Below are 72,089 nucleotides of genomic sequence, written 5' to 3'. Positions count from 1 at the left end.
TGGGTCTACTCTATCATGGCCAGCAAACAAGTAGAACTGCTTTTTTAAAAAGTTCATCAGACATAAGATTGGAGCAAGTCAAATCTCACCAGCGTGTAACCAACCCAAAGCTTTGTTAGTTTAATTTGTAACAAACAAATATCAGTTATCAACAGTTAAATACTATTAGTTGAAATTATTATTAAAACTAGCAAAATTAGTTTAAATTATTAGTTAATTATTAGTTGAAAAGCTAATAACAGTTCTATATACTTCTTTAATTGACTTGAAGTTCAAAGATCTCTTACGTGTACTATGAATTTTGTTATCACAACTTCTAGATATGACAAGTTGATGACCTTGTAGTTTTTCTGTCAGCTATTTTGTTTTCAAGATATTGACTCTGTTTTTGTGACCATTGGTTGACATAATAATCTACTTAGGCCAAATATGCTCCAACATACTCAGCCAAATAGGCAGTCGTATGTCGTATCTTTACTCATCATAGCCGACAAGTTTGTTACTATATGTTATATTATGGGTATTTAACTGTTGTTAGCTCCTATGAACATGTTCACACTTTTATATAAAGATGGCTTCTTTGCTTTCTATTAACCTATTTGTTACTTGAACCTTGTATATATTTATAAATTGTAAATATAATGCCTTTTTGGTTGTTGAATATATAATTTTGTTTTAATATATTGTTGTTAATATAAAATAAATATGTTGACCTCAAAACTTTCTCTACTTTCAGAGTCATTTCTTGGTAAACATTGCAATAAGTTATGTTTACAGCCTTGTTATTATTATTGTCAAGATTTAACTTCAAATAATGAAAATCTTATAAGGCGATGACAATGCAGGTTATACAAGAATAAATGTTTACCAATGGTTAAAATATTATAAAAAATTTTAATTTGCCAGAAATGTAAGAATTGCTAAAGAATACTTTATACCAAAAAACCATATACTGAGAAGTTGTCTTTGTGCTGTAGGAAAACTTTAGTCATAACATGGCGGTCAATGTATTACCAAAAGATCAGCATTTTATGACTTGTCACTAATCAGAAGTCTGTTTTGCTATAATAATAATGACATAATAAGAACCATAATAATGTAGACATATGATTGTTTTTACCTTGAAGCAAACAATCTTAAATGTTACTAACAGAAGATTTTGTTATGATATGTCAATGCGTCATTTGTTCCAATTGATTTGTTGAAACCACTGTGATATTTTGAAGCACCACTCACCTCTTCTGACAAATAAAATGGTTACACTAATAACCGCCATAATAACAACCATATTTTCAATTCTATATAATATCCAGACAATATTGCTATTGTTTAAATTATGAGTGTCTTATCTTAGTTATAGTTAATTAGTTAGTTATAGTTCAGTGAACTATAACTACAACTAACAGTGAACTCACTGTTAGTTATAGTTCAGCAGGTTTGTGTAAGTTTATAACTAATGTACTCTGTTCTTCTGTTATGTATTCAAGCCAAGCAAACCCATTCCGATTTCACCAGACAATAACCTATGTAAGTATTTCCCAAAACTAGTCTTTCAATTGCTTGTAGAAGGTTATCTATGGACCACAGGCTATATTCAGCATCTTCTATTCCAGCCAAAAGCATATAATTTAAGTTTGCATTCAGCCATTTATTATGTGCTTTTGTTTCTTGTTTGCTTATAACACATGCTATACATAGTGGTATTGCCATATTTATGTGAAATGCTAAAGGTTTGTAAGAGAAGAAACATCTCTTGTGATCATGATGCACGTTTCATTTATCCTACAATAAAGTACTTTTGTGCACTTCAGAATGCATGTGAGTATAAGTAAATATTATATGATATTGGTTAATTCATTATTATCTATTGATTTATCTAAAACCTTTTAGAAATATGCAAAAATCTTCAGCATTTCATTGGAAGCTTCTAGTTTTTCGTTAGTTTTTTCTTATAAAATACCTACTAGGAACTAATCATGTTGAAAGATGACAAAATTTTAGAATTGATCCAAATTCTAAGCATTATTTTCAATTTTATCATTATATTTTGTGAAATATCTTCTATAGAAGCTGTTTCTGTTCAAACGCTGTGACACAGCAAATGACCAACATCCATAGAACAACACTATCACAAAAATCCATAGTCATATCTAGATTTTGCAAAGATTCAGTTTTGACGAAATAATATTGATAGGTTCATAAAAGAGACTGGCTGTTAATTAATTTATAAAAAACGATTGCACTTTTTATCAGTTCATTTTTTGTTTTTATAGAAATTTAAGTTTTCAAAATGAACTAACATTCAGCAGAAATTGACTAAAGATGCTTTTAATAGTTTTTATGCTGCCATGTATTGTTCGTAAAATGAAAATTGATCATTATGCTTGCAATCCCACTTTATTGGTGTTAAAACGACTTTAAAAGTGTTTACAGCTTTTTTAGAAAGAACTCATGTTTTTGTAATATTGCTTTTAATAATATATAAGCGTATTTTGAAATCTATGATGAAAGACTGAAGCTTTATAAAGCTTGAAATAATATATTTTGGTGTTACACATTTTTGTCCTCATCATTAAACTAGATTGTTAAAAATCAAAAGGTTTTTTAACTTTTTCCAGTACTTAATTAAAAAAATATTGTGTTATATTAACACTGTTTTAAAAAGTGGTTAGAATTACATAACGATGTAGATGTTGCTTTTGAAATAGATGTACTGGCCTTACAAACTTATTTTAATTTTTTGGAAAATGAAAATTCTAAATTCTAAAATTCGGTGGGCCTTAAAATCATATCTTTTGAAAGAAGTAAATATACACATGTCCCTAATAATGGCTGTTTAATAACATGAAGCTATTTAAAACTATAAATTCTTAATAAATTAAATTTAAACTGTTTGGTTGTGTCATTAACACAATACTTATGCATGCTAAAAATTCAATTAGCTCTTAAGCAGCTAATAATAACCAATAACAATATTAATAATAATAATAGCCAATAACATATTTAAACTTACTCATGTACTTTACAAACCCTTACATTAACCACCTCATAGCTAATGCCATGTAGCTAAAGATCAGATCTGGTTAAAAATAATAGTCTTTGAGTTATTTAGGAGTTACAAATGTGGAGAGATTCTTCAACAATGCAATACTTTTACATCAGTGCAAGCCAGTTGCTTGAAGCTGGCATATCTTTGAAAGTTAACAAAGTACTTTACTCTATAAAACAACATATTAAAGTAATTACTACCTAAAAAGGATCTACACTCTTAAACAGATGTTGCATTTGAACTGCTGACAGTTTGTTAAAACCTGCCAATAAAAAGCTAAAGATAAAATTTTAATACCAACAAAAGTCTCACAAAAAGTTGACTATTATTTTAGTTTCATCAAATTGCTTAAAATTATGAGTTGTGCAAAAAGCCGTTGCAGATGGATATGTACACTTTGAAAAAGCTGCGAGCATTTGACTAGAATAAACTCATCTATGTTAAATAACTTCTTTTTGGAATATACGAAAGTTTTTTAAAGTTTGCTAACCTTCAACCTATCACTTTTCACAAAACACTTCATCTCTCACTCAAATATATCAAATTGTTTCCGCTACTTACTTTTAATTTAATTGGTTGAACAGCTCACATTTCAATTTTTATTTAAAAAAACAACTTTAAAATAGATTCTGAGGTTGTATTAAACACTAAAAATAACAGAGGCTTTTATGATAATCTTAACTTGTGCTGAAGATTTAATCTATTGTTTTTTATCATTATCTTATATAAGTTACTTATTTAAAAAAACATATAGTTATGGTCTGTTTATTTAAACAGTGTCTGATATCTGTGACAGCGTACATGACAAACTTTGGTTAAAAGTATCTGACCATATCGTCAAGTTTAGACAGTTTGTTATGTTATATCTGCTTTAGTAACAGCTCAACAGTATTAAACTAATATTGCAAGTTTGGAGGGTTGCAAAAGATTTATTAAAAATACTTGAAAATCTAATGTCTTTTAATGACTGAACTGTTGGTAAAGCTGTTTTCAATCCAGCAAAGTCTTTTGTTCGGTCGATAATTATTACCAAAAGTCGGATACAATACTCAAGTTACGCTTTGACTATTCACATTATTTAAATTATAGAGACAGATTACTGTGGTATGTCTAGTACATCTTTAATTAAAAATTTTAGAATTTTTTTTTATTTACCATCATATTTGCAATAATTATTTATTTTATTAAAAGTTATTTGATAAAATTATTATTATTTATTTTGTTTTATTACTTTATTATTAGATATATTGCCAACTAGACAAATAGCAACAAAAGCTAGTTTGAAATGACCATGATTTCGAGTTAGGAAAAATATCTAACCATAATAAGTTGAAATGAAAAAATGATACTGCAAAACATTTCAAGAACAGTTTGTTTTTATTTAATAACTGAGCAATTATTGATACAACTGGTTATAATCCAAAAACATTAATAAATTTTTTTTAAACTTTCAATTGGAGAAACACACATTTTCATCTCTTAGAGGTTCCTCTTTTCAAGATTTCTCAGAATTCAGCCCAAAGGCTGGTACAATATTCAAGTTATTCTTTGGCTCTCCAATATTAAATAGTAGTGGTAAGTTACTGTAGCGTGTCTAATACAGTAATTAACTAAACCAATTAGAGTTTCACTCTCTGATACGTAGAGGAAAACTAAATATGTTCGCCTTTGCAATGCGAATAGCTTTTATAGTTGGTGGCTGTGCATTCATCTATACATGTATTTCTCAAAGTTGGTGTGCGTATTCGTGTATTTGTGTATCTGTGTATTCGTCTTGTCATTGTTCAGCTGCAGCTATTATTTTAGCATTGCAAGCACACTTTACAATCCCGCTGCTAAAAAATATTTTGAAACCTAAGTATATGCAACAGGATGCTTCTTCGTCTTTTTCTGTTTGGGCAAAATTGTTCCGCTCCACGATATTAACAATATTAATCTCAAACTTTAAATTTGACATTTTGGTGTACTGGTTATATATCTTATTAAAAGATATACTTTCAAACTCGCCATGGCAAGTTATCGGAATCCGTTTTCCAGTATATCCAGTATCCGTTATAATAAAAATGATTTGCAAACAGATAAATTATAACATTTTTGTTGAAAGTTTGAATTTTACTAAAATACATACTAAAACCTCCGTCAAGTATGTGTTTAGTAAACTAAACACATAGACTACATTTTGACATATTTACATTTTAATTTTTCCTTTTAATTTATTTTAACAAAACACTTCTTTCAAGTTATGAAACCTTAAACTTACAGTCGTTTGAAAACCTTTACCGTTTTTTCATCTATTTTTGTTTTAGTTTTCCTGTACTAAACCTTTCTGAATCAAAGACCCTGAATAAAAATAACAAGATAATTATAATTCAGAGTAAATAACAACAACGGCTACTTCGGTCTTTTAAATTAGCCTATATACAAAGACTAGCTGTACTACCCGGCACTGCCCGGTAGTACAAAATCTTTGGACAGAAAATTTATTTGTATTTAACATATAACAACATTTGCCTTTCTAACTTTCAAACTATATACTAGAAATTCCCTTGTCATACAGCCCACGACTAAAGTGATATTAAAAAAAATAAAGGGTACTGATGGTTGAGAAATGCAATATTAGCAGTCAAATGGCACTGCAGTGCAATAAGATAACTGCAATGGTAGCTGTAATGTACTGGATGTGGGTGTTATTATATACAACAAACAGCAATAATGAAATGAAAAGATTATATGTTTATATCTCTCCTCCTGCAAAAAGAGAAATGCAATATTGGCCAATATTAGAAGTAAAATGCACAGATATTATTAGAATAACCAATATTAATAATACAGTAATAATGGAAAGCCAATGCGCAATTTGGTTAAAAATTCCAAACATCATAGCTAACAATATCAATAAGTTGTGATATTTATATAGATTTTTAGAAAATCTATTTAAAAAAGTGTTTGGTCATGAAAAACAGCAATAATGAAAGGAAAATATTATATGTTTATATCTCTCCCCCTGCAATAGGAGAAATGCAATATTAGAAGTCAATTGCACTGATATTATTAGAATAACTAATATTCTTAATATAGTAATACAGCAAGTATAGAAAACTAATGCACACTTTTGTTTACACTTTAAATCGTTATAGCTAACAATATCAAGAAGTTGTGATATTTATATAGATTTTTAGAAAATTTATTTGACAAAATTATTTAGAAAAAATAATAACAGTAACATACTGCTCATCATCGATGTTGTTAGTGTAAGTATAAGACTTCAATAGTCATCCAAACTTATAATTAAATATTGTAATAATCTCATAGGAATCGTTAGAAAAAAATATCATCATCATTTCCTTTACTTTCACTGCTTTGGACATCAGTTAGAATACCAAATTGCTCAAAAGTTTTCAAAATGTCAGTTACTTTGAAATCGGCCAAAAAAAAGTTATTTCTGTACTTTTACGTTAATTACAGAAACCTTCGGCAATTCGAAAATGCTAAAGACTGGTGAAATGTGCACGTTATTTTTTTGTAAAATGCGCATGACTTAATGGTTCTATTCTTGGTCGCTCGGCGTTGCATTTGCCGGTCTTAATTTTGATAAAAGTAAGGCTTAGCCAGTTTTAATAAAGATTTTTGGCTGAATTAATCTGTCTATTTATGTATAATCCAATCAGATGGGTTAGTTTTAAGATATTGTGGTAATCTTTCAAAGGCTTGGTAACATATTTAAATAGGTGTATATGTGTTTTGTATCATTATTATACTTTAACGGCTCTACACAAAATAGTTAAATTTGTTGATGAGATTTTGATACAAGGGTTTCTGACGTTGTTGATGAATAATTTTCATAAATTGTGTGCACATGCATTTATCATAAAAACTCTCAAACTTCGCTCCGTTCATTTGGTCGTGGGATTATAAGATAAGTTTTTTGTGTAGTTGAAGTAATTTAAAAAAAAAATTAACAACTGTAAAGGTTTTCAAATTTTTTCGAACAAGTGTGACTTTCCAAGTTTATACCATGAGGAAAATGTTTGGTGCGTGTCAAATAAACTAAAAAAAATCAAACAACTAGAAATAATTAGATGTAAATGTGAAATAATTAAGAGGAAATAGCTAAATTAAGTTGATTTTGCTAGAATTATTATAAAAGATGATTCAGTAATGGTACAATGAAAACAAACTGAGAAAACAAAACAAGAATGTTGAATACGTTGAATTAATAATAATTTTTGCACAGAAGTGTGTGTGTGTGTATGCGTGCGTGTGCGTGTGTGCGTGTGTGCGTGTGTGTGCGTGTGTGTGCGTGTGTATGCGTGTGTATGCGTGTGTATGCGTGTGTATGTGTGTGTGTGTGCGTGCGTGCGTGCGTGTGTGTATGAAAGAAGGATACTGTTCCACCAGAAGCTATCCATTAAAATTTGGAATACGACAATGCCGATACCTCACGATAGTGGTACAAACTTAAAAATGAGATATCGTACTGTCTTTATCTGACAGAATAGATAGAGAATGCCCAACCTCTTCTTACAGAGATAATATACTTGTCCGTGTGCGAAAAATTGGCTCTGACACAAGATATAGTAATTGAACCTCATGAAAAATATTCCTTAACAGGGGCATCATTTGCTGATCAAAGTCAAAAACTTTCTTTCAGTCTTAGTTTTTACATTTGAGTTAAACCATAGATTATGCCAAGCTGTGGATCGTTTCTAGTTTTTTTTTTGCTTGTCAGTTGGGGTTGTATTTCAAAAGTGAGTATATGGTTGTATCCGCTGTTTGTCAGTGCTGTCTGATGTAGTTGTTTTGCCTTGTCAAAAAACTGTTTGCAAGAAGAAAATAAGTTCAGTCCTTAATTTATGTTAGGTGGTAAGTTTTTAGTTTTGCAAGTGAGTGGTTGCTCAGTCTATGTAATTATAAAATAGTGTTGTTAGGTTTGGTGTATGAGTTGTATGAGCCTTTGGCTAAGTCAAGATTTACATCTAAATAGTTGACAATTTTCGTATTTGCTTCAATTGTTGTTTTCAAACTGTTTGCTTTAAATATTTTTCTAACTGCCTTTTTCCTGTTTTGGCACTTTAAGGTGTGTCTTTGCATATTGCCAATTCGTCATAACATTAGAGTCAAGTGATAATTCCTAGTTTGTCTAGGAATAGAGATTACATGCAAGTTCCTACAAGTTCACAAATCTCAGCCCTGTCAAAATCATCTATCATCCCGTCGTTATGTAATATACATACATATATATATATATATATATATATATATATATATATATATATATATATATATATATATATATATATATATATGTATATATATTTATGTTACAGAAAAGTGGTCAAATTAACTAATGAACACCATAGTAGAATTGTTTGTTTACATGAACATACTTGACCTACTATATGTGACATGACAGGATAGGATATACCAGGGAAAGATACTTACACTTGCAATATAGAAATCAAGCATGTCATTTCATTGCCTGCAAATTCGCGTGATGGCAGAATTCGTTGTCAGCCTGTTAAACTAATAAAACAGTAAATAGGCAGATTCAAAGAGTAATAAGACATTAGCTTACTTTACTTAAAATACGCAATGGCATATATACTCTGTATTTTTTGTGTTGGTGTTAACATGAGGGCTAGAAACGGGTGTGTAGCTCAGAGGATTAATGCATGTCACATTAGGGCTATTGTTTTTAATGTTAGTTATTACTTTACATTTCATGTGATAGTTACTGGTCTGAAAACGAGTGAAAAATTAGTTCAAAATATTATTTTCATTTGCGTATAACTAAAAACTGGAATATTTGCATAAGTTCAACTGTTTTGTAAACAGACAATATGTGTTGTGCACAAGATGTTGGTTTGTGTTCCAGAAGATACCATGCTATGCCTAAAAGTTTTCTTGAAAATGGTTCAGTCTTGCCTTACTATTGCTGTTGATAAAACGAACAGAGCAACATTAGACAACATCATACAATCATAGGTTGTGGCCTCTGTGAGGAATATTATGCTAATGATTAAATTTCAATTTAAAGCTACTTGAAAGATACCTGACACAACACTTCAACCACCTCATCTTTTTATTCTGATAGTATTAGAGACACTTTATAGAATTTACAAAATTCATTTTAATTTCAAGTATGATAACTCATTTCTACAAAAGTAATTAGATATGGAATTGATTGTTGTAGAAAATAGATTTTAGCTTAGAACTCTCACTTCAGAATATAATTTTTTGAAAATGAAAGTATTTTTGTCTCTACGCTAGCTTCAGTTGTGAATAGGTTTCTTCTTATTTACTACATAAACGAGAAAAAGTATATACAAAATCAGTATATTTGTGTGTGTGATAGTTCTCCTTATAGAGCGGTCTTTCCATTTTTGATTCAATTTTATGAAGCGAAATGAATTGATTTAAGTAGTAAGATTAAATTACCATACTTTTCGGACTATTAACCGCTACTTTTTTGATTTTTTGAGCTATGCGGCTTATTTTGAGGCTACGGCTGTTGTGTGACTTATCTTTTACCGCTAGGGCGCATTAACCGGAATCTCTGGTTAGTGCGCCTCTAGCGGTAAAAGAAAAAAAAATGAAACAATGCCTAACGGTACTGTTCTGTTAGGCACTGGGTTAAAAGGCATCGGTTAATACGGAACAGTGCCCGAAGGCACTGTCTCATTTAAACTAGCAAAGTTGCTGCCGTGTTAAAAAGCACCGTCGTAAGGTGTGGCCTATGTGTTGTTTTATTACCTGGTTTTTGAAAATAAAGCAGATGCGGCTTATAAAGGGGTGAGGTTTATAGTCCGGAAAGTACGGTAGTAGTAAATATCAGTAGTAAATTAGTAAGACTTGCTACAAAAATTTATTTAAACAAATTAATGAGTAGTTAAATACATGTAATTAATATTTGCTGCCAATGCGTAGAGAGAAGATCACGCGAACGTTTGTTTCTTGCCCCACTGGAAAAAAACGTGATTCTTGCCTACTAAGTCTCTGCTTCAAAAAAGTAAGTGTACTTCTCATTCAATGTTGTATTGTTTATAAATTGCCACACCTACACTGCTAAATTTTAGATTTGCCACTGTTCGTGATAGTAAACACGTTCTTTTCCTTCCATAGCTGAGTAACTAATTTTTTTGTAGCTTCGAGTACTCTATGTTACTATTAAGGCACACTTCTTCAAATAAATTGTTATTGACTCATTATAGATTACCTTCACCAATCTGAAGCCGGAGTCAGGCATTAAAAATGCTATCTTGGTTAATGACAGCATCAAGTTTTTTTAACAGACTGTGGAGTTAGCATTTTCTCCATTTTCTTGGATGAACAATATTATATCTATTTTCACCTGCATGATTCTAGCTTGACTAGGGCTACAGTTTTTATTTGCGTTTTAACGGTTTAGAGGTGATCAAACAATAGCAAACTTTTTCCTACATTAGAATAATATTTTATATATTATATAGTAACTATATTATAGTTACGCAAAATAATTCTGTTGTGGGACTCAATAGTGCTAACTTGGAAAGGCGCTCTTTACCAATGTGTAATTAAACTTACTCTTCAGGCAAGCATTAACTGCACCAAATATTTTGATTGCACTGGCACTAAAAACCATCGAGTCAAATTGCATCTATTCATTAAGCCCTAATGACTCCTAAATAATAATCAAATTTGAATTTTTTATTCCAAGTTTTGTCATGAAAAAAGAATCAACTCTTTTTAAGTTTTAACTCTGAGACCAGCAATTTGGTTACACTTTTAATTTCGAAAGCTATAGCATGGCTCTCCCGCATCTACCTGTAAATATATTATAGCATGACATTATTTGGCATGTTTCTGTGGGCAGCACATGTTCATCTTAAAACTAATTAATGTCTCTACCATGACTACTGTTATTCTATTCAGATGCAGACAACAGGGCACATAATCCAATGACAACACTGTTTTGTAGGTCACTGAAGCATATGGGAGCCATACAACAAAGGATTCATCTATTATCACTCATGATCAGTCTATAACACTGTACCCTGTTACCTCATTGCCTCCAGTGAAGAGATCTACAGATAAAGTTCGGTTATACTAGATAATTTAGACGGTTTTACCAAATACAACGCTGACCTCTTCTAACAATATTGAAGCAGTGCAACGCCTTCTAAAAATAATACTGCCAAAACGCAAGAACAGATTGATTACCGTTAAGAAGGAGGCCGAGTTTGTAAAACAGCAGCTAGACAAATAGAATCTGCTGAGCAAACACGATTACGGCTAGAACAGGCCAGAACTGCTACTGCAGCTACTAGAAGTGCAGAAACTGCAGAGAAAACACGGCTACGCCTACAACAGGCCAAAATAGCTATTGCAGCTGATAGAAGTGCGCAAACTGCAGAGCAAACACGGTTACGTCTACAAAAAACAGAACAACTACCGAAGGTACTAGAAGTGCAGAAACTGCGGAACAAACACAGCTATGTCGAAGCAGGCCAGAATAGATGCTGCAGCTGTTAGAAATGCAGAGACAGCTGAGCTGACCCAACAGCGACTCAAACGGTTCAGAGCAGCTGGTACAGCTGCAATACGTGCAAAAACCACTGAGCCGATGCAGCGGCGACAAGAACATGATGCACTAGCAACAGCGGCTGCTCGGCGAGCTGAATTTACAGAGCAGATGCAATGGCGACAACAGTAAGATGCACTAACTACAGCAGCTGCTTGACCGCAACAACCTCCCAGGTGCCGTGCATGGGCAGAAAACTTTGCACTAGACTACATTCCTTCAACACTGTATAGGGCCGAATTCTATATGGGATGAATGTCTAAAAAAATGTTTCAGATGTAATGCTTTATGTTGGAAAGATGAAAGACCATATAGGTAGTTTATATAATAATTTTTACTGATAATAAACTTTATCATCACAACCACATTACTGTTTCACTGTTTGTATATACCATGGCAAAACACAGGCTATAGACGGAGAACTGGTGAGTCATGATTAGTGTTTCAAGCATGTAGAAGCCTCCATTCAATAAATGCTGGCGATGGCTCAGCAGCGCGACAGCAAAAATATTTTGTAGAACTTATTAAAATATGTATAATCTTTCAATACTCCCAGTTTGAAGAACTTCAGTTTGTCTAGCCATGTCAATTGCATTATCAGTTTTATGTACAAAAATAGGACAACTCTGATTTGAGTGGTTTAATGCTAATGCATTGTAGACTAGCTGTAAAAAAACATTGCAGATTTCCATTGTTCTCTCGACCATTATTGACATGCATAAGTGCATATGTGTATGCATGGTCTGATCAGCACAAAAATTTTATTAGATGGCATATTTTGAGTTGTTTTACAGTATGAAAGACAACTCTCAATAAACCTATTGCTTTATGTGAATCGGTTCCCGAAAACGGATAATGCAACTAGTTCATTATAAATCTCACCATCCAATCATTTACTAACTTGATTAAGAATCAATATGTATTACAGACTCTTCTGTTAACAGAGCAATAAATATGCTGGATGATGTGTAAAGAGACCAGATGTGTTTGCACCATGGAAGGAAAAACAAAACTGCTAATAGGTGAGTACAGGAATAGGTACATGAGTCTAACTGAATGTATTTTGTATATTGGTTTGCAAGAACGCTTGATGGTTAACTTATCCTCAATTTTGAAGCAATATTACTTTACTGTAAATTTTAGGCATATCCCTAAGGCTCATGCTCGCTAGAGGTAATGGCGATGAAAAGTTATTCAACAAGTTCAGTTTACCAAAGGACAACCTACCAGATATTTCCCACACCAGCATAGCTACAAAGGAAATCAGATGCGCTGAAAAATGCATTGCGCAAGAGATATGCTATGGCTTCACCTACGAAAGCTCTAACAAGTCATGTGGTTTGTTCGGCTGTTTCAACCGTGAAGAAGAAAAATATCTCGTTGAAGAAAATGGCATCAATATCTATTTAATGGCCATTGATCACCATCTTGCTCAAGGTAAAATTTCATTAAAAAAGGAGAAATGTTTAAACGTACTTGATGCAAACTTATTTCAGGTTTTCTATGAGGTTTGAAAAAGTTTAAGCATTATGAATGGCAACAGAATACTAATCACAAATAAATGGAAAGTTTTAAATAAAGAAAAGAATAATAAAAATACATTATTTCAAGATCTGGTGTAAGTTTTCCATGCAGTAATTAATAGAGTGACTCTGGAATACAAATGTTCATTAAAAAGCCAATTTGATCATTGGTGACCGTTTTGATAAGCAACATGTTTTTAGGAAAATGGTTATTGGTCAAGTCGGCCATGAAATTGGTCAAAATTTATATTTGCTTGGTTTGTTATTTTCTATTTCCTCACGGCAGTGCTAACAAAAAAATGTAAACAAAAAAAACAAAGCCGAAATAACTATTGAATAAGTTATTTGTAAAACTAAGAATAGTGCATAAGGCAATAAGTTGTAGGCCATATTGAAAATATGTAGTTTTTAGAAAATAATAGTTAAAATAAATACTCTCAAGGCTAAACTAATAGTATGCTAAGTAAAAGAGTTTATATTACACGATTTAACCACAAAACAAGCTGTACCTAACAGCTAGAAGTAATTTCATACCCTAACATATACTCAAATTAAACATAATAATGGTTGATATGATAATTATACCTCATTTTAAACAATCTTAGATATAGATTATTATTCATAACTATGTTTGTTTGTTTCTAATGACCGATAACCTAATTTTAGGAAAGCCAGTAACCATGTCATCAGTTTTCCAGGCTCCTGACGAACCAACACCTTGCTATGGATCACTTGCTGTTGATGGGAAATACCTGCCATCTGAGTACGATAAAAGACCATTACTTGCCCACACTTTGGAAGATATGAACCCATGGTTAAGAGTTGATCTGCAGACAATCTACTGCATCTGGGCAGTAAGAATCCTCAACCGTGCAGGTAACTGCCAAAGATAATATAATAGTTGGTCTAAAATTTGGTATGTTGGCTAGTTTAGCTTGTTATACTCAGTAGACAGAAGTTTGAAGACAAACCTATACCAACCAAAAATTCAATGTTAAATCTTTTGTTGATATGTTTATTACATACATTTACAGACGACGCTCGGCAATACATACGTGACAGACTGAGAGATGTAACCATAACTGTCTCTATCTTTGAAGATGATATATCTGATGACATCAGTTCTAACACGCTCTGTGGCCAGTTTCCGGGTGCACTAAATCGATATTTTACAACCATCACTTGCCAACAGCCAATGAAAGCTCAATTTGTTCAACTTCAACTTGAGGGTCTTGCAACTTTACACATTTATGAGTTTGAAGTACATGGCTTCAAAAACTAGCGACTTTAATCTAACTTGCCTGATCAAAATAGATGAAAAGCAAAATATCTTTGCAAAATAATTTTTGATTGATCTTAAAGCAAGTTATGCTGACTAGTGTGCTCTTTTGTGTCTGTGGCTTCAGTTTCTCATTTATACAAACTAATAATCGATGTATTATTTGGGTCTACATAAATTTACCTTTTGAAGTTTAACTTTCCCATTAATTAATTTGTTCATATCTCACTAGTATAACAGACTCAATCATTTTTGTTTCTGGCTACCAGATCTGTTGACTTTACTTTATGTTACATTCATCCAATTTTATTCATCAGCTGGTTTAACTTTGTCCTCTCTTTACAATCTCTACATTGTTTTATGTTCATCTGTAGTTCCATGTCTGTTTATTGTCTCTTTTTTTATATGTCATCAATTAAATCTGTGGTAGTAAGTATATGAACATTATTGCTCCATCTTGGAGACAAACAGTTAGTGCAGGCAATAGTGTGTTAGGGCGAGCTAACACTAGGCGAGGTTTTTGCGTTTGCCTATATATGTATATATACACAGTATATATACATACATGTATATATATATATACATGTATATATATATATATATATATATATATATATATATATATATATATATATATATATATATATATATATATATATATATATATATATATACTTATGCTACAGACAGTACTGTTTTGGCTATTGAAGCCTCATATATATTAAAAAAAACTGCTTTTCACCCCCGTTAACCCATATAGGTGGCAATTTCGACTTTAACTCGGGTCTCCTACCAGAGACCCGGGAGTTTGAGCAATCGCCTCAAGATCTTGGCTGTTCCCAATAGCGCACATTTTTGCAACTCGCCTGAGTTGATTGCTGTCGGTATCTGGGCAAGCCACATTTTATGCGCCGGTGTTATTGTGCCCAGTGCCCCAATGAATACTGCAATAGTAACTGTTTTTACTTCCCAGCATTTTTAAATCTCTTCTCCAAGAGGGAGATATTTCTCTACCTTTTCTTCTTCTTTGCTGGCTATATTGTAGTCATTGGGTACTGCTATATCTATTATAGTAGCCCTTTTGTTCTCCTTGTCTACCACCACTATATCTGGTTGGTTTGCTAGGACACGCTTGTCAGTTTGGATGTAGAAGTCCCAGAGGATCTTAGCGCGGTCATTTTCATTGATCTTACCAGGAGCTTCCCACCAGTGTTGTGGTTTATTAAGGCTATACTCATCACATAGACTTCTATACACAACACCTGCGACATAATTATGCCGCTCAGTGTATGCGTTCCCTGCTAGCTGCTTGCATCCGCTGATGATGTGTTGGATGGTCTCAGGTGTGCATCTTTGCACAGTCTGCATCTAGGATCGTTTCTAGTGTGATAGATTTTCGTTTGAAGTTGCCTTGTTGGGAGCACTTGCTCCTGGGCTGCCATGATTAGCGACTCTGTATTGGCCGTTAGTTTTCCTGTGTTCAGCCACATATATGTCTGGTGAAGATCGCCAACCTTAGATATTTGTTGGTGGTAAGCACCATGAAAAGGTTTCATATATTTAGAAATATATATATATATATTTATATATATATATATATTTATATATATATATGTAGGCATATATGCCTTTACTTTTATAATATATAAAATACTTCGAACTCTATATATACATGCTTTTATATATGTATATATATATACATATATATATATATATATATATATATATATATATATATATATATATATATATATATATATATATATATACATATATAGACTTCACAGTATAGCTTGAGATACAATGTACCTGGTAGTTTCACTCTTCATAGAAATTCATATGAAAATCAATCATTGATTCTCTAGATACTTGAATATTGAAATTTGGATGAATAATTCAGTATTCAGCACTATAAGATCAATATCGTTTAATCAGATTTTACCTTGCTATATACAAAATGATATTGATAGCAACCATGAGCCAAAAACTTCTACCTCTTTATGTGTCAGTATAATTTTATTCTGAACAGCGGATATTCTGATCAACTCCCTCTAGACTGTTTGAACGCAGGTCATTGCAAACTCATCACTTAGAGTCTATTCTTCATTGTTATCCGACGAGTGCTCCAAAAATTCTAAAAATCTCTGAGCGATATAATGCTAGTAGTTATTTATTAATGCTTCACAAATTCCCACTGGTGGGTTTGGGCTCAGGTGTTTTGTTTCCAAAAATAGTTGTCTAGCAACAAAATGTTTGATGGAAAACTATGCTCTTTTCTGTTGATATAATTCATGAATCGAGCTAGCATGCTCATAACAATACATGATCTACATGCTGCACTTAGGACACGGCATTATCAATTTTGAAGAGTGTTTCAGTTAAAGGAACTGAATTAAAAACCTATACATATTAGTCAAATTGTATAAGTGTATAAGTTTGTATTAATCAAATTACTTTCGGAAACGCTCTGACATGTTGCAAACATTCTCACATCTTACAGATGGACAATTAAAAAATTGCTTAGATTGTTTAAAGGTTAATGTACTTGTTTATTATGAAAGGGATTCAAATGATTTTTTTACAAATAGGCCTTTATGTAGCACGTTTGCTTTAAGTTTTACCATAGCTAGTTTGTGTAGACTGGTTAGTTAAATAGCACATTCAGCTCATGGCATCTGCATTTACACTGTATTTAATGGTCGGTTTAGTATAGTGCTTAGTTTCTGTACTGAACATCATTTATAGTTGCTGAATAATAGTTTGCAATTTAACTCTGGTGTTTTGTTGTTTAGTTATTTTGCTTTCAGAGACTAGTTGTTTAGCGTCAGACTGCTTGACAGGGAAGTTATGTCTCTTTTACTTAATATAGAGTTCATTTGCTAATGCCAGCTAGGCGATAATGAAGCCAGGAATACTTAATTAGTTAGGCATGATGCAACTATCATTTAGATGAACCTAACTAAATTATATGTTATAAATCAATTTAAAACATAGATTTACCTTTTGTGGTTTAAATTTCCTACCGATTGATTGTCCAATATCTCACTAGCATAACAGACACAATATCTTTAGCTTCTGGCTACCAGATCTGTTGACTTTACTTTATCTTACCTTTATCCAATTTTATTAATCAGCTGATTTAACTTTGTCATCTACTGACAATCTCTACATAGTTCTCTGTTCATCTGTTGTTCCATGTCTGTTTATTGCCCCTTTTTTGTGGATATTTCATCAATTAAATATGTGACTGTAAGTAAAATATACTATGCAATAATGTTCATATTATGAACATTATTGCATCATCTTTGAGGCAAGCGATTAGCACAGGCAATAGTGTGTTAGGAGGCTAAGCAGAATATCGTGAGTTTGTATCTGTCAAGATGTCAACCTTGTCAGCTGTGGCCTCTTGCCAACTTTTAACAGTGGCTTTGAACAGATGGATGGTTGAAGCACTCATGAGAGTAAAATCTAGTGTCTGGGCGGGCCATCATGCTGTGAATCATTTTCAGATGTAAACATATCAAACATATTAAGTCTTTGCATGGTTATTTTAAAAAACTGTGATAGTCAACTTCATGTACATGCATACGTACATACTTATATATGTAAATACATACATACGTACATATGTACATACGTACATACGTACATATGTACATACGTACATACATACATATATAAAAAATTGTTTCCTCACCGCGGTTAACCCACAAGGGTGATAATTTCTGCTCTAACTCGGGTGTCCTACCAGAGAGCTGGGAGTTTGAGCACTCGCCTCAAGATCTTGGCTGTTTCCAATAGCGCTATTTTTTGCCACTCACCTGAGTTGATTGCTGTCGGTATCCGGGCAAGCCACATTTGATGCACCGGTGTTATTGCGCCCAGTGCTCCAATGACTACAGCTGGTCTATATACATTACTATATACATACAATGACTATATAATTTCATCTATATATACTCAAGCTATATATATAAATATGTATATATACATTGTATATATATATGTACATAGAGTATATAGGGTACATAAAGTATATATATATATATATATATATATATAAATATACATTGAGTATATATATAAATTAGAAAATTAAATAGTATGTTGAGCATCTGATTTTAGTTCTAAGTATGATAAATTTCAATATATTATATATATATAATATATATATAATATATTGAAATATATATATATATACAAATATATATATATATATACATATATACATATATACATATATATATACATATATATATATATATATATATATATATATATTTGAAGGATTCAAACACTAACTATTCTATCAACTGGAGAATACTGGAGCAGTCCATACTCCAGGACAATGGCTCGAAAAACTGTACCTTGTATATACAAGAAAAATTTTATTATATATAAGCCACACCTTGGTTTATTGAACAAACGCACTGAACTCGTCAGCGTCTGCAGACATGATAACAAATTTCTACTGTCCAATTTTAAAACCTAATGCTTCTGTGAATCCATAATCTTCTAGCTATGAAGTTTTAGTAATTTCAATAGTTCTAGCTGTATATAAGTAATCAAAACTAGTGCTAATATTTTATCTGAAGATTGCTCTTACCAAGCATGAAACTAATACTAATAAAGTGTTTTATCTAAAGTTATAGTCTGTTTTATTGATTTTAACTTGCTCTGATTTTATCATTGAGCACTCTGCTCGGATCTTACGCTTTTACTTATATATATATATATATATATTTATATATATATAAATATATATATGTATATATATATATACATGTATGTAGAGAGAGTTCAAAGTTACTTTGACACACAATATACCAAGCAGTTACACTCTTCACAGAACTTTATACGAAAATCAATCATAGATTCTCGATGGACTTAAATATTTAAAATTTGGTTGAATAGTTCAGTACGTAGTCTGTAAAGCTCAAATTTGGTCAATGAGATTTGACCTTGTTGTACACAGTATGATATTGATAACAACCACGAGCTAAGAGTATCTACCGGTTGATGTTACAGTCCAATTTTGTTTCTTACAGCAGATATTCTGATCAACTTCACAAGAAGTCTTTGAACACAGGTCATGGTGAGCTCATCTCCTGGAAACCATCTTCATCTTAACCAGACAAGGCCTCTTTAATTTCTCCAGCCTTGTCACTATGTGTCTCTCCGTTTGTAAGTGTAAATTGTTTAGGTTGTCATCTACAGAGTCATATAGTTACATGTTTTAAACAGTTTGTAATATTACACCTATGTATAAAAAACATACATACTGTTGTTGCAAGCAGCTAATGACATCTCTGATAGAATTCCAGCACATCTGCAGTGTCAGAAAATCTTCCTAGCGGAATGACGTCAATATTTATTTATTAATGCTCGGAAAATTCCCACCAGCATGTTTGTGTTCAAGTGCTTTGTTTTCAAAGAATAGTTTTCTTGCAACAGAATATTTGATGAAAAAATTGCTTATTTCATATAGACATAATTAATGTAACTGCACTAGCAAGATCACAACAACGTCAATACAACATCATTTATGGATGGGTTTTAGTTTCCAATAGCCTAATCTAAACCTTTTAGACTATTACATAAAAATGGTCAAAGTTGAAGTCCGGGTTTATAAGTTTGTATTTATCAAATCACTTAGCAAAGATTTCACAATATGTTTCCAAAATTATCATATCCTAGAGATAGGCATCTTTGAAAATTATTAGAATGTTTACAAGTTATCGTACTTTTTTAATATGAAATAATACAAAGGATTTTGTACCATTCAGCTTTTATGTAACAAGTTTGTTTTAAATTTGACCACAGTTAGCTTGTGTTGACTGGTTAGGTAATTAGCACCTTTAGCCCATGGCAGCTGCACCTACCTGATGACCAGTTTACTGCCCGCTTCAATATTTTAACAGAGCGGCTGCAATAAGCATTTGATAGTAGAAGTGGAATTCATGGATCTTTTTATTCAAAGTCACGATAAGGTTTGACTCATTTTGTTAGTGAAACAATACATCAACCCTAGACGCGACTTTACCACTATCGCTAAACTTTGCAACCATGTCATTGCACTATTCATAATAGTCCGTAGCGTCTGATCATACTGAAATATTCTGTACTGAACCTCATTAAAAACTGTCGATTAACGGTTTGCAACTTGACTCCGGTATTTTATTGTTTAGTTGGTTGGTTTTCAAAGGCTGGAAGTCTATTGACAGATTGATTAAAAGGGAAATTATGTCTCTTTTATTTGATATTAACTCCAGGTGATTAAGGAAATCAGTTTGTATTTAGTTTGTATAAATCTGTATAATTTATCTTGATAAGTTAGGAGTAAGTCGATATCATAGCAAGTAGTCATCTACAATAGATGTCTACCTACTAAAAGAGCCAATTCATTTATTTACTATGAAGGGGACGTAAGTGAGTTGTCATTACTCAGCTTTTATAGAACAATCTTTCTCAGTTTTAACGTCACAAGTTTTTATTTACTTATTAAGTTATTAGCTGCACTTTCCTCCCAGAAACATGGAGTTTCTACCGTCAACACCGTTTCACAAACCAATAAGGGCTTAACAGTATAGCCTGCTACACAATGGTCCCTGAATGCACAGATAACTACAAACTAAAGGGTTTGTCATTGAAAGAGAATTACATGGAAACTCTGTAGCGCCGCTCACATGTTCTTTAATCTCTTTTACCAGACTTCTACATACTTGTCCATTATCTGCTAGCCAGCCCACCACCGGTTTTCCTTTCCAGCCAGTTTATGTATCACTGGCTAATCACAAGGAAGCTGAGCTTGACAATAAGTATTAACTTTGTCACGTGTTCATATTTTATTCTACATACAAATATGAAGAAATCTTTAACGCAACAGTTTGAGCTTGACTAAAGTAAAACCTATCTGAAACGTTGAGTTTATCTCTACACTAAAACTTGTTTCATAATGTCAACTGTCATCTCTATATTTTGGAACAGTTTTAGCGGCATTAGAAATAATATACACTCTTATCATATATATAAATTGTAGCAAAGATACAGCAAGCCCAGACTCGTATGATACAAAACAACCAAACTAATTTGGTAATTTCACTTTATTAGAATTTTAGATTATTAGACTCGGACAATGAAAGCTTGAAACCGTATTTATTAAAATTTTCTCATCAGCTTGTAAACACGTGTGAATTTTGATATAATTATTATGTACCAAATATGTATTTAATATGTATTTTTAGTTATATTTTTAATATATATTTAACATGTATTTAATAAGTATTTAATATGTATTTAATATATATTTACTATATATTTAACATATATTTAACATATATATAACATACAGTTGACGTGTATTGAAGATATATTTAAAATATATCTAACATATTTATACATATATTATGCTACATATACATATTAATATATATATATACATGTATATATGTATATATATATATATATATATAAATATATAAATATATACATATATATATATATATATATATATATATATATATATATATATATATACAATGTATATATATATACATACAGTTGTATATACGTATATATACATCCTTACTCTCTTTACTCTCTTTATATTTAACATATACAGTCAAATAAGATAACTCAAACTTCACGAGACCAAATGAAAGTGTTCGAGTTATCAGAGCGTTCAAGTTATCAGAGCACTGTCACAAGTGCATGTTTTTATCAGTAGATACCTGTACGTACATCATCTATATATAAATCAAAAGCACAGATTTTTTGTTGCAAGTTGAAGGGCCTCTCATGTAAAGTTTTAAAATCTTTTATCGGAAAGTATAGATGTTTTTCTCCTACTTGAGATTCTATTTTTGTTTTAGGTGGTGTGATTTGCCAGGACGTTTTCAGATTAAAATTGGCAAAACTGGAAATTAAATTGAATTAATTAAATTAAATTGGCGTAAGACTTGTGAACAGCTTGGTCCGAGATTGAATCCCCTTCGGTACAAAATATTTGTTTCAAGGTTTTAAGATCTATAGCCGGACTTCCGACACACGGACACACAGACTTTGAGAAATATATATATATATATGTAGGCATATATACATATACTTTTACAATATATACGATTTGGAACAATATGGTGACTTTTCAAACATCCCACTCTTTCACGTGATTGGTGGATTTTGTCGGCACTCTGATTATCTTGCTACTAAAATTGCAGGGATGATAACTCTTAGAATGAGGGCAGGATAAGGCAATTTCTGTTCTTTTATTAACAAGTGCTTCTAAAAGACAAACCCTCTACATAAAATATTTAACAAAATACCTTGAAATTTAGCTACTCTACTATGCCTAACATCAAAAACAAAGTAGAATACCATAACAAAAACTACTTTCAAATCCGCCAACTACCGAAATCAAAAAATGCAACTGCAGAACGAAATCAGACTGTCCGCTTAACCAAAACTGCCTTCAAAAGAGCATAGTGCACCAAGCACAAGTGACAAGACTAGACAATAACACTGCTGAAACCTACGTCGAACTTTGTGAAACCGACTTGAAAACTAGATACCGTAACCATAAAAGCAGTATAAATAATAGCTCAAAAAAGAATGCTACAGAACTGAGCAAACGCATATGGGCACTAAAAGACTGAGACATTAACTTCAAACTTGACTGGACTATACTAAAACACGCTAACTCCTACAGTAACTAAAGTAACTTAATACAATAATACATTTATTTAGGCTCATCTAAATGATATTTGCATCATGCCTAACTAATTAAGTATTTCTGGCTCCATTATCGCCAAGCTAGCATTTGCAAATGAACTCTATATTAAGTAAAAGAGACATAACTTCCCTGTCAAGCAGTCTGACGCTAAACAAGTAGTCTATGAAAGCAAAATAACTAAACAACAAAACACTAGAGTTAAGTTGCAAACTATTATTCAGCAACTATAAATGGTGTTCAGCACAGAAACTAAACACTATACTAAACCGACCATTAAATACAGTGTAAATGCAGATGCCATGAGCTGAATGTGCTATTTAACTAACCAGTCAGCACAAACTAGCTGTGGTAAAACTTAAAGCAAACTTGCTACATAAAGGCCGATTTGTAAAAAAATCATTTGAATCGCTTTCATAATAAACAAGTACATTAACCTTTAAACAATCTAAGCATTTTTTTAAATGTCCATCTGTAAGATGTGAGAATGTTTGCAACATGTCAGAGCGTTTTTGAAAGTAATTTGATTAATGCAAACTTATACACTTATACAATTTGGCTAATATGTATAAGTTTTTAATTCGCTTCTTTTAACTGAAACACCCTTCAAAATTGATAATGCCGTGTCGTAAGTGCAGCATGTATATCATGCATTGTCAGGAGCATGCTAGCACAATTCATGAATTATATCAAAAGAAAATAGGATAGTTTTCCATCAAAAATTTTGTTGCTAGACAACTATCTTTTGGAAACAAAACTCCTGAGCCCAAACCCACCAGTGGGAATTTGTGAAGCATTAATAAATAACTACTAGCATTATATTGCTCTAGATTATAGGTTTAATCTGATTAAACAAATTTGATCTTATAGTGCTGAATACTGAATTATTCAACCAAATTTCAATATTCAAGTCTCTAGAAAATCAATGATTGATTTTCATATGAAGTTCTATGAAGAGTGAAACTACCAGGTATATTGTATCTCTAGCTATACTGTGAAGTCTATATATGTATATAAAAGCATGTATATATATAGAGTTGGAAGTATCGTATATATAATAAAAGTAAAGGCATATATGCATACATATATATATATAAATATATAAATATATATATAAATATCAATATATGTATATATATATAATATATATATATATACAAATAATAATATGGCGGCGTGTCAAGAATCGACAATGACGTGCATCTTATCAATGCATGCTCGGGTTGAGCAGTATGGTAGAGAAGAGGTGACCTAGTACTCAATAGCTGACACTTCCGGAACTGTCAGATTGACTTAAAGGGATGCTTTTGCATTTCATGCAGTCTGACAGAGTCAGGTAGCCATTTCACTTGCCCACTGTGCGAAGGACAGAGATAAATCTTTAATGTGCCCACATTTTCAGTGTCATACACGGGGCATCCAATGTATGGTCTAGATCCAATAGAACCAACAATTTAGGGTTGAAAGCTTGCTGATAGCTTTTTTATCAGATCAGCATTAGGCCGGGCTTGAACAATCATTCTCATGGTTGATAGTCAATCACGCCACGACTAGGCAAACCTGACACACACCCACACGCACACATACCTAAATTTTCTCACCCCAGATAAAATATATGGGTAGTAACTTCTGCTCTACTTCGAGTATCCTACCAGAGACTTGGGAGTTTGAGCATGCGTCTCAAGATCTTAGCTACTCCCAATAGTGCACTTTTCTGCAACTCCCTTGAGTTGAGTGCTGCTGGTATCTGGGTGAGCTACATTTTATGCGCAGGTGTTATTGCGCTCAGTGCCCCAATGACTACTGGAAGTACAGTTGTTCTTACATCCCAGCATTTTTCAATCTCTTCTCCAAGAGGGAGATATTTCTCCACTTTTTCTTTGCTGGCTATATTGTCGTCATTAGGTACTGCTATATATATATTATAGCAGCCCTCGTGTTTTCCTTGTCCACCACCACTATATCTGGTTGGTTTGATAGGACACGCTTGCCAGTGCGGATGTAGAAGTCCCCGAGGATCTTAGCACGATCATTTAGATTGACCTTACCAGGAGCTTTCCATCAGTGTTGTAGTTTATCAAAGCCATACTCATCACATAGACTTCATACACAACACCTGCAAAAAGATTTTGCCACTCAGTGTACGCGTTTCCAGCTAGCTGCTTGCATCCACTGATGATGTGTTGCATGGTCTCGGTTTCATTCCGCAAACACTTTAAACGTCACTTACACAAGAAAACTATAAAAATCAGCTACAGCTATATGAAAAATGTAAAAAACAACCTCGACTCGAACAATCAAAAACTCATGAAGAGACAAAATCTACCGGAAAGAATTCACCAGCAAACTCTTGCAGCTGTCACGTAAAAGCCAACTGCCCACTACAGGGGAAATGTTCGCAGTCTGCTTTAATCTATCAAGCCACTTTCACATTCAACGATGGTGAAGCGAATTACATCGGCCTAACAGAAACCACATTTAAAACGCGCTATAACAACCCCAAAACATCATTTGCGCAGCGAGATAAAAGAGCTGTCCCTGAACTTAACAAGCACATATGGCGATTGAAAGATTCTAACGCCAAATACATTGTCAAAGAGAGAAGACTGGAGCAGTCCATTTTGCTGAATAATGGTTCTAAAAACTGGGATTTTGTCTAAAAAAATGTAAATCACATACAGGCCACAACTAGCTTCAGTGAACAAACGCAATAAACTCATCACCGCCTGCAGCCATGCTAGCAAATTTCTACTGTCAAAATTTAAAACCTTGTGATTCTATTAATCCTTTAAAGACTGCAATCATCCAGCTACAAAGCCTTAGTAATTTTAATAGTTCTTACTGTTTAAAAAGTGACCTATATTGGTATAAGCACTTTATTTGAAGATTGCTCTTATCAAGCTTGATATTAATAGTAATCAAGTGATTTATCTAAATTTTTAGTCGGTTTTATTAAATTTTACTTACTCTGATTTTATCATTGAGCGCTCTGTCGAATAGTACGCTTTTACTCATATACATGTATATGCATATGAGTAAAAGTCTATATATAGAGTATATGTCTATATACTGTATACACTGTGTATATATATATACATATATATATATATATATATATATATATATATATATTTGAAAAATTATTGCGAAAAAAGTAAACTTTTAGTATTTGCGTTACAAATCTGTTTCGTGCGAAGCACTCCTCAGACGCAATTGTACTAAAATGAAAAGCTTTGCCGATTGTGCCAAAATATCAGAAATGGGCTCGCTGTGTTAATAATGTAATTTAGTGCTAAGTGTAACCGAGAAGATAACTCCTAGCATGTCTGCAATTAGAAGTCAATTCATTTCTTTTATTTAATGTGCCTAAGTGTGGTTTGCATATTATGAAGTATTTTTCAAGTAAACATAATTTGCATCGTTTTGTCTTGTTTGTATATGGTTGTGCTTGAGCTAATATTTTCCATGTTATGTTGTATGTTGAGTTGTTTTCTTTCAACTTCCAAATGTGTTTGCTCAATTCTGTGTGGTGTTGTTTGTTTTTGTGATTAAACGAGGCTTTATGGTTGCTGTATCTAGTTTTGAATTCGGTTGAGCAAAGTCCTATGTAGGTCGCTACGTGGTTGTTTGTATTGTTGCTGACTGTTGCTTGATATATCACATTTTTGGCTCTGCATTTTCCTTCCAAAGGGCAGTTGTTCTTTTGTCTGCAATTGCAACTTTTTTCATTGTCTTCTTTTTGTAGTGTACTGGTTTTATTAAGGGTTTTGTTGCTCCCATCAATGATTGTTTTCATGTTTGGCATTACTGAGTAGCTCAGTTTTAAGGTTTGTCTATTAAATAATGCTTGGAGTGGGTGTTTCTTTGGAAAACATGTTGTAACTATGTTGAAGAATTTTTGTCCAATATTGGTTGCAACATTGGCGCTGAATGGTGGGTTGTACCATGTAATTTTTCTTTGTCTGTTACGTTTTTTAGGTTTATTCATGTTGGTTTCATATTGTAGTTTGTTGTTGTATCCACTCTTGTGGAGTGCTTCTTGGTATGGTTGCACTGTGCTGTTAAATTGTTGTTCATCTGATGAAAGTGCGTTTAATCGTTTGTTTATGTTGTCTGGTAAGTTTTTCAATATGGAAGGTGGATGGTTGCTTTGTTTGTGCACATATAGTATTGTGTTGCCGGATTTTAGGAAAGGCTTGAAGCTGCCATCTTGTAGATTTAAAGTTACGTCAAGAAAATTCACTGATCGTTTGTTCGCCTCAATAGTAATTTTCAAGTTGTTCTTATTAAATATGTTGCATATTAGTTTTTTTGTTCTCTCTATAGCTTGGGGTGTACCCTTGCAAACCGCAAGTCCGTCGTCTCTGTATAGTCCAATGCTGCAAGTCAATTCTTTGGGTATTTGGGTCAGTAAGTAAGTCCCTACTAATTCACAAGTCTCCGCTCCGTCGTAGCTACCCATAGTCACGTCAAATAATTTATTAGAGTTCTTCTTTGACCAGGCTGTGTCGTTGTGAAATACAAGCGATCTTTTTGCATGTAGTATGATTGCCTTTTCGTCTTCTGTGATATTTGTTATGTTGCTTGCAAAATCTAATGCTTTTTTTAATAGTGTCTCTGTTATTGAAGGGTAAAATTCACAAACGTCAAAAGTAATAAATGCTTGCTGTTGCTTTTCCTTTATTTCTCTAAACCAATTCAGTACATCACCCGTACTTCGCCATAATTTTACACTAGTTTCTCTTGTCACTTTTTTGTTGATACCTGTGAGCAGAGTTTTGCTTATTTTTCCTATTTCAGATTTTGTTGGATTGATTAGTCTACACGTGGGGTGGTTTGCTATATATATATATATATATATATATATATATATATATATATATATATATATATATATATATATAATTTTATATACATATAGACTTAAAAGTATAGCTAAAGTTACAATATACCTGGTAGTTACTCACTTCATAGAACTTCATATGAAAATCAATCATTGATTCTCTAGAGACTTGAATATTTAAAATTTGGTTGAATAATTCAGTATGCAGCGCGTGAAGCTCAAGTTGGTTCAATCAGATTTGACCTCGCTGTATACAATATAATATTGATAGCAACCATGAGCTGAAAAGTTCTACCTCTTTGTGTTTCAGTCTAATTTTATTCCGAACAGCAGATATTATGATCAACTCTATATAGAGCGTTTGATCGCAGGTCATCGCAAACTCATCCCTTAGAGGCTATCATATATTGTTACCACACAATCGCCTTTCACCTTCGGAATATCTCCGAGCAATATAACGTTAATAGTTTTTTGTTAATGCTCCACAAATGCTCACCAGTGTGTTTGTGCTCAGGTGTTTGGTTTCCAAAGACTAGTAGTCTAGCAACAAAATATTCAACCAAAGATGATGCCATTTTCTATTGATATAATTCATGCATTGTGCTCATAACGATACACGGGCTGCATGTTGCACTTACGACTCGGAACTGTCGATTCCAAAGGATGTTTTAGTTAAAACAGCTAACTAACAACCTATACATATTAGCCAAAGTTGAAGTCCGGCGGCATAAGTTTGTATTAATCAAATCACTTTGTGGAATAGTTCTGAAATGTTGCGAACATTCTCATATCCTAAATATGGACAACTTCAAAAAGTGCTTAGATTGTTTGAAAGGTGATTTACTTGTTTATTATGAAAAGGATTCAAAATATTTTTTTACAAATTGGCCTTTACATAACAAGTTTGCTTTAAGTTTCACCACAGCTAGTTTGTGTTGACTGGTTAATTAAATAGCACCTTCAGCTCATGGAAGCTGCACTCACCCAATGGCCAGTTTAGTGTTTAGTGCTCAGTTTCTGTACTGAACATCATCAATAATTGCTGAATTATAGCTTGCAGTTTGAATCCAGAGTTTTATGGTTTAGTTATCTTGTTTTCAGAGACTATTGTCCTGCAACAGACTGCATGACAGAGAAATTACATCTTTTAACTTTATACATGTATATACTCCAGTTGATAGTGCTAGCTTAGTCATAATGGAGGCAGGGCATATTTAATTATGCTGGACATTTTAGATGCAAATAACATTCAGATGGCCTGAGAATATGCAAATTTCAATTAACTTTATCCATATATTTCTGTTTTTAAGTGCTCAACAATATTTCTAGCTGTAAAAAGTGTTTATTTTACAGATTTTGAAAGATTAATATATATATAGCTAATGGTATCACAGATGGGAACAACAGGAAGTGCAACTATTAACTAAATTTTTGAAGAAATGTTTTTCTTCTGCAAGTTACAATTGCAATCAAATTTTGACAATTGTATATATGCATATACATGTATATATCTTATCTTATATCTATATTTCTCAAAGTCTGTATGTTATATGTATGTTCGTCGGATATCCGGCTATAGATCTTAAAATCGCACCATTCGATCTCGCACCATCCGTTCACAAGTTTTAGGTCTAGCCCACTGGACTATGGAAGTCGAAGTTGCTGGCCAACCAATATAAGGCAATATATCAGAGCTATACCTATCTGCTTTACGTATGACGTGGGTCATAGCATAACGTCACGAGAAGCTGTTCGCTCACATTATTAAACTGCCTAATGGCCCAAATAGCAAAACTCTTACTACTTCTCATTGTTTATAAGACAAAAAACTTTTCTCATGATATGTAGTTTGAAAGTTAGAGTGGTAAATGTTATTATATGTCAAATACAAATCAATTTTCTGTCCAAATACTCTTCTTTTACACGGGCAATGCCGGGTGGCACAGCTAGTATAAATATATATATAATGGTCAAAATTTGATCGCAATTGTAACGCTCAGAAGAAAAATACTTCTTCAAAAATTTAGTCAATAGTTGCACTTCCTGTTGTTCCCTCCAGTGATACCATTGACTATTGCAGTTATGCTGCAGTGTTGTGCGTCTCTATTGACATACATTGTACTTTGTATTTGCTTACAATTTTTTAAACGCAAATTCAACTATATTCTCAGATACATTACAATAGATCTTTTAAATTATTTATAGATAAGTTCATTAGAGTTTTTCCATTATTTTCCTCTAAATACTGTGGGAACACGTGAGTACCCATCGCTAATGAGACTGTATGTTTATTTTTATAAACAATATGCAAAACTATTGATGTCATTTTTGGCGAGGTCTGGGCACATTCTTTTTCCTCTGAGCGTTGTAACTGCTATTGAGTTTTGTTGATTTTAGTAATGAACCAGATAACCGAGAACAACAAACAAACTTTCAATTGATAATAAACATCTAGACCTATTAAAAACTTTCTTTTGGCAGGCAAAAAACTTTTAAAAAGTTGAAGCAAATGAAGTATGTATAAAAACTGAGAGTAAAATGTCACAAGCTTCTTAACTCTTTCACTTTTTCCATAGGTATATAGTGACTGATGGTGCGCAATATGGTAATCATGGTAATGGTAACTAATGGTAAACATGCATTCAGTTTATTGACCATAATATCTGCTGTAATTAAGCTGGAATCAATTTTTTTTGCAAAATAACTGAGACTTTTCTCCTTCTGCTAGTGTAGATAACTCTAACTCTCACACACCCAACTTAACCATGGTTTCTGTGATAATGACCCATTTCTTCACTTTGGTTACAGATCGCTGTCAATGCCATTATACATTCAACACAACCAACTTTCAAACTGTGTATATTACACAGCGGCTTGCCATTTTACTTCTAATATTGCATTTCTCCTATTGCAGGGGAGAGATATAAACATATAATCTTTTTCTTTCATTATTGCTGTTTGTTGTACATGATAAAACCCAGTACATTACAGCTACCGCTGCAGTTATCTTATTGCACTGCAGTGCCATTTGACTGCTAATATTGCATTTCTCTACCAGTAGTACCTTTTCTTTTTTCCGATATCACTTTGGTCGTGGGCTGTATGACAGAGGAATTTCTAGTACAAATAATATTTGTTGTGCAATAGATAAACTACTATGGGTTCTTACATATTGAGGGAAAGTGGTCTATTCACACATACGTTTAATAAATATACTAGAATCATTAAATGCAACTTATCAGCTTTATATATGGTTAATTGTTCATTCACATCATGTAACACTTTAATGTGATGCCTGAGAGAGGCCTGCCTATGAAAGCTAGGCTGGCAGCTAGGCTGCATTATGTGGCTATTTAAAACAAGTTACAGTAATCTTTTTACATTCCATATTGTTGTCTGCCGACTTGTCATTTGGCATTCCACAGTGTGAACTATTACATTAAGAATCAGGAAAATCTACAAATATTTGCTAATGGAAAAATTTTGATATAAAGAGACATACATGTAACTTTCAAAAACTGTATAAATCTTAAATACGAGTTAATTTTGGACACCCATCAATGATGAGGTAACTCCAAACTACTAACTACCTCTAAATGATTTTGAAAGTATATTCAGGGTATGAGGCAAAACTGTTACACTTCCTATTATCAGATTGCTATCCACATTATGGATAATGTTGTGGATGGTATTTGAGGTAATTTCATGTAATAAACTTTGCGTACAACAATAACATTCTTGAGATATTCCATTGTAAATATTGTATACATATTCCGAGGCTTATATGCCTCCTGGGAATCTACCACCTTAAAAAATTGGTAATGCACCATTTTTCTACCCCTTGGGTGATGTGGAAATGACATATCCACAAATATTACAAAAATTTAATTCAATTCATGGTTTTTACGTTGTTTCTTTAAATTGAAATAACTTCTTCAATCAGTTCTATTTAAAAATGTTCTTTTTGTTTGTATGAATGTTTTAAAATTTCTACATTTAATGTTCATTTTAACTCTTAGTTTTAACATCTTTAACTCTAGTTTTATCACGTATGTATTTACGATCACTTTTTTATTATAACTGAGAGAAAAAGCAGACAAAACAAAGTCCTAACTGTAAAGGCAAAAGGCAATAGTGAAGGGAAAATATTAATATAACAATAGAAAATTCTACAAGCAAGGGTGACTCCAAAGTGTGTTAGATAAAAATTCAAATACGCTTGAGTGATTTCTGATCACTGAGACAACATCTAGGTAGCCTCTATGTACTGCATATGAAAATTCATAAAACTACCATAAGTATGTATGCATTTTTGATGGTTTATATGCGTACTGGGAAACCCACCACCTTAACAAAAAGGAATGCGCTATTTTTTACCTCCTGGGTGGGCTGGAAATGACCTATGTCAAAAAAATATTATTTCCCGAGCAACGCCAGGTAATACAGCTAGTCTATATAAGCGATACAGGCAAGTGGCCTAATTAACTAATGAACACCATAGTAGAAATACCCATTCCTACAAAAGTAATTAGATATGGAGTTGGTTGATGTAGAAAATATGTTACAGCTTAGAAACCTCACTTCAGAATATGTTTATGGAAGTTGAAAAGATTCTTTTGTCTCTATGTGAGCTTCAGTTGTTAATAGGTTTATTCTTATTCTTTATAAAACTCATCATCCAATCATTTACTAACTTGAGTAAAAATCAATATGTAATACAGACTCTTTTGTTAACAGAGCAATAAATATGCTGGATGATGTGTAAAGAGACCAGATGTGTTTGCACCATGGAAGGAAAAACAAAACTGTTAGTAGGTAAGTACAGGATTAGGTACATGAGCATAACTGACAGTATTTAGTATATAGGTTCACAAGAACACTTGGAGCTAAATGTATCCTAAATTTTGAAGCTACCTTATTTTCTTGGAAATTTTAGGTATATCCCTAAGGCTCATGCTTGCTAGAGGTAATGGCAATGAAAAGTTATTCAACAAAGTTGCTTTACCGAAGGACAACCTACCAAATATTTCCCACACCAGCATAGCTACAAGGGAAATCAGATGCACTGAAAAATGCATTGCACAAGAGGAATGCTATGGCTTCATCTATAAAAGCTCTAACAAGTCATGTGGTTTGTTCGGCTGTTTCAACCGGAAGAAGAAAAATATCTCATTGATGAAAATGGCATCAATATCTATTTGATGGCAATTAATCACCAGCTTGCTCAAGGTAAAATTTTGTTAAAAAAAGTAGAAATGCTTAGACGTGTGTGATGCAAGTTTGCTTCAGGCTTTTCATGAGGTTTAAAAAAAGCTTAAGCATTACCAAAGGCAACATAATACCAGTCAAAAATAAATGGCAAGTTTTGAATAAAAAAAAGAATAATAAAAATACATTAGTAGATCTGGTCTCAATTCCTATGGAGCAATATATAGAGTAAATCTGAAATACAAATGTCTATTGACAAGCCATTTTTGATCCTTGGAAACCATCTTGATAAATAACATGTTTTTAGAAAAAATATTTGGTAATTCCTTGGATTTTTATTTTTTATTCCTTAACTGTAGTGCTAACAAGAAATGTAAACGAAAAACTGCCAAAATAATTATTGAATATGTTAATCGTAAAACTAAGAATAGCCCATAAGGCAATAAGTTGTAGGTCATATTGAAAACATGTAGTTTTCAAAAAACAATAGGTAAAATTAATAATCTCTCGGCTAAACCACTAGTATGTTAGGTAACTAGGTATACATTACACGTTTTAACTACAAAACAAGCTGTACCTGACAGCTAAAAGTATTTTCATAGTCTAATATTTATAAAATTAAACATTAAAATGGTCGTTACAACAACCCTTCCTCATTTTAAAAAAAGATTAGATATAAATGACTGTTCGTAAATATGTTTTTTTGTTTCTAATGATTGAGACCATAATTTTAGAAAAGCCAGTAACCATGTCATCAGTTTTCCAGTCTCCTAACCAACCAACATGTTGCTATGGATCATATGCTGTTGATGGGAAATACCTGCCATCTGAGTATGATACAGGATCCTTACTTGCCCATACCTCGAAAGAAATGAACCCATGGTTAAGAGTTGATCTGCAGACAATCTGCTGCATCTGGGCGGTTAGAATCCTCAACCGTGGAGGTAACTGACAAAAATAATAGAATAGTTTATCAAAAACTTGGTATGTTAGCTAGTTTAGCTTGTCATACTCAGTAGACAGAAGTTTGAAGACAAACCAATTCCAACCAAAAACTCAATGTTAAATTTTTTGTTAATATGTTTATTACCTACATTTACAGACGATGCTCGGCAATTCATACGTGACAGACTGAGAAATGTGACCATAACTGGCTCCATCTTTGAGGACGATATATTTGATGACATCAGTTCTAATTCGTTCTGCGGCCAGTTTCCTGGTATTCTGCATCAGTTTTTTACAACGATCACTTGCCAGCAGCCAATGAAAGCTCAATTTGTTCAACTTCAAATTGAGGGGCTTGCAACTTTACACATATATGAGTTTGAAGTACATGGCTTCAAAAACTAGCAACTTTAAAATGGCTTGCCTGATTAAAATAGATGAAAACTAAAACATCTTTGCAAAAACTTGTTGATTGATCTTAAAGCTAGTTATGCTGACTAGAGTGCTTTATTGTGGCTGTGACTACAGTTTTTTAATGTACCAAAATATGAGTGATGTGTTATTTGGGTGAACATGAATTTACCTTTTGTGATTTAAAATTAATTTGTTCATATCTCGCTAGAACAATATAGACTCAATATTTTTTGTTTTTGGCTACATGATCTTTCGAATTTAATCTATCTTACATTCATCATATTTTCTTTCCCAGCTGATTTAACTTTGCCGTTTCTTTACAATCTCTACATTGTTTTTTTCATCTGTTGTTCCATGTCTGTTTATTGTATCTTTTTGTTGAGAAGTCATCAATTAAATATGTGATAGTAAGTATATCAACACTATTGCATCATCTTGGAGGCAAACAATTAGCGCAGGCAATAGTGTGTTGGGGGGTTAAGCAAAATATCGTGAGTTTGTATCTGTCAGGATGCCAACCTTGCCAGCTGTGGCCTTTTGCCAACTTATAACTTTGGCTTTGAACAAATAGATATTCAAAGGATTTATCATAGTAACAACTAGTACCGTGGCAGCCCATCATGCTGTGAATCATTTTCAGGTATGCAAACAAATCAAACAGAACAAGTCTTTGCATAGTTATTCTTAAAAATTGTGAGATAGTCAAATTTGGCAGGTTTTTGTCTATTTGCACAGGTGCCAATAGACGCATCAGAGTAAGTCTATCAGGGTAAGTCAAAAGTTCAATCCCTGTTTGATGCAATACTTTTGCGCCAACCTCTCATGGTGGTTTCTGACAGATGAATGAAAACTGCTCTTATCGCCATAAAGTCTCCTTTTGTTTTGCTATTCAAACCATTGAAAAGAAAGTCATTATTTGTCCGACCAAATATAAAAGTAGTTTGTTTCATGTTTGCCAAAATACCATACAAGCATTGTATATCATACCTTTTTATTGTAGTTACACCTAAAATTTGGAAACAGTTCAACTTTTGAAACTTTGTCAGTCCTTATGCTAGACATTTGAGTAATATATCTGCTGATAGGTTACTGGCGAGTTTAGTATTTTCATAGAAGGTGGCACTTTTCCCAATCTATCAACAGGGCCATGTAATACAAAGATTAACAACCAGCCTGGTACATGTAAACAGCCAGTTCAATGAGGCCATCAGTAATGCACATGTGGCAAAAGCATTTCAGCTAAGTAGATAGTTAAGAGATGTCTTGTGTCAATCATTTTTGGTTACTATTTTAAAAAGGTTTGGTTTAAACCATTTGTTAGTGATGACATATGGCTCGGCATTGCACAGCATCCAGAGCCAATTAATAGTGCTACTAAAACCTTGGGCATGGCTTCAAAAGGTTGTTATACCTTTTCCTCACTTTGCCATAGATTTTTAAATAAATATGCATTTGAAAACTGTAAAATCTTTCTACAAGTAGATATTTATTGCTTGCAATTAACCTATTAAATTTGTTTAATCTGTGCTTGAGTTTATTGGATTTACACATTCTTTTCATTGCTCTAAATATGAATTATTTAGGCTCTGACTGGTTCATATATACATGAGAAGCTAGTCTCTCCATCTCCGAGACCGGTTGGCCAACAGTCGGCTTAGTTTGGTCACTGCTGGTCTGTTGGTTTGGCTTGCTTGGCCATAGGTCTTTTGGTTCATCTAGACCAAGATATCAGTCATTTGGTTTGGCTGATCTAAACTGATAGTAGGCTGGTGTGGGATGCTGATTTGGGCTAAGAAAAAGCTAAAATTGGATTGCAGACTGGACCTCTTCTGAACAGGGGGGCTAAGAAAGCTGTTGCTGGTGCCACACATCTCTGACTCATACATTTATATATGTATATATATATAGAGTGAGTTCAAAGTTTTGGCTTAAGACACACAATATACCTAGTAGTTACACTCTTCATCGAACTTCATGCGAACATCAATCATTGATTCTCCAGAGACCTAAATATCCAAATTTGGTTGAAAAATTCAGTATGCAGCACATAAAGCTCAAACTCATTCAACTACATTTGACCTTGATGGGAACAATATGATATTGATAACATCCTGGAGCTAAAAAATTCTGCCTTTTTGTGTTTCAGTCTAAATTTATTCTAGACAGTAGATATTCTGATCGACTCTATATAGTGTTTATAAGCAAGTCCTCTCAAACTCATCCCTTAGAGGGTATCATTCTTTGTTACCAGACGAGCGCTTTTCAGCTTCTCCAAAAGTTATCCGAGCAAAATGACATGTATAGTTATTTATTAATGCTCCACAAATTCCCACCAGTGTGTTTGTGCTCAGGTGTTTCGTTTACAAATGCTAGTTGTCTAGCAACAACATGTTTGATAAAAATGATCTTATTTTCTATTGACAGAATTGGTGCGCTTGTACTAGCTTGTTCATAACGATATTGACACGGCATCATCAATTACAGCGAGTGTTTCAGTTATTAACAGCAAATAAAAACCTATACATATTAGCCTTCTGTATAAAATAGTTGAAGTAAAAGTCTGGAAGTATAAGTTTGCATTAACCAAGCCACTTTGTGGAAAACTTATGATATGTTACACAGATTCACATATCCTAAGAACAAACATCTTTAAAAGTGCTCAGATCGTTTAAAAGTTTATGGACTTGGACTTATGAAAATGAATCAAATGATTTTTACGACTCGGCTTTTATGTAACAAGTTTGCTTTAAGTTTCACAACAGCTAGTTTGTGTTGACTGGTTAGTTAAATAGCATCTTCAGCTTACGCCAGCTGCATCTACATAATGACCAGTTTCGTGTAGTGTTTAGTTTCTGTACTGAACATCATCCCACTACCAACCACGAGCAAAGCGATTGTTTGGGAAATTTATGACAAATGCATATGCGCAGCCTGGTACATATTTAAACAGGCAGTTCAGTAAAACGATCAGCACTGTAGCACAAGCATTTCAGCCAAGTTATAAGTTAAAATATGTCACGTGTCAATCTCTTCTGGTGACTATTTTAGAGATGTAGGGTTTAAACCATTTGCTACCGATGGCATTTGGCTCGACATTGCACAGCATCTAGGACCAATTAGTAGCGGTATTAAAACCTTTGGCATGGCTTCAAAAAATTGCTTTACCTTATTTTCAATTTTTCATAGGTCTTGAAATGAAAATGCATTTTAAAGTTGTAAAACTGTTCTACAAGTACATATTAATTGCTTGCAATTAATCTATTAAATTTGTATAATCTGTTCTTCAGTTTGTTGGATTTACTAGTTATATTCATTGCTCTAAATTTAAATTAGTCATGATCTGCCTGGTTCATATATACATGAGAAGCTACTCTGGCCTTTGACTGGACTGGCCCTTCACTGAACAGGGGCTAAGAAAGTTGTGGCTGGTGCCACACATCCCTCACTCATAAATTTATACATGTATGCATAGAGTGGATTCCGAGCTATGATTGAGAGACAATATACCTGGTAGTTACACTTTTCAAAGAATTTCATACAAAAAATCAACCATTGATTCTCTACAGACCTAAATATCAAAAATTGGTTGAATTGTTCAATATGTAGCGCCTGAAGCTTCAATTCCTTTTAATTATATTTGACTTTGCGGTATACAATATGATAATATGATATTGATCAAAACCGCGAGCCAAAATTTTTTATCCCTTTGTGTTTCAGTCTAACTTTATTCCAGACAGTATACATTCTGATTGAGTCTATATAAAGTGTTTGAACGCAGGTCATTTCAAACTCATCCCTTAGAGGCTATCATTCATTGTTACCACACAAGCGCTTTTCGCCTTCTCCAAAAGTTTTCCGAGCGAAATGGCATTAATAGTTATTTATTAATGCTTCACAAATTCCTACCGGAGTGTCTGTGCTCAGGTGCTTTGTTTCCAAAAGCAAGTTGTCTAGCAACCAAATGTTTGATAGAAAATAATGATCTTTTCTATTGACAGAATTGGTGTAATTGTGCTAGCTTGGTCATAACGATATTGATACGTCATTGTCAATTATGTTTAGGGTTTCAGTTAAAAACAGCAAAACCCGAAAACCTGTAAATGTTAGCATTCTGTATAGAAATGATCAAAGTTGAAATCCAGGTGTATAAGTTGGTATTAATCCACCCAATTCGCAAAAAACTTATGATATGTCACAAGCATTCTCATACCCAAAGAACAAACATCTTTGAAAATGCTTATATTGTTTAAAAAGTAACATACATGTTTATTATAAAAGGAATTCAACAGATTTTTTTACTAATCTGTTTTAATGTAGCAAGTTTGCTTTAAGTTTTACTGCAGCTAGTTTCTGTTGACAGGTTAGTTAAATAGCACCTTCAGCTCATGGCAGCTGTGTTTACCTAAACGCCAGTTTAGTGTAGTGTTTACTTTTTGTACTGACCATCATTAATAATTGTTTATTAGTAGTTAGCAGTTTGAATCTGGAATTTTATTTTATTCTTTGGTTCTTTGGTTTTCAAAGACTAGTTGTCTATCGACCGATTGATTGACAAGGAAATTATGTATATTTTACTTGATATAGGTTTAGTTGATAGTGCTAGCTTAGTGATAATAGAGTCTAGGCATATCTAATCATGCTGGGTAATTTAAAAGCAACTAAGCCTCAGATGCACTGCGAACATGAAAATTTCACTCAACCTTGTCACTTTACTTTAGTTCTTAGGCACACAACAATAATTCTATCTATAGCAAGTGTATATTTTATATACGATTTTGAAGTCATCAATTCTGTTTGTTTCAACAGGCTTTTCTTGTTCAAACCTAGAAGCACAACCCTGAAGGCTAATTCTGAGAAAATTAGCTCACACTGTTTTTTTTAATGCATCAAGCTGCACTTACCTTCCAGAAAAATGACAGTCTTACCTGCTAACACATTTTCACAAACCAATAACTGCTTGACCGCATATTCCGCTACACAATGGTCATTGAAACAGCACACTGCTTCACACTAAAAGTTTTTTGTCTCGTCGGAAGAAAAAGACATGAAAACTCAACAGCACTGATCAAATGTTCTTCAATGTCTTTTACCAGACTTTTACTTTCATGTCCATTTACTACATGCTAGCTAGCCCATTACCGGTTTTCTCTGCCAGCGAGTTTATGCACCAGGCTACTTGCCAGAAAACTGAGCTTGACATTAGTTATTAACTTCTTCACCTGCTCATATTTTGTTCTACCAAAAATATTATACCTATATACATGCGTAAACATAAATATGCTTACATATATAGATGCATACCTACATTAATGCATACATATATATATGTATACCCATATATATGCATACCGATATATATGCGTACTTACATATATGCGTAGGTATATATATATATATATATATATATATATATATATATGCGTAGGTATATATATATATATATATGCGTAGGTATATATATGCGAATAAATATATATGTGTACGTATATATATGAGGAGTATGTATATATATATATATATATATGTATACATATGCACATGTATATATGTATCCATACGTATAAATGTACATACGTATATATATATATATATATATATATATATATATATATATATATATATATATATATATATATTAACTAAAAGCAAGTGCAAAAGCATATAAAAAGAGAACTCTACACTAAAAACCTAAAAGGTTGGACTATACAGAGACGACGGACTTGCGGTTTGCAAGGGTACACCACAAGCTATAGAGAGAACAAAGAAACTAATATGCAACATATTTAATAAGAACAACTTGAAAATTACTATTGAGGCGAACAAACGATCAGTGAATTTTCTTGACGTAACTTTAAATCTACAAGATGGCAGCTTCAAGCCTTTCCAAAAACCAGGCAACACAATACTATATGTGCACAAACAAAGCAACCATCCACCTTCCATATTGAAAAACTTACCAGACAACATAAACAAACAATTAAACGCACTTTCATCAGATGAACAACAATTTAACAGCACAGTGCAACCATACCCTAAAGCACTCCACAAGAGTGGATACAACAGCAAACTACAATATGAAACCAACATGAAAAAACCTAAAAAACGTAACAGACAAAGAAAAATCACATGGTACAACCCACCATTCAGCGCCAATGTTGCAACCAATATTGGACAAAAATTCTTCAGCATAGTTACAACATGTTTTCCAAAGAAACACCCACTCTAAGCAATATTCAATAGACAAACCTTAAAACTGAGCTACTCAGTAATGCCAAACATGAAAACAATCATTGATTGGAGCAACAAAACCCTTAATAAAACCAGTACACTACAAAAAGAAGACAATGAAAAATGTTGCAATTGCAGACAAAAGAACAACTGCCCTTTGGAAGGAAAATGCAGAGCCAAAAATGTGATATATCAAGCAACAGTAAGCAACAATACAAACAACCACGTAGCGACCTACATAGGACTTTGCTCAACCGAATTTAAAACTAGATACAGCAACCATAAAGCCTCGTTTAACCACAAAAACAAACAACACCACACAGAATTGAGCAAACACATTTGGAAGTTGAAAGAAAACAACTCAACATACAACATAACATGGAAAATATTAGCTCAAGCACAACCATATACAAACAAAACAAAACGATGCAAATTATGTTTACTTGAAAAATACTTCATAATATGCAAACCACACTTAGGCACATTAAATAAAAGAAATGAATTGACTTCTAATTGCAGACATGCTAGGAGTTATCTTCTCGGTTACACTTAGCACTAAATTACACGATTAACACAGCAAGCCCATTTCTGATATTTTGGCACATTCGGTAAAGCTTTTCATTTTAGTACAATTGCGTCTGAGGAGTGCTTCGCACGAAACAAATTTGTAACGCAAATACTAAAAGTTTACTTTTTTCGCAATAATCTTTCAAATATATATATATATATATGCGTATACATGTATATATATACATATATATATGTATACATATACATATGCGTATATATATGTATATATATAAATAAAGTAAACTTGTGAATCTGAAATCAGAGTGCTCAATGCATAAAACAGAGCTAAAACTAAAGTATTACAGAAAAAAAACATGTGTCTGAGTTCAAATCATTTTATTACTAAATAGTTACATTCCTCTGCGAGGCAATCATGAGATAAAATGACTTTGCTCAATAAAAGCAGTAAATATACACAGGGTGTGGTCACAAGCATACAAATTAAAACTAAAGCTGAATCAGGCAGATAAGTTGGTTAGAGCTAAGTTACACTACTGTTCTTAAGCAGGTATTTGGAGTTACCAGAAACTATAGACCAGTTAACCAAAGTAAATTTTTGTTACTCTAAGTACCCAAACAAAGCGATCATCAACCTTCCATATTGAAAAACTTACCAGACAATATAAACCAACGATTAAACACACTTTCATCAAATGAACAACAACTTAACAGCACAGTGCAACCATACCAAAAAGCACTCCACAAGAGTGGATACAAGAGCAAACTACAATATGACACTAACATGAAAAAATCCAAAAAACGTAACAGACATAGAAAAATCGCATGGTAGAACCCCCCATTCAGCGCCAACGTTGCAAGCAATGTTGGACAAAAATTCTTCAGCATAGTTACGACACGCTTCCCAAAGAAACACCCACGCCACGTAATATTTAATAGACAAACCTTAAAACTGAGCTACTCAGTAAAGCCAAAAATGAAAACAATCATTGATGTGAGCAACAAAACCTTTACTAAAACCATTACACAGCAAAAAGAAGACAATGAAAAAAGTTGTAACCACAGACAAAAAACAATTGCCCTTTGGAAGAAAAATGCAGAGACAAAAATGTGATATACCAAACAACAGTAAACAACCATACAAACAACCACGTAGTGACCTACATAGGACTTTGCTCAACATAATTTAAAAGTAGATACAGCAATCATAAAGCCTCGTTTAACCACAAAAACAAACAACACCACACAGAGCTGAGCAAGCACATTTGGAGGTTGAAAGACAGCGACTCAACATACAACATAACATTGAAAATATTAGCCCAAGCACAACCATATACAAACAAAACCAAACGATGCAAGCTATGTTTACTAGAATAAGTACTTCATAATATGCAAACCACACTTAAGCACATTGAATAAAAGAAATGAATTGACTTCTAATTTCAGGCATGCTAGGAGTTATCTTCTCGGTTACACTTAATACTAAGTCACATGATTAATTCAGCGAGCCCATTTTTTAGCATTTTGGCACATTCAGTAAAGCTTTTCATGTTAGTACAATTGCGTCTGATGAGTGCTTCGCACGAAAAAAATTTGTACCGTAATGACTAAAAGTTTTCTTTCTTCTTAATATTTTTTCAAATATTTCATACTCCACTAATTATCTTTTAGGTTTTTAGTGTAGGGTTCTCTTTTTTATGCTTTTGCACTTGCTTTTAGTTACGATATATAAATATATATATATAAATATATATTGTGTTGGGCCGGTAAGGAGTTATTCGCTTTTACCGGCATCGAGTGATTATCGGTATCCAGAAAACCAATCATTTTTGGTGGCAGCTAGTTATGCGCGGCCGGTTTGATATGATCGGTAGTTATCCGTGAAAGCCTATCGGTAATTGGTTATCCGGAAAGATTTTTGTATTTGACAGGCTACAGAATTACCAGCGACGTGTTCTCGGGAGAATCTCCTGCACAATGAGCTGCTTATGAAAGAGCTCATTTGACGTCTTGCCCACGATCGCTATGTAACAGAATGAGAAAGAAATGAGAAAAATGAAATCGATTGACGTTATGGTTAATAGCACAAACACATCTTTGAGGAACACGCTAAACAAAAGGAGTCGCTCAGCGCCCATTGGCGATCACAACCATTTTTTTAGACATTCTGAAAACACAACACACACGAATTATATTATAACTCTTTCTTCAACGAACATTACCACACTTACCTATAGGTATCTAGTATTATATTACGTCTTACATTGATAAAATGTAAAACATAATATACGTTTTATATTTTACCAAATATAAAACGTATATTACGTTTTATATTTAATAAAACCCCGGTTTGATATTTGACACCCTTGATTTATTTATACGTTTTATATTTGATTTATCCCTCTACTTGCGTTATATGAAAATTGGCAGTAGGTAAGCTGAAGTTGAACACATACTGAAAACCATATACAGTCAAACATGGATAACTTGTCCACGGATAGCTCGAACACATGGTTAATTCGAACGGTTTCTTTGGTCCGTTCTCACGTAATGATAAATTGCTATAGATAACTCGAACTCAACACTGTTAACTCGAACTGTTTTTTTGCCCAACGGCTACCGAAACGGTTGTTGTCGCTTTAAAAAATCCCTTTATTCAAAGCCATAGAGGTAAACTTCATCTTTTCGTAATTCATAAGCATCATTATTACCACCATCGGCAAAATATTTTGTCAACGACTTTTCTAAAGGTTTGGTGAAATTTGATTTATACTGCTATACGATGAATAGCACGGGCTAGCCGGGTCACGGGCGCAAGGATTTTTGCCACGCACATACAAAACAAAAATCGCATGTTGCTTTTGTTTTGTATGTGCGTGGCGAAAATCCTTGAGTGCGTGACCCGGCTAGCTCGTGATGAATAGTTTTCCGACGTTGATTCCGTGTTGAATCAACGTCGGAATGTTGAATGTCTAAAACGTCTTAAAAATTGTTGTAATTAAACGTATACGTTTTTTTAGGTACAAAAACTATTCATCGTTTGACCTAAACACAGAATACGTGTGTACATTCAATAAGTATCTATTAAAAAAGTGTGAGTGATATAGAATGTACCGTAAAACCTCGTAAAACTTCTAATTGAACTGCCTCGGAGTGTTGCTCTTAACGAATCCCAGGTAAAGTAAGGTAATCTTTGCATAAACTTCAAGAAAAAACGGCAAAATTGATCGTGGGTAAAACCCCAAAAGAAAAAAATGTCTTTTCTTTTGAGCATTTCAACAACGATCAAGTTTTGCTAATGTCAATCTAAAAAACGTCCTGTCAATAACATCACCTCAAACAACAAACCAATCTCAAGTGATAAAAAAATCTCTATACTTTTTGATAAAAACGTTTTAAACTTTACATTAGAAGCATTTAATTTGAAACAAGCTGCTTGTGCTTTTGATTTATATTATAGTTTGTATATGTACATGTATCTACTAATAAATAAGTAAATATATAGACTTATGACAGTGCTCTGATAACTTGAACGCTCTGATAATTCGAACACTTTTGCTCGGTCCCGTGAAGTTCGAGTTATCCATGTTTGACTGTACTGAACTACAATACCTACAATACCAAACTTTCTTAGTTGGCAACGGATACCAAATATGGTACATACCGAGGATACCGACACCGGAAAAACTGATAAAAAAGTGCAAGGATATCCTATCCAGCAGAAATAATATACCGGCCCAATACTAATATATATACAAGGGTTTGGTTACGGTGGTTGAAGGATAATTTTTCGGGAATTGTGTGCGCATATGCATTTATCATAACGCTCCCAAACCATCGCTTCGCTCTTGTTTGGTCGTGGAATAATATAACAGAGTGAGGTACGTCCAAGCGATTATATTGTACAATATTGAGTGAGGAACATAGGCCCAAGCAAGTATAATGAACTATATGGAGTGAAGAACATAGGCCTTACTGATTAAATTTATAATATAATAGAGTGAATAACGTAAACCCTCATGATTATATTCATAATGTAATACTATGAGAAACATATTACATTTATAATATATGTAACTATATATAGCTAATAATATAACTAATTCACATAATAAAATATTTATGATATAACATTGTTATACTTATAATAAAGTAGAGTGAGGAACATAGGCCATCATGATTTTATTTATATTATAATAAAATGAAGAACATATTATACTTATAATATACGCAACTATATATAGCTAATAATATAAATAATTTAACTAATAAAATATTCCCACGACCAAACACGAGCGAAGCGAACGTTTGGGAGCTTTATGATAAATGCATACGTGCACACAACTCCCAAAGAATTATCCGTTAACAGCCGTTACCAAACCCTTGTACAATAATCCTATCAAAAAATTTAACTGATTTTGTGTAGAGTCGCTTAAGTATAATAATGATACAAAACACATATAATCATATTTAAGTATGTTACCAAGCCTTTGAAAAGTTTCCGCAATATCCTAAAACTAATCCATCTGATCGGACTATACGTAAATATATAGATTAATTTGTCCAAAACCCGCGATAAAAACTTGACAAGCTCTTTCTAATCAAAATTAAGACCGGCCAACGAAACGCCAATAAGGCTGTGCGACAAAGAGTAGAACTATTAAATCGTGCACATTTCACGTGAAAAATGTGAACATTTCACCAGTCTATGGCATTGTCTAATTGGCGAAGGTCTCTGTAATTAACGTAAAAGTACTGAAAAGTAATCGTTTCTTTTTTGCCAATTCTACGGGACTCTGAAATTTTGGACACTTATAACGAGTACTTTGGTATTACAACTGATGTCCAAAGGAGTGAAAGTAAAGGAAATGACGATGATATTTTTGTAACAATTTTTATAATTTTACCTATAAGATTATTACAATATTTAATTGTAAGGATAATTGTTCGATTTTATAAGATTTAGTTATAAGAATAATCATTCGAATTTACAGGATCGCAGTATATAGTGACCGATGGTGCGCGATATTTTACTTTTATTATTTTTGTTGATGGTACTACGGTTGTGCTCAATATTGCGGTACTGCCAAGCGGTTTTTAATATCTGCAAAATTAAGTCATAGGGCTACATTTTCTTATAGATATACATCTATGTCTATGACAACCAGCTAAAGTATGTTTAGATTTTTAAATTCAGCATGTATCTATAGATATAAAAACTGAAATCTAGATAGATATCACAACTTCTTGATTTTGGCTGCTACGACCAATGATATACATGCCCCAGCTATATATGCAGTATATATAATATATATTATATATATATTATATATATAATATATATTACATATATGTATATTACACAGCAGCTTGCTATTTCACTTCTAATATTGCATTTCTCCTATTGCAGGGAGAAATATAAACATATAATATTTTCCTTTCATTATTGCTGTTTGTTGTACATAATAACACCCAGTACATTACAGCTACCATTGCAGCTACTATTGCAGTTCTCCTATTGCACTGCAGTGCAATTTGACCGCTAATATTACATTTTTCAACCAGCAGTACGCTTTCTTTTTCCATTATTACTTTGGTCAGGGGCTGTATGACAGGGGAATTTCTAGTTATAATTTAACCTTGTTATATTTGTAATAAAGTAGAGTGAGGATCATGTGCTCTCATGGTTTTATTTTCATGCTAATAGACTGAGGAACATAAGTCATCATGATTATATTTATAATACAATGAGAAACATAGGTCCAAGCGATTATATTGAACAATATCGAGTGAGGAACATATAGGCTCTTTGAGTATGTTGCGATACCGAGTAAGAAACATAGGCCCAAGCGAGTATATTGAACAATATCGAGTGAGGAACATAGGTTCTTTGACTAAATTGCGCAGTATGAAGTGGGAATATAGGCCATCATGGTTATATTTATAAAATGATTGAGTGAGAAACATGGTCATCATGAGGATTTTTGTACTATTATTGTGTGAGAAACTTAGGCTTCAATGATTATATTTATATTATTATCGAGTGAGAAATATAGGTCCTCATGATTATATTTATAATATTATTAAGTGAGAAAAATACACCTTACTGAGTGCATTGCAAAATATTATGTGGTGAACATAAGCCCTTGCGAGTATACTGTGCAATATTGAGTGAGGAGCATAGGCCTTCATGATTTTATAGATGTTATTATTCAGTGAGGAAGATATGCTTTGATGATTTCATTAATAATCAGCGAATAATATACACTTTTTGATTATATTTACAAAATCTAATCTTCAGAAAACCAGGCTTTAGTTTTTTATAACCATAATACAAACGCTTGGACAACTTACATGCATTCCTAGATAAACTTGTTTATTATATCCTTGCGGGAGAAACATCGGCAGAGCTAATGTGCTATGACGAATCATCAGTCACTTTTACGTACGCAACGTCTAGACAGCAATAAATTTACTGATTGAGCCATAGCGATTTGCGGAACATAGGGCTTTGCGGAACATTGGATCTGCGGAACATAGGGCTGTCCCCTTTTTAACACGGCAGCAACTTTGCTGTTTAAATCGGAACTGTGCCGTTGGGCACTGTAAATAAGCGCACTAATTACGTCATTACGTCATTTTTGTGTGAAAATGATGAATAGGTTATGTATAGAGGTGCACTAACCGGAGATTCCTGTTAATGCGCCCTAGCGGTCAAAGAAAAAAGACCACAGAATAGCCGCATCCTTATATAAGCTGCATGGCTAACAAACCATCAGAAAAAAGTAGCGGCTAATATTCCGAATAGTACGGTACTCTATAAGGCGGACACACACATACACAGACAACGATTGCCGTTTATATAGTAGATACTCAATGTTACATTTTTGTTAATATGTCATTTACATACATTTACAGACGACCATCAGAAATACATATATGAGGGGCTGAGAGACGTGACCATAACAGTCTCCATCTTAAAGAACGATATACTTGATGACATCAGTTCTGACTCATTGTGTGGAAAGTGTCAGGTTGTTCTGCATCAATTTTTTACAACTGTTACTCGCCAACAGCCAATGAAAGCTCAATTTTTTTAACTTCAAAGGAGCGGGCTTGCTATTTTACACATTTATGAGTTTGAAGTACATGGCTTCAAAAACTAGCAACTTTAATCTAGCTTGCCTGAGTAAAATAGATGAAAACTAAAAGAAATTTGCAAAGACTTGTTGATTGATCTTCCAGCAAGTTATGCTGACTAGTGTGACTAGTTTGCTTTTTTGGGTCTGTGACTAAAGTTTCTTATTTATACAAATTATTGAAGTTTGACATAAATTTGCCTTCTGTATTTTACCTTTCCTATAAACTAATTTGTACATATGTCACCTGTCTAACACACTCAACCTTTTGTGTTTCTGGCTACCAGATATCTTGACTTCACTTTATGTTATATTCATCCAATTTTATTCATCAGCCGAATTAACTTTGCAATTTTTTACTATCTCTAAATTGTTTTTTGTTCATCTGCAGTTCCTTTTCTGTTTATTAGCTTTTTTGTTGATATGTCATCAATTAATCTGTTATAGTAAGTATCTGAACATTATTGCATCATCTTGGAGGCAAAAAATATTGCAGACATTAGTAAGCAGAATATCTTGAGTTTTTGTCTGTCAGGATGCTAACCTTGCCAGCTGTGGCCTCTTGCCAACTTCCAACCATGGCTTTGAACAGAAGAATAGTCGAAGCACTTACATGTATACTAGTAAAACTAGTACCCTGGCAGCCCAGCACACTGTGAATCATTTTCAGATATGCAAATAAATCAAACAGAACATATCTGCATAGTTATTCCTAAAAATTGTTAAATAGTCAATTTAGGCAGTTTTGGTTTATTGGCGCAAGGGTCAGTGTAACAGAGAAAGTCAAAAGTTTGAACCGTGTTTAATGCAATACTTTTGCTCTAATCTCTAATAGTGGCTTTTGACAGATGGTTGGAAATTGCTCTTATCCCCACTAATACTCCCGTTGTTTTGCTATTCAAATATTCAAAAAGGAAGTAAAGATTCGTCCGACTAAATATAAAAGTAGCAAGTTTCATGTTTGCCTAAAGACCACACAAAAATTGTGTATAAGATCTTTCTATTGTAGTTACACTTTAAATTTGGAAACAGTCTACCTAAGAATTTTTGTCAGCTTTTAGGCTAGACTGTTATTGGGTACTATATTTGCTGCACATCTCCTGGCGAATTCAGACTCTTCTTAAAAAAATGACAGCAATTACCATCTGTCAACAGGGCTGTATGACATAAAATGTAAAGATCAATTTGGTACATTTAAACAGACGGTTCAATAAGGCCATCAGCACTGTAGCATAAGCATTTCAGCCAAGTTGTTAACTATGAGATGTATCGTCTTGTGTCATTCTCTTCTGATGACTATTTTAGAAATGTCGGTTTAAACCATTTGCTACCGATGGCATAAATGCCAAAATTGCACAGCATACAGAGCCAATTAATAGAGCTATTAAAACCTTGGCCATAAATTCAACAAGTCGCTATACTTTAATTTTAATTTGTCATAAATATTTAAACAAATATGCATTTGAAAGCTTTAAAATATTTCTACAAATAGGTAATTATTGCTTGAAATTAACCTATTAAATTTTTATAATCTATGCTGCAGTTTATTAAATCTAAGAGTTGCTTTCCTTGCTCTAAATTTGATTTAGTCATGCCCTGCCTGGTTCATAAATACAAGAGAACATATCTCTTCATCAGCTTATAAACGCTGTGAACCTTGATATATATATATATATATATATATATTTATAAATATACATATTTACATATATATATTTATATATATAAGTTAGTAGAGGATTAGATAGTGTACTTGTTGTTTGTTAGCTGCTGTCGATTTCTTGCTTGCACAGTCATCAGGCTGTAAATCTCCACTGAAACAATATAGTTACTTCAAATATCCCCGCCACATGTAGGTCTCAGAAGTGTTGTTGTCCAGTCTTGTCACTTGTGATTTGTAAACTACACTCTTCTGAAGGCAGTTCTGGTTTAGTTGACAATCTGATTTCATTCAGCAGTTACATTTTTTAATGTCAGCTGTTGGTGGCTCTGAAAACAGCCTTTTGTTGTGGCACTCTTTTTTTTAATTTTAGGCATGGTGAGTTAGCATTATTTTAGGGTTTTTTGGATAAATAATTTTTGTAGGGGTTTTTTCCTTTGAAACAATTTGTTGACCAAAATCGGAAATTTTATTTCTATATTAGTTTTTACATTTGAATTAAATAGTAAACTATACCATGTTGTGGTTTGTTGTCTAGTTTATCTTTTGCTTCTGTTAGTTGGAGTTGCATTTTCCAAAATAAAAATATGGTTATATCTACTGTTGGTCAGTGTGTTCGGTATGGTTGTTTTGTCACGCGAAAAATCTGTTTACGAGAAAAAAGTCTGTTCAGTCTTTTATTTATATTAGGTGGTAGGTTTTTAGTTATGCAAGGGGGGTGGTTGCTCAATCTATGTACATATAAGTTGGTGTTATTAGGTTTGGCGTATGGGCTGTATGAGCCTTTGACGAAATCAAGAGTCAAATCTCAAAAGTTGACTAAGATAAACCACCTCTTCTACATGGATGAAATCAAGCTGTACGCTAACAAAGAGAGGGACATTGATTCGCAAATACACCTCACTCAGGTATACAGCAAAGACATTGGAATGATCTTTGGTATTGAGAAATGTGGAAGGCTGATTCTTAAGAAAGACCATTCTATGCTCACCGATGACTTAAAAATGCCAAATGGTACCATCAAAGATATAGAAGAAGGGTACAAGTACTTGGGGATTATGCAAAGCATCATCAACCACGAAGCCGAGGTACCTTACAAAATCATTACCAATTACAGGAAACGCCTTCGGCAAGTCCTACGGAGCCACCTCAATGCCAGGAATCAAAGCATGGCAATAAATACTTACGCACTGCCAGTAATAAGATATTCAGCAGGCATAATAAAGTGGACTGAGGAAGCCATCAAGGAAACAGATATATCAACTGGTGAACTGCTGACCATGCATGGAGCACGCCACTCAAAATTTGATACTACTATATTTTATCTCGATAGAAAAGATGGCGGTAGGGGACTGAACAGTGTACAGCAGACAGTGAAAGAAGAAGAACAAAGCATCAAAGCCTATGCAGCTTTCATGGCCACTTCAGATAAGTTGCTAGCTGATTTTCAATCGGCTGCTCTGACAATGGATCTTGGCCCTGATGATGAGGAAATTGACTGGCACATGAAGCATCTTCATAGTGCTTACCAACGACAAATATCTAAGGTTGGTGATTTTCACCAGACATATATGTGGCTGAACAAAGGAACCCTAATGGCCAATACAGAGTCGCTAATCATGGCAGCCCAGGAGCAAGTGCTCCCAACAAGGCAACTCCAAACAAAAATCTATCACACTAGAGATGATCCTAGATGCAGACTGTGCAAAGATGCACCTGAGACCATCCAACACATCATCAGTAGATGCAAGCAGCTAGCAGGAAACGCATGCACTGAGCGACATAATCATGTCGCAAGTGTGGTGTATAGAAGTCTATGTGACGAGTGTGGCCTTAATAAACCACAACACTGGTGGGAAACTCCTGGTAAGGTCAATGAAAATGATCGCGCTAAAATCCTCTGGGACTTCTACATCCAAACTGACAAGCATGCCCTAGCAAACCAACCAGATATAGTGGTGGTGGACAAGGAGAACAAGAGGGCTACTATAATAGATATAGCAGTACCCAATGATTACAATATAGACAGCAAAGAAAAAGAAAAAGTAGAGAAATATCTCCCTCTTAGAGAAGAGATTGAAAAATTCTGGGTTGTAAGAACAACTGTAATCCCAGTAGTCATTGGGGCACTGGGCGCAATAACACCGGCGCGTAAAATGTGGCCTTCCCAAATACCACCAGGAATCAACTCAGGTGAGTTGCAAAAAAGTGCGCTACTGGGAACAGCTAAGATCTTGAGGCGAGTGCTCAAACTCCCAGGTCTCTGGTAGGAGACCCGAGTTAGAGCAGAAACTACCACCCATACGGGTTAAGCAGGGTGAGGAATCAATTTTATATATATATATATGTTTGTATGTATGTATATATATATATATATATATATATATATATATATATATATATATATATATATATATATATATATGTTTGTATGTATGTATATATATATATATCTATATAAATTTTCTGTGTTATATATATGTATAATACAGAAAAATTGCAAAATTAACTAATGAACGCCATAGCAGAAATATTTTTCACGCGGACATACTTGACGCGCACTATGTGACATGGCAGGATGCGATATACCAAAAGAAAATACTTAAACTTTGCAATATAAAAATGAAGCGTGTCATTTCTTTGCAAGCAAATTTGTGCGATGCCAGTATTTGCTATTGGCGTACCAAAGTAACAAAACGGTAAACCGGCTTATTCATAAGATAATAGAACATTAGCTTACTTTACTTCAAGCATGCAATGACACTAAATACTCTGTCTTTTTTGTTTTGGTTTAAACATGATGGCCAGAAACAGACATGAAGCTCAGATGATTAATACATGTCATGGTATGACTATTTTGATAAGGTTAGATTAGTTATGACTGTCACGGTCTATGTTATAGTTAGTTATCTGAAAATGAGTAAAAAATTAGGCCGAAAAAACATCGTCATACATGTATGTGTGTAACTGAAAACTGGAATACTTGCGGAGGTTTGTCTCTTTTGAAAAAATACAAGATGTGTTGTGTACAAGATGTTGGTTTGTGTTCCAGTAAGTACCACGTTATGTATAAAACTAGTAAAATGGCAGTCGCAATTTGAACAGTTAAGTTTCAACAAAATTTATCTACGTGTATGTCCCCAATTAGAGAATTATGTGTTTTGAATAGAATAACAGAAGAACATTTATTTGCACAAATTGATCTGCTTTGCCTGCCTTACACTAAAAAACAATCAGCATTGTCTTAAAAATAGTCCATTCTTGTTTAACTATTGTTGTCGATAACATGAACAAAATAACATTACACAGCATTATAAATTTGTAGGTTATTGCCTCTGTAGCAAGTATTCTGCCAGTGATTAATATTTGATTTAAAGTTATTTGGAAGATACCTGACATAATGCTTCAAACAGTTCATCCTCTTAGTCTGATAATATTGGAGACACTCTATTTTTTATAAAACGTCTGGCTAGAAATTTTTCAAATGAATTTTAGTTTTAATTATGATAACTCATTTTCACAAAGTAATTAGGTATGCAGTTGGTTGAAGTAGAAAATAGATTAAAGATTAGAAGTCTCACTTTTAAATGCATTTATAAAAAATGAAAAGGTTTGGAGTTGTGTTATAGCATGAAAGACAACTCTCAATGAACCTATTGATTTACGTGAATCAGTTCCCGAACACGGATAATATAACTAGTTTATTATAAAAACCCATCATCCAATCATTTACTAACTTGATTAAGAATTAATATGTAATACAAACCCTTTTTTTAACAGAGCAATAAGTATACTGGTTGATGTGTAAAGAGACCAGATGTGTTTGCACCATGGAAGGAAAAACAAAACTGCTACTAGGTAAGTACACGATTAGGTACATGAGTCTAACTGAATGTATTTTGTATATAGGTGTGCAAGAAGAACATTTGATGCTAAACTTATCTTCAATTTTGAAGCAATGTTGCTTTACTGTAAATTTTAGGTATATCCTTATGGCTCCTGCTCGCTAGAAGTAAGGGCAATGAAAGGTTATTCATCAAGTTCAGTTTACCGAAGGACAACCTACCAAATATTTCCAACATTAGCATAGCTACAATAGAAATCAGATGCGCTGAAAAATGCATTGCACAAGATGAATGCTATGGTTTCATCTATGAAAGCTCCAACAAGTCATGTAGTTTGTTTGGCTGTTTCAACCGTGAAGAAGAAAAATATCTTGTTGAAGAAAATGGCATAAATATCCATGTAACACCAATTGATCACCATCTTGCTAGAAGTAAAATTTAGTTTTAAAAAAAGTGGAGATGTTTGATGAGACATGATTAGCTTGATGCAAAATTACATCAGGCTAATCATGAGGTTTGATAACAGCTTAAGCATTACAAATGGCACCAAAATATTATTCACCACTAAATGAAAATGTTTGAATAAAGAAAAAATAATAAAAATAAATCATTTCAAGATCTGGTGTCATTTTTCGTTGGAGAAATTTTTGAAGCGAATGGAACTACCAATGTTTATTGCCAAGCCAATTTGTTCATTGTTTACCATCATGATAACTAACATGTATTTAGTAAACAATTATACTGCTTTGTATTTTCATTTTCTATTCCCTAACTTCATTGTTGACAAATAATTTTAAACAAAAAACACAGCCCAAATATTTATTGAATAAGCCACTTGTAAAAATAAAAATAGTGCATAAGCCAATAAATTGAAGGCCATATTGAGAAATATGTAGTTGTCAGACAGTAACGGTAAAAACAAATACTAGCTAGGCTAAACCAATAGTATGCTAGGTAAAAAGGTTTATATTCCGCGATTTCAAAGCAAAGCAAGCCGTAACTAACAGCTAGAAATAATTCAATAGTCTAACATTCACACAAATTATACATAATGATCGTTGATGTGATAGCTCCACCTCATTTTAAACATTATTATTTATAAATTATTGTTCATAACTATGATTATTTGTTTCTAATGGTTGAAAATCTAATTTTAGGAAAGCCAGTGACCATGTCATCAGTTTTCAAGTCTGATAGCAAGCAAACCCCTTTCTATGGATCATTTGCTGTTGATGGGATATATTTGCCACCTGTGTATAATGAAAGATTCTCACTTGCCCATACCTCCTACGAAATGAACCCATGGTTAAGAGCTGATATAGAGACAATCTACTGCATCTGGGCAGTGAGAATCCTAAACCGTGGAGGTAACTGTCAAAGATAATAGAATAGTCTATCTAGAACTTGGTATGTTAGGTAGTTTAGCTTGTTATAATCAGTAGTCAGAAGTTTGAAGACAAAGTCATTCCAACCAAAAAATTAATGTTACATTTTTTGTTAGTACGTGTATTGCGTACATTTATAGACAGTGATGAGAAGTCCTGGTATGAGAGACTGAGTGATGTGACTATAACTGCCTCTATCTTTGAAGATGATGTATTTGATGACATCATTTCTAACTCACTCTGCAGCCAGTTTCTCGGTATACTGCATCAATTTTTTACCACCATCACTTGCCAACAGCCAATGAAAGCTCAACTTGTTCAACTTCAAATTAAGGGTCATGTGATTCTAAACATTTATGAGTTTGAAGTACATGACTTCAAAAACTAGCAACTTTAATCTTACTTGTTTGATTAAAATAGATGAAAACTAAAAAACTTTTCGCAGAAACTTGTTGATTGATCTTAAAGCAAGTTATACCGACTAGTGTGACTATTTCGCTTTTTGTGTCTGCGACTAAAGTTTCTTATTTATACAAATTAATGAGCGGTGCACTATTTGTGTTAGCATGAATTCACCTTTTGTAGTTTAACTTGCCTATTAATTAATTGAATCATATCTTACTAGTATAACATGCTCTCTCCTTTTTGTTTCTGGCTTCCAGATCCATTGGCTTTAACTTATTTAACATTCATCTAATTTTATTCATGAGTTGATTTATCTTTGCTATTTCTTTACAATCCCTACATTGTTTTTTGTTCATCTGTAGTTCCATGTCTGTTCATTGTTTCTTTTTGTTGATATGTAATCAATTTAATCTGTAAATATATCAAACTTTTTGCATCACCTTGAAGGCATACAATTAGCACAGGCTGTGTTAAGGAGCTCAGCGGAATATCGTGAGTTTGTATCTGTCATGATGCCAATCTTGCCAACTGTGGCCTCTTACCAACTTATAACTTTGGCTTTGAACAGATGGATGGTCGAAGACTTATCATAGTAACAACTAGTACTCTGGCAGACCATCATGTTGTGAATAATTTTCAGCTATGCAAATAAATAAACAAAACAAGTATTGGCATATTTATTCTCAAAAATGGCCAGATAGTCATATTCGACATTTTTTGTTTATTGGCACAGGTGCCAGTCTATCATCGAAAGTCAAAAAGTTTAATGCAATACTTTTGCCCCAACCTATAATGGTGATTTTTTACAGAAGAATGAAAAAGGCTCTTACCATAGTATAAGATCTTTCTATCCCAGTTATGCTTTAAATTTGGAAACAGTTCAGCTTTAGAAATTTTTTCAGTCCTCAAGCTAGACTACTAGGTACTATATTTGCTGATACAGTAGGTTCCTGGCAAATTTAGTCTTTTCATAAAAAGTGACAGTCGTTTCCATCTGTCAACAGAGCTATGTGATACAAAGAGTAACGACCAGCCTGGTACATTTAAACAGGCAGTTCAATAAGGCCATCATCACTGTAGCAAAAGACTTTGAGCCAAGTTGTCAGTTGAGATATGTCTCGTGTCAATCTGTTTTTGTAACTATTTTTAAAATGTCAGGTTTAAACCGTTTGTCACCGATGATATACAGCTTGGCTTTGCACAGAATATGGAGCCAATCGGTAGCCCTATTAAAACTTTCGGCGTAGCTTCAAAAACTTTAAAAGTTTAAACTTAAACTGCATGGTCAGCAGTTTACGAGTTGCTATATCTGTTTCATTAATGGCTTCCTCAGTCCACTTTATTATGCCTGCTGGATATTTTATTACTGGCAGTGCGTAGGTATTTATTGCCATGACTTGGTTTTTAGCATTGAGCTGGCTCCGTAGGACCTGCCGAAGGCGCTTCTTGTATATACAATGTATATATATATATATATATATATATATATATATATATATATATATATATATATATATATATATATATATATATATATATATATAGCAGTACCCAATGACTACAATATAGCCAGCAAAGAAAAATAAAAGGTAGAGAAATATCTCCCTCTTGGAGAAGAAATTGAAAAATGCTGGAATGTAAGAACAACTGTAATCCCAGTAGTCATTGGGGCACTGGGCGCAATAACACCGGTGCATAAAATGTGGCTTGCCCAAATACCAACAACAATCAACTCAGGTGAGTTGCAGAAAAGTGCGCTATTGGGAACAGCTAAGATCTTGAGGCGAGTGCTCAAACTCCCAGGTCTCTGGTAGGAGACCCGAGTTAGAGCAGAATTTACCACCCATACGGGGTATCCGGGGTGAGGAAACAATTTCTATATATATATATATATATATACATGTGTATAAGTGCATGTACATATACATGCATAATTACATATGCAGTCATGCTTCAGTCGTGCTGAAAGCGCTACTAGCTGCTGTTTGGCAGATTCTAGAGCTTTTATTGTGGTTTCCCTTTTTGGGCACTCCAAACTGTGGTTATGTCTCTTGCTGAGCCTACCAACATTTTTGCGCAAGTCCTTGATCTCATTTTGCACGTTCATCTGCCAAAATGGAATAGCTTGAAGTCTTTTTGACATTGTCTCAATACCCAATACTCTAAACTGACGGTTGACGTACTGTAGATTCAGGCATTAGTCTCACTGATCGATACCGTTGAGATCAGCTTCAGGGCCAAGTTAATGTCTTCTATCAGCTTCTTAGTTATGGTATAGTAACTTTCCATAGTGGTACCGTGCTTTCATAATCATTAGCAGCTGGCATTTTGTTGATGATATTGTCTGCTAGCTATTTCACCCTTGCACCCTTATTCTACATTTTTGATAGTCGCAATTGGCATTTCTAGGACATCTGTGTGCACAGAATGGTCTTTCTTGGAATTTACCCTTCCACAATTCTCAATACTGAAGGACATTCCGATCTCCTTGTTGTATACCTGAGTAAGAGATATTAGCGAATTTCCCTTCTCTTCTTAGGGTACAGTTTGATGTCATTCATTTAGAAGAGTTGGTTAATCTTGGTGCTACTTTTAAACTGGTAGGCATATTGAGTCTTCTCTAGCATAATGCTTAAATTGTTCAGGCATATAAAAAAGAACAACATTGATAAAGAGTCACATTGATAGATGCATCTAGTTCCATCTTTCATTTGGTTACTGACATCTTGATGAACGTCATAAGGGCAGGGTGAACATTGTACAATCTTAGGCACTCAAGTATTCAACTATGGAGAATTGAGTCATAGGTCAGTACCAAATACAGGAAGCTCGTTTGGCAGGTCCTGCGAAGCCAGTTCAATTCCAAGAATCAAGCCATGGCAATAAATACCTATGCACTGCCAGTGATAAAATATCCAGCAGGTATAATAAAGTGGACTGAGGTAGCCATCAAAGAAACAAATATAGCAACTCGCAAACTGCTTACAATGCATGGAGCACTTCACCCAAAATCTTATACTACTAGATTGTATCCTGATAGGGAATACGATGGTAAGGGAATCAGAAGTGTGCAGTAGACAGTGAAAAAAAGAAGAAAAAAGCATTACAGCTTATGCAGCCTTTATGGCCATAACAGATGAGGTGCTAGCTAAATCTCCATCGGCTGCTCTGACAATGGAACTTCGTATTGTTGATGAGGAATTTGACTGGCACACGAAACCTCTTAATGGTGCTTAACACCAACAGATATCTAAGGTTGGCAATCTCCAGCAGACATATATGTGGTTGAACAAAATGAACCTAATGGCCAAAACAGAATCGCTACTCGTGGCAGCCCAGAAGCAAGTGCTCCTAACAAGGCAACTCAAAACAAAAGTCTATCACACTATCCAAAGAAGCACCTAAAACCATCCAACACATCATCTGCGAATGCAAGCGGCTAGCGTGAAAGGCATACACTGAGCAGCATAATCATCTTGCAGGTGTTGTGTACAGAAGTCTATGCGATGAGTATGGCCTTAATAAACCACAACAATGGTAGGAAGGTCCTGGTAAGGTCAATGAAAATGACCGCGCTAAGGTTCTCTGGAACTTGGCAGGTTTTGGTATCAGCCTGCTAAACTAACAAAACAGTAAATAAGCTTATTCATAGAGTAATAGAACATTAGCTTACATTACTTGAAATATGCAATGGCACTATATACTTTGTTTTTCTTTGTTTTGGTTAGAACATGATGGCTTGAGACAGACATGTAGCTCAGATGATTAATGCATGTCATGCTATGACTAGTGTTTTTAAAGTTAGGCTGAATATTATTTTTATGCCTAATGTTATAGTGATTTGAGAACGCTTAAAAGTTAGGCCAAAATAACATTGCCATAAGCATATAATGAAAAACAGGAATATCTGCGGAAGTTTATCTGTTTTGAAAACATACAAGATGTGTTGTTTAAAAAGATGTTGGTTTTTGTTCCAGTAAATACCATGTTATGTCTTAAACTAGTAAGCTGGCATTTACCAATTGATTTGCTATGTTTCAATACAATTTATTTATGTCTCCAGTTAGAGAATTATGTATTTTGAACAAAGAAACAGAAGAACATGTATCGGCAAAAAATTGCTCTGGTTCACCTGCCTTACACTAAAAAACGATAACATGAAACAGTTTTCTTGAAAATTTTTCATTTTTGTCTAACTATTGCTGTCGGTAGAACAAACAGGACAACACTAGAGAGCATCATAAAATTATAGGTTACGGCCTCTCTAAAAATATTATGCCAGTGATTGAATTTTGATTTAAAGCTACTTAAAAGATACCTGACACTGCACTTCAAACACTTTATCCTTCTAGTCTGATAGTATTGAAAAATCTTTATAGAATTTACAAAATTAGTTTTAGTTTCAAGTATGATAACTCATTTCTACAAAAATGTAATTAGATATGGAGAGATTGATATAGAAACTAGATTACAGTTTAGAAGTCTCACTTCGGCATATGTTTTTAGAAGATGAAAAGGTTTATTTGTTGCTATGCCTGCTTCAGTTGTGAATAGGTTTCTTTTTATTATTTATAAAACTCATCATCCAATCAATTACTAACTTGCTTAGGAATCAATACTTAATACAGACTCTTTTGTTAACAGAGCAATAAATATGCTAGTTGATGTGTATAAAAACCAGATGTGTTTGCACCATGGAAGGGAAAACAAAACTCCTACTAGGTAAGTACAGGATTAGGTACATTAGTGTAACTAAATGTATTTTGTATGTAGGTTTGCAAAAACACTTGGAGCTAAATGTATCCTAAATTTTGAAGCTACAAATGTACCTTACTTTCCTGGAAATTTTAGGTATATCCTTAAGGCTCATGCTCGCTCGAGGTAATGACAATGAAAAGTTGTTCAACAAGTTTAGTGTACCGGAGGACAACCTACCAAATATTTTCCACACCAGCATAGCTACAAAGGAAATCAGATGCGCTGAAAAATGCATTGCACAAGAGATATGCTATGGCTTCATCTATGAAAATTCTAACAAGTCATGTGGTTTGTTCGGCTGTTTCAACCTTGAAGAAGAAAAATATCTCGTTGGAGAAAATGACATCAAGATCTATGTAATGGCAATTGATCACCATCTTGCTCGAGGTAAAAGTTAGTTTAAAAATTTGAGATATTTAGACGTGCTTGACGCAATAATACTTCAGGCTACTCATAAGGTTTAACAAAGGTTTAAGCACTACAAATGGCAACAAAATGCTAGTCACTAATAAATGAATAGTTTTGAATAAAGACAAAAGCTATTGAAAATACAATATTTCAAGATCTAGTGTCAGTTTTCTTTGGAGTAATTTAGAGTGGCTCTGAAATACAAATGTCTATTGCCAAGCTACTTTGATCAATGGTAACCATATTGATAAATAACGTGTTTTTAGTCAAAATTTATGTTTCCTTAGTTTTTTTAATATATATTTCTTAACTACAGTGCTAATAAAAAGTTTAAACAAAAATAACAGCCAAAATAATTATTGAAAAAGTTAATTGTAAATCTAAGAATAAGGCATAAGCCAATAAAAAGTAAATCATATTGAAAATATATAGTTTTTGAAAAATAAGAGTTAAAATATATACTCTCTAAAGCAAAACTAATAGTATGCTAAATAAAAAGGTTTATATCACATGATTTCACAAAAAAACAAACTGTACCTGACAGCTAGAAGTAATTTCACAGTCTAACATTTATACAAGTGAAACATAATGGTTGTTGATATGATAACTCTACCTCATTTTAAGCATAATTGGAACCCAAGGATTATTCAAAACAAATGTTTATTTGTTTCAAACGATTGGGAACCTAATTTTAGGAAAGCCAGTAGCCATGTCATCAGTTTACCAATCTGATAGTAAACCAATACCATTCTATGGGTCATTTGCTGTTGATGGGATATACCGGCCACCTGAGTATGATGAAAAATTATCACTTGCCCGAACCTTGGAAGAAATGAACCCATGGTTGAGAGTTGATCTGCAGACAATCTACTGCATCTGGGCAGTGAGAATTCTCAACCGTGGAGGTAACTAACAAAGATAACAAAATAGTTTATTTAAATCTTGGTATGTTAGCTAATTTACCTTGTTATACTCAGTAAACAGATGTTTAAAGAGGAACAAATTCCAACAAAAAGCTCAATGTTGCATTTTTTGTTTATATGTTTATTACGTACATTTGCAGACAAAGATAAGAACTCCATATATGAGAAACTTAGAGATGTGACTGTAACTGTCTCTATCTTTGAAGACGATATATTTGATGACATCAGTTCTCACTCACTCTGCGGCCAGTTTCCGGGTATTCTGCATCGATTTTTTACAACCATCATTTGCCAACAGCCAATGAAAGCTCAATTTGTTCAACTTCAAATTAAGGGGCATACATCTTTAGGCATTTATGAGTTTGAAGTACATGGCTTCAAAAACTAGCACCTTTAAACTGGCTTGCCTGATTAAAATAGATAAAAACTAAAGAATTTTTTGCAAAAACTTGTTGATTGATCTTAAAGAAAGTTTTGCTGACTAGTACGCTTTTTTGTGTCTGTGACTAAAGTTTCTTATTTATACAAATAATAAGCGATGCAATGTTTGTGTTAACATGAATTTACAATTTTTAGCTTAACTTGCCTATTGATTAATTGGTTCATATACCACTAGTATAACATACTCGATACTTTTAGTTGTTGGCTACCAGATCTATTGTCTTAACTTTACTTTACTTTCATCCAATTCTATTTATCAACTGATTCAACTTTGTCATTTCTTTACAATCTCTATACTGTTTTTGTTTATCTTTAGTTTTATGACTGTTTACTGTCTCTTTTTGTGGATATGTCATAAATTAAATCTGTTATAGTAATTATATGAACATTATTGCATTATCTTAGAGGTAAACAACTAGCGCAGGCAATAGTGTTTTAAGGGGCTCAGCAGAATATTGTGAGTTTGTATCTGTCATGGTGCTAAACTTGCTAACTGTGACCCCTTGCCAACTTCTTAACATGATGCGAACCTTACCAAATGTGGCCTCTTACCAATTTTCAACCATTGCTTTAGACAGATGGATGGTCGAAGCATTTATCAGAGTAAAAACTAGTACCGACAGTAACACTAGTACACTGGCAGACCATCATGTTGTGAATTACTTTCAGAATGCAAATAAATACAACAGAAGTTCTTAAAAATGGCAAATCTTTAAAATTGCAGATAGTCCGTTTAGGCAAATTTTTGTCTATTGACACAAATGCCAATCTATCAGAAAAAGTCAAAATTCTACCTTGTTTCATGCAATATTTTTGGGCCAACATCTAATGGTGGCTTTTGACAAATGGATATAAATGGCTCTTATCGTCATAAAACCGCTTGTTGTTTCGCTATTCAAGGCTTTAAAAAAGAAACCAAGAATCGTCAAACAAAATATAAAAGTAGTTGATTTTATGTTTGCCTAAAACCATACAAGCAGTTTATATATGATCATTCTACCGGTAGTTACACTTTAAATTTGGAAACAATCCAACCTTACAATTTTTGTCAGTCTTTAGGCTAGACTATTGGGCACTGTATTTGCTGATAGGTACCTGGCAAATTTATTCTCTTCATGAGAAAGTGACGGTCATCTCCATCTGTCAACCGGCTGTGGGATACCAATAGTAACGACCAGCCCATTACATTTAAACAGGCAGTTCATTAAGACAATCAGCGCTGTAACAAAAGCATTTCAGCCAAGTTGTTAGTTAACAGATATCTCTTCTTGTGTCAATCTCATTTGGTGCCTATTTTAGAGATGTCAGGTTTAAACCTCTTTCTACCAATGGCGTATAGCTCCGCATTGCACACCATCCAGAGCCAATTAGTAGTGCTATCAAAACCTTGGTCATGGCTTCAAAAGTTTCTATACTTTGTCTTTTTAATTTTTAATGTATTTTTAAATGAAGAAGCATTTGAAAGCTATAAAATCTTATAAAAAGCTGTAAAGAACTTGTAAAGCTGTAAAAAAAACACTGCTGGTCTGTTGGTTCGGCTTGCTTGGCCATTGGTTTTCTCATTCTGCTCAGCTAAAACATCAGTATGCTGGTTTGACTGATCTAAGTAGCTAGCAGGCTGGTGTGGAATGCTGAGTTGGGATGAAAAATAGCTGAGGCTGAGTTGCAAACTGAAACTCTTCTGAACAGGGGCTAACAAAGGCCTGACTGGCGGGTGCCACATATCCTTCACTCATAAATTTATGGATGTATACACAGATTGAGTTAAAAGTTTTGTTTGAGACACAACTTACCTGATAGTTACACCCTTCATAGCACTTCATAAGAAATCAATTTTAGATTCTCCAGAGACTTAAATAATTAAATTTGGTTGAATAATTCAGTATGCAGCACGTGAAGCCCAAATTCGTTAATCAGGTTTGGCCTTGCTGTATACAATTTGATATTAATAACAACCAAGAGCCCAAAACTTCTATCTCTTTATGTTTTAGTCCTATTTTATTTCCGACAGCAGATATTCCGATCGACTTTGTATAGTCTTTGAACGGAGGTCATTGCAAACTCATTCTTTGGAAGCTATCATTTTTCATGATCACACAAATGCTTTCACCTTCTCCGAAAGTTCTCCGTGCAAAATGACGTTAATATTTATTTATTAATGCTCCCCAAGTTCCCACAGGTGTGTTTGTGTTCAGTTGTTTTGTTTCAAAAGGCTAGTTGTCTAGCAACTAAATGTTCGATAAAAAGCTATGTTACTTTCTATTGACAAAATTCATGCAACTGCACTAGCATGGTCATAACAATGTTGACACGGTTGACACGGTGTTATGGTGGGTGTGCCAGTTAAAACAGCGAAATAAAAATCTATGCATATTAGCCTTCTGTATAGAAATAGCCATAGTTGAAGTTCAAGTGTATAAGTTTGTTTTAATCAAATCCTTTTGCAGAAAAGTTTTGATACATAGCAAAATTCCCATATCCTAAGGATTGACAACTCTGAAAATGCTTAGAGTTTTTAAAAAGTAATTTTCTTGTTTATTATAAAAGGGTTTCAAAATATTTTTTTACAAGGCGTTTTTTTAAGTAACAAGTTTGCTTTGACTTTTACCACAGCTAGTTTGTGTTGACTAGTTAGTTACCTAGTACTTTCAGCTCATGACAACTGAATTTACTTTATGCCAAGTTTAGTGTAGTGTTTAGTTTCTGTAGTTAACATCATTAATAAATGTTGATTAATAGTTTTTTGTTTTAATAGACTAGTTGCTTGGCGACAGACTGCTTGACCGGAAATTATGTCTCTTTTACTCAATATAAACTTCAGTTGATAGCGCTAGCTTAGCGATGATGGAGTCACAAGACCTTTAATTACGCTGGGCATTTTTGTAGCAAAAAAAATCAGACGGGTTGAGTATATACAAATATACAAATACATGCAAACTCTACTAAACTTCTTCAATGTATTTCTGTTCATAAGTGCTCAACAATATTTCTATCTGTAGCAAATGTAAATTTTATAAACTACTCAAAAACAAAAACATATTCTTCCTAAATACATCTTTCTCACTCAGGCTTAAAAGTAGCCTTTGAGCCTACTTTTAACAGATTTACCTCACACTGTTCTTGTTTTAATGCATCAAGAATGCTCAACTTACTGAAGTCAGTGGATTTTTCTGAAGTAAACTAACGCTTTAGCAGAGTAAGTCGGGCAGTGTTATAAGGACATAGACAAAGCTATGCATCAATATTTCATAAACAGATGTCAAAAATTTAAGCGACAGTTTATAATCAATTTGTATTTAACTAATCACTCAGTAGAATTATTCTTGATAAGCTAGGAGTAAGTCGAAATCATAGGAAGTAGTTATCTTTAGTGATATCTACCTACTAGAAAATTCCCTGTCATACAGCCCACGACTAAAGTGATAAAGGAAAAAAGAAAGGGTATTGCCGGTTGTTGAAAAAGTAGTTCTCAGCGAGAATTGACAGAGTATAGTGTAAATGAGAGTTGTTCGAGATGATATAAAATAACATTGAGAGAGCACAATTCCAAAAAGGTGAAACAAACAATTTATTTTGGAGGTAAAGTTGGGTTGAAACCAGGTGTATGAGTAATTGGTTAATTGTTGATATTACAGTTGTATTTGGTAGTGTAATATAAATAGATGTACATGTATAAAGATGAAAATGTTCAATTTTAGAAGTGTAAGTATAGAAATATGTTAGGAATGTTGTGAATGGAAAGTATATGGGGAATGTGAAGTTGTATATAAAGTAATAGAAATGGAATAATGGTATATGATCTAGATTAATGTTGTAAATAGATTTATAAGTAGGCCTTACATAAGCATTTGTAAAGTATTTTTTATACGAACTAATAATAAATCGAAAAACATTATAATAGAAATATAGAAAAAGAGACATATAAAGCGTTTCGAAAAAGTTCATAAAGAAAATAAAAGGAATAGTTTGTTAGATAAGTTCAGTGTTCTGTTAAAGGTTGCGCAGTCTAGTCTCCTCTCTTTTACATCGCAGGATTTGGTTATTGATAGCTATTTGAGTGATGCGCTTCCTAGCGAAGTTGTTAACAAGTAAGTCATTAATGTTTCAAACTCGAGAGAGGGAAAAGTATAGCTCATATAGGAAAAAGTTTGTTTCCTGTTACAACAGTAAAATATTGAGAGTCGGTTGGTGTGAGCCAATGAATAGTAACTTTAAGATCTTGAAATTGGATTTTACTGAAAGTACAAAAATTTTTCAGTTTCCCTAATGATAGGGAAAAGTATAGTTCAGTAAAATCTAATCTCAAGATCCTGAAAATATTATTCTCAATATTTTACAGTTGTAAGAGAAAACGAACTTTTTTCAATATGAACTATGCTATACTCTTCTGAGAGAGAGCAACCAACGGTATTCCAGCGGTAATTTTGGCCAAAGACTGGTGAAATGTGCACGTTTTTTTCGTGAAATGCGCATGGCTTAATGGTACTACTATCTGTCACACAGCTTTATGGGCGTTTTGTTGGCCAGTCCTAATTTTGATTAAAAAGGCTTGTCAGGTTTTAATGGCAATTTTAGGCTAAATTAATCTTTTTAGTTATGTATTATCTGATCAGATGGTTAATTTTTAGGATATTGTCTACACTTTTCAAAGACTTGGTAACATATTTAAATAGATTCAGATGTGTTTGTATCATTATTATACTTAAACGACTCCACACAAAAGTCGTTAATTTTTTTGATTGGCTTTCAGAACACGGGTTTGGGGTATGGCAGTCGATGAATAATTTTCGGGAGATGTGTGCACACATGCATTTATCATAAAGCTCCCAAACAATCGCTTTGCTCGTGTTTGGTTCTGGGACTAGAAGAGACAAACCATTTATTTGATGTGAAAAAAACGTAAATGAGTTGTCAGTAATCAGTTTTCGTATAGCAAGCATTTTCAGTTTTACAACCACAAGTTTACAGTTACCTATTAGACCAATAGCACTTTCAACTCATGGCAGCTGCAAATGCGTAATTTTCAGGTTACCGCTTATCTATAGTTTTAACAAAATGAATGCAGTAAGCAATTGATGAGTCAAGTTGAACCTATAGATCATGTCCCTCCAGAGATAAAACATGGTTCGACTTTTTGTTCTTTGCCTATTACTTTAACAGTCCAAGGCTGTGGCCTGTTTTTTACCAAACTGGTATGAGGTCATTGCATAAGATTACTAGTTTTCAAGGACATTAATTGCTAAAAACTGCAGGAACACGTACACAATTTAACACAAACATATAAAAACATATCAGATCATTAAAAGCCATACATTTATTTTCACTTTAGTGTAGAAACTTCTAAACTTGATTCATGGTGGTATATGGATGACTCTTTGCTGCCTCTAATTAGACTTTTGCGCTATAAAATCAACAAACTCCAAACTCCCCTTTAACTCTACAAGATTTAAAGAAAACTGAATGCATAACCAAACCTTGTATTATATATTTCATATTTATACGAACCCCAAAAAGGATGGCTTGCTAATATGCAGTCATTGTACTAGGTAGTTGATGACCTTGTACCAGATAAAAGTAGCGTGATGCTCCAAGTGGTGTTAAAGATAGAATTTTTTTTTCTGACCAGAAGTTTAGATGAGAGTAAACCACAGATACAGCAGAATAAACTGTGATCATTCTTGCATACAGATAAATATAGGTAAAAATACTATAATGTTGCAACCCTAGGTCAGGAAAGAACTAAAAAAGTAGAAGTCTGTCTGTTATCATTAGTTCGGCTAGCTCTAGTAGGTCCAAACTTACCAATTAGCTTTGACAAGCAATTTACAGTTTTTTAAATTTTAGTACTAAACACCTATGCAAGAGCGTTAGAAACTATCATCTTGTAATTTAACAATCTTTTTTAAAAGATGAGTCTAAGTAATCACATTTATCTAGTGTTTTGTATAGATATTGTCAGATGTTATTTTTTTATCGTAAGTTTCTAAAAATATGTATGCTAGGCCAAATTATAGTATGCAAGAGATTTTATGTTGATTGATATATTTTGAAATTACTGCTTTGAATCTTATATATACTAATCGGTTTTTCAGTCTCATTGAAGATCTGTAAACCAATATAGCAGCCAATTATAGAGAGTAAAACTTACATGTTTGGAGTACAAGCTGTTTGAATTTGTGACGATTACTTGTGTAACAACATTCAAGCTTTGTCGCTGGGACATTAAATGCAATGCAGAAGTGAATTGGCTCAACATATATAGGAATACCAAATTTTGTTAGGACAGGGAAATTTAAACAGCTCACATTATGAAAGCTGTGCAAAAATGAAGTTTTTGATCTTGTTTATAGTTAGCTATGCTAATACTTACAAATATTTGCCTACACAAATCAGCTGCTGTGATACTGCTGATATAAGCTGTTTAGATAGATAGTTTGTGAAATAAAGCTATTCAGCTGTAGTTATTGATTTGCATGATCCCCTATGAAATATATAATTGAAGTCAAGCAAAGAAAACTGCCCATTCTTTTACTTTCTACAAAACATTCAAGCAAAAGCACACAAAATGTTATCAACCAAAATATCTATTTGAGCAATTCATATCTAGATATATATATATATATATATATATATATATGAAGTTTATTAAAAACTACAGGTTAAAATCATTACTACTATTAGTTTCATGCAATCGTGTTGCAATCTTCAGGTAGAATGACTAAAATGTATAATGTACAAGCTATAAAATTACTTAATAAAGCTGAGGGCTTAATACTATTGTGTGATATATATATATATATATATATATATTATAGTATACAGCAAATTATGTAGTCAAATTATGTTATTGAGCTAATTAGATGTTTTCTGGCATGCCGGCATGTGGATATTAGCTCACTTCTAGTGTTAAGGCTGGCTAACTTCGGTTCAAATATGATTAAGTACTTTTCCCATAGACATAACTGGCAAGATTGTGTTGATGTGTTGTAAGATCGCGCTCTTTTGATGATCTTCCAGGTTATATTATAGCGAATGTTCTTGTCTTTTAAGTCCCATATGTATTTACTCAATTCTGTTTGTAGCCTTTTAGTAGGATATTTAAAGGATGTATTGTGGTTGGCTAGTCTTGTTTTAAAAGTTGTTTCGGTGAGGCCTACATACGTTTGTTTCTCTTGCCCATCGCGTTCTTCAGACTCTACGGTTGCCTGATATACTATGCATTTTGAAAGGCATTCTCCATTTAGAGGGCAATTTTCCCGATTTTTGCAATTGCATTTGCAGAAAACATCTAATTAGCTCAATAACATAATTTGACTACATAATTTGCTGTATACTATAATATATATATATATATCACACAATAGTATTAAGCCCTCAGCTTTATTAAGTAATTTTATAGCTTGTACATTATACATTTTAGTCATTCTACCCGAAGATTGCAACACGATTGCATGAAACTAATAGTAGTAATGATTTTAACCTGTAGTTTTTAATAAACTTCATACACAGCTCTAATTGACTCAATTATTGAGCACTTTACTTTACAGTGTAAACCACATATACTATATATATATATATATATATATATATATACAGACGGTTCCCAACCTACGAACAAGTTACGTTCCGAACAATTGTTCGTAAAGTGAATTTGTTCGTAAGTTGCTTCAGTGCTATATTTTGTATTATAATTTATGTTTAAGGCCTATATAAGTATATTGAAGGTTTATATAAGTATATTTAAGGCTTGTATAAGTAATCTGCATTGGTTTGTACTGAAAAAAAATTTAATAAAATGGAGATAATACTTTGGTGGGCTCCGGGCCATGACACTGCATTTCTTATTTATTGTATGTCTTGTCCTTTTTTATTATATTGTCGTTTTAATCATTATGCTATCACTTATCGTTGTTGTCTTATTTTTTTTTATATATGTTGTCCTTTTATTATATCGTTGTTTCACTCGTTATGCTATTGTTATATCTGATATCCCGTCATAACACTATCACTGGCCATCACTTATCGTCACTTATATTGTTGTCATACCAACGCACTAGCGGTCCTATTTATTCACCTTGTTAGCCAGGGTTCTTACCGTTTGCCGTCAGCCGGCACAGTTGATGTTATTGTATATAAAGGATCCCGCTCACTTAGTTGATCAGAGCAGTAGCCGTATGTTCCTCGCCTAGTAAAATTTCCTTCGCTAATAAAAAGCTGAATGAAACTACACGCACTCTCTTCTCTTTATTTATTATTCTAGATCGTGCCAAGTAAAGGCCGACAAATTCCTTTACAATACGTACAGTAAAAATAAAAAAGTTCTTTGCGCACTGGAGATACGTTCACGCGCTTATGCGCTGCAACGAACTGGGCAGAGAAAGGTGGATGCTGGGTTGGGCTTCTGAGTAGTGCCTATTTCCGCCGCTAATACGTCGGTAATACCGTCGGTATTAGCGGCGGACATACGCGCAGACCTGTTTGTATGTACGGGTTGTTCGTAACTCGAATGTTCGTAAGTAGGGAACCGTCTGTATAAATGTACAGTGAAACTCGGCTAACTCAAACTTCAAGGGACCGATCAAAAGTGTTTGAATTATCAGAGCGTTCAAGTTATCAGAGCACTATCACAAGTCCATGTATTTACTTATTTATTAGTAGATACATGTACATATACAAACTATTAAATAAATCAAATGCACAAATGGCTTGTTTCAAATTAAATGCTTCTAATGTAAAGCTTAAAACGTTTTTATCAAAAAGTATAGAGATTTTTTTATCACTTGAGATTTGTTTGTTGTTTGAGGTGATGTTATTGCTAGGCCTTTTTTTAGATTGACATTGGCAAAACTTGATCGTTGCTGAAATGCTCAAAAGAAAAGACATCTTTTTTTCTTGAGAGTTTTACCCACGATCAATTCTGCCGATTTTTCTTGAAGTTTATGCAAAGATTACCTTACTTTACCTGGGATTCGTTAAGAGCAACACTCCGAGGCAGTTCAATTAAATGTTTTACGAGGTTTTACGGTACATTGTATATCACTCACGCTTTTTGAATGAATACTTATTGAATGTACACACGTATTCTGTGTTTAGGTCAAACGATGAATAGTTTTTTTTTGCTAAGACAACGTATACGTTTAATTACAACAATTTTTAAGACATTTTAAACATTCAACATTCCGACGTTGATTCAACACGAAATCAACGTCGAAAAACTATTCATCACGGGCTAGCCGGGTCACGCACTCAAGGATTTTTGCCACGCAAATACAAAACAAAAACAACATGCTGTTTTTGTTTTGTATGTGCGTGGCGAAAATCCTTGCGCGCATGACCCGGCTAGCCTGTGCTATTCATCGTATAGCAGGATAAATCAAATTTCACCAAACCTTTAGAAAAGTCATTGACAAAAATATTTTGCCGATGGAGGTAATAACGACGCTTATGAATTACGAAAAGTTGAGGTTTACTTTTATGGCTTGGATTAAAGTGATTTTCTAAAGCGATAGCAACCGTTTCGGTAGCCGTTGGGCAAAAAACAGTTCGTTATAACAGTGTTGAGTTCGAGTTATATAGAGCTATTTATCATTGTGTGGGAACGGACCAAGCAAATCCATTCGAGTTAACCATGTGTTCGCTATATCCGAGGGCGAGTTATCCATGTTTCACTGTATATGTATTTGTAGAGCGAGTGCAAAGTTTGGTTTGGTGCACAATGTACCAGGTAGTTACAATCATCGCATAACCTCATATAAAAATCAATCATTGATTCTCCAGAGACTTAAATATTTAAAATTTGGTTAAATAAGTCAGTACGCAGTCT

This window comes from Watersipora subatra, chromosome 9 (assembly GCF_963576615.1).
Source record: "Watersipora subatra chromosome 9, tzWatSuba1.1, whole genome shotgun sequence".
In the NCBI taxonomy this organism is placed as follows: Eukaryota; Metazoa; Bryozoa; class Gymnolaemata; order Cheilostomatida; family Watersiporidae; genus Watersipora; species Watersipora subatra.
The sequence above is the reverse complement of the archived record's forward strand: the minus strand, read 5'-3'. Positions refer to the sequence as shown.